The 54,882-nt window shown below is 43.1% G+C and overlaps 1 protein-coding gene across 2 annotated transcripts; it reads left to right on the plus strand.

Annotated features, from left to right (window-relative positions):
- Positions 1-1,935: 1,935 nt before the first annotated feature.
- On the plus strand, positions 1,936-33,105 carry rnf125 (ring finger protein 125, E3 ubiquitin protein ligase). 2 transcript variants are annotated; one of them, XM_073046026.1, is made up of 6 exons: positions 1,936-2,191; positions 15,998-16,151; positions 18,446-18,558; positions 23,349-23,463; positions 24,782-24,889; positions 31,285-33,105. In XM_073046026.1, the coding sequence occupies exons 1-6, from the start codon at positions 2,076-2,078 to the stop codon at positions 31,366-31,368; spliced, it is 690 nt and encodes a 229-aa protein (XP_072902127.1). In that variant the 5' UTR covers positions 1,936-2,075; the 3' UTR covers positions 31,369-33,105. The 2 variants fall into 2 exon arrangements, with proteins under 2 accessions (XP_072902127.1, XP_072902118.1); XM_073046017.1 differs by having other exon boundaries at positions 1,940-2,191; positions 23,331-23,463.
- Positions 33,106-54,882: the final 21,777 nt, after the last annotated feature.

Raw genomic sequence — 54,882 nt, forward strand, 5'->3', positions numbered from 1 at the left:
GAGCACATCTACATGAAACGTTGTTGTAGAAAAGCAGCGTTCATCATCGAAGATCCTCACCACCCAGGCCATGCTCTTTTCTCGCTGCTGCCATCAGGTAGAAGGTACAAATGTCTTAGGACTCGCACCACCAGGTTCAAGAACAGTTATTACTCCTCAACCATCAGGCTCTTGAACAAAAGGGAATATCTTCACTCATTCTGTTTCTGATGTTCCCACAACTGATGGCCTCACTTTAAAGATTATTTATTTTGTTATTTCATGCTCATTATTTATTGCTATTTATTTATATTTGCATGCACAGTTTGTTGTTCATTAATCCTGCTTACAGTTACTGTTCTTTAGATTTGCTAAGTAGAAAAAGAATCTCAGGGTTGTATGTGGAGACGTATGTAATCTGATAATAAATTGAACTTTGACTTTGACTGCTGGCACAGGTACAGTCAGGCTGAGGGACAGGGTGCATTCCATCTTCGCTCAGTGGCTGAATGGGGAACCGAGGTGGATCTTTCTCAACAGAGGGATGCTTGGAACCTGGGACATGCTGCCTGATAAGCTGGAGGAAGATAAAGGCTCTCACAGCATTTTTAAAAATGGTTTTAATTACTTCCAATTTTAAACTAACATGCAGTGCTGAGAGAGGAAAAATTCTGGTAAATATGTGGACAATGTAACGGTCTATAGTTCCTATCCCGAGAAGATAAGAGATTGCAGTCCCAATGCAGGGTTTCGGCCTGAAACATGAACGATTCCTTTTCTTCTACAGATGCTGCTCAACCCGCTGATTTCCTCCAGCAGATTGTTTGTAGTTCCCATCGCAAATTGTTTTCCAGCCATTGAGCGAAGCTGACAACATCAGCGGCTCTGGAGATTAAAACAAATCCGTGGCCCCACAGGATTTACTGTTTCCGCCTTCGCAGCATAGAGAACGACAAGCAAGACTTGGGTCATATCTCATTGCTTATTGGTTCATTGCTGAGCAATAACAGGATGCGGTTACAAAGAATGGGCAGTGCAGGCTTCTGTAGATTAAGTCACCCCAGGAGTTTTGACAACCACTAGACCTGTAAGCAGATCAAAGGAATATTGTTAGTAATTCTTAAATGTATCGAATTTAGATTTGATGCAGGTGGAATGATTAAAAGAGATGTTATGAAAACAGCTCACAGACAGTTCCCACACTCCTGCATCAACTTGCCATTCATAGAATCATAGAAATTTACAGCACATTACAAGCCCTTCGGCCCACAATGTTATGCCGACCATATAACCCATGCTAGAATTTCCCTACCGCATAGCCCTCTATTTTTGTAAGCTCCATGTACCTATCTAAGAGTCTCTTAAAAGACCCTATTGGAGAGACCACTTGAATTATCAAGGTATAGAAGGCTACAGACTCATTGCTGCATCAGGAGCCTGAAGACCCACACCTCAAGGTCCAACAACAGTTTCTTCCCCAATGCCATTAAGTTCTTAAACCCACATGAAAAACTCGAATTCTACCTTGGGCTCAATTTACATTAATGCTTATTTTTACTTACTTTGTCATGTGATTTATGTAATTTATGTTCATATAGGTCTATGCTGCTGCTGCATAAAGCTAATTTTCATGGCATTTATACCCTGTGTATCTATGGCTGTGTCAATAAACGTGAAGAATAATCTGCTGGAGAAACTCAGCAGGTCAGGCAGTATTAGCAGAAGGAAATTGGCGGTCCCACTGAATGCTGACCGGCCCGCTCAGATCCTCCAGCTTTTTCATTAAATAAGCACCTAAAATGTCGGAAATAGCAGGTTGGTTATCATCAGGGTGCAGAAATTGTGGCTTTTGTATCAAGGCGGAGCCTTCCATCTGATTATATCAGAATAAGATTATAACAGGGCGGTCCAGCCAGAACAGACGCTTTGGACGCTTCTGTTGACTGTGAGCTGAGAACTGGGTGTTGGCAAGGGTAAGACCGACGTCAGTTTCCTTTACCAGAATAAAATATAAATGGGAATTCCCCTCTGGTGCCGTGAAATAGATTGCCGCTCTTCCACTTTCGTTTACTTCTCCACCGAGCCAGTGCGTCTGGATGGCGAGCAGGCAAAACCACGGCGAGAGCCCAGCTCTGCAGGAATCAAAGGAATTCGAATGCCCCGTGTGCCTACAAATCCTGGAGAGACCGGTGCGGACCCAGTGCGGACACATGTGAGTGACATCGCCGAAGCTCTCCCTGGTTTTCTCCAAGATCTTCTCTTGGAGATCCAAGTCAGTGTAAGAGTAAAAGTTCAGCAGCCGCGGGTTTGAGAATAGGGAAGGGGAATGAAATCATCTACCCCCCCCCCCCCCCCGCAAGAGGTCCCATCAACCTGCCAAGTACTTTTGTCGCTGGGGTAGGGCGTAATATTTGGTGGAAGATGCTTCAAAACAAAACTGGCAGGATCATCTGTTTCGGTGAAGTTGGTTGGGGAAATAAATATTACCCCCGAATCCACAAAGAGCTGCCCGTTCTCCTCTGTTCCCCGGAATTCAGGGGATCTGTACCTCCTCTACTGACAGCTAGAGCCTGGAATTTTTGCCTCTGGAGCACGTCCCGAGTTTACCCTTCAGATTCGGCAGTGGCGTAAAGCAGGAAGAGCTGAGAGGAGTTGAACCTTTGACACTAATGAGTTTTATATCCTGTTTCAGTGAAATAAAATTCACTGTAGTGTGTCCCAGGGTTAGATTTTGACCCTCAATTATTTGGTTTTAGCATTGGTTTATTAAGATTAAAAATTTCAAAGTACATTTATTATCAAAGTATGTTAACAGAATACAAGTCTGTGGTTCGTCCTCCCGCAGGCAGCCCGGAAACAAAGAAACAAGTAAACACCGTAGAACCCGGTCAAAGGAAACAACACCCAAGATGAAAAAAGAATGAGCAAGTTGCACAAATGGCAAAAAGCAAGTTTGCTTTGCATACTGTTATTACAGATTAGATCATTACACAGTGCATTGAGCTAGAATAAGGTAAAACAATAACAATACAGAATAATGTGTAAAAGCTACTGGAAAAGATGCAATGCAGGTACAGATAAAGTTTAGATCCTGAAGAAGTCGATTGTGAGATCAATAGTCATCTTAAAATCCATTCAAGATTTTGATAACAGTGGGATAGAAGTTATCAGGTTTTTGTATCTTCTGCCGATGCCAGAGGGGAGAAGAGAGAATGGGTTATTTGATGATGCTGGCTGCTTTACTGAGGCTATTTGCTGGCTTTATTGGCTATCTTCTATTTATATATATGACCTGGAGCATGGGACAGGGTGTGAGGTATCCAGTTCTGCTGATGACACAAAAGAGATGGAAGGGTGTGTTACAAATGAGGAAGGAATATAAATAGCCATAGCGTGATAAAGAAACAGGCCCAATTTGTCCCTGCTGACCAAAATGCCCATCCAAGATAGTCCCATTTTGCATTTGACCTATATCCCCCTATACTTGTCCTATCAATGTACTTGTCCAAGTGCCTTTTAAATATTGTTAGTGTACCTGCCTCAACCACTTCCTCTTAGGAGCTCATTCCATATACTTAGGCCCCTTTTAAATCTTTCCCCTCTAACCCAAGACCTATGCCCTCTAGTTTTTGATTCCCTTTCCCTGGGGAAATAAAAAATGAGCAGGTTCTCATTTGAGTTAAATTGCGTGTGGGGGGACATTTATATTTAGTCTGTTGAATTAAAGTGGAACATATAATAAGTCTGAGCGATATAAATGATGGAAGTAATATCTATATTACAGATGGCTGCATAATCCACCCGGGTTCGTTAGTGTTCTGAGGGGCCAATGAGCGATGAATGATTTGTAACTCTGGATCCTCGGAACTGTAGAGGACAAGTTCCTTTATCGTTGCTGGATCTAAATCCTGCTGCTCCCTGGCCAACAACCATGGGAGCACCTTCACCAGATGCACTCCAGTGGTTCACAGTGGTGGTTTCCACTTTCTTCCCTGTTATGTTTAGTAACTCCATAAACTAATCAAAAGAAAAACACAGGAGCCAAGTTACAGGTCTACATCTTTTAGTGAGGAACTCACATATGATGTGGTGGCATAATTACGCATGCTATTCATGTACTTACGTAACCCATAATGAATTATGTAAACAAACAGAATGCTCAATAGTAAATACACAACACCCTTCTCTGCTTAGCTCTAAGCTCCAACTCAATATAGAATGCATTTCCACTGAAGTGGATAGTGGACTACTTGACAGATAGACCTCAGTATGTGCGGTTGGGAGACTGTAGGTCTGACACAGTGGTCAGCAGCACAGGAGCGCCACAGGGAACCGTACTCTCTCCGGTCCTGTTCACCCTGTACACATCTGACTTCCAATATAACTCGGAGTCCTGCCATGTGCAGAAGTTCGCTGATGACACGGCCATAGTGGGGTGTGTCAGGAATGGACAGGAGGAGGAGTATAGGAAACTGATACAGGACTTTGTGATATGGTGCAACTCAAACTACCTGCGTCTCAATGTCACCAAGACCAAGGAGATGGTGGTGGACTAGGAGATCTAGGCCTCATATGGAGCCAGTGATCATTAATGGAGAATGTGTGGAGCAGGTTAAGACCTACAAGTATCTGGGAGTACAGTTGGACGAGAAGCTAGACTGGACTGCCAACACAGATGCCTTGTGCAGGAAGGCACAGAGTCGACTGTACTTCCTTAGAAGGTTGGCGTCATTCAATGTCTGCAGTGAGATGCTGAAGATGTTCTATAGGTCAGTTGTTGAGAGCGCCCTCTTCTTTGTGGTGGCGTGTTGGGGAGGAAGCATTAAGAAGAAGGACGCCTCACGTCTTAATAAGCTGATAAGGAAGGCGGGCTCTGTCGTGGGCAAAGTACTGGAGAGTTTAACATCGGTAGCTGAGCGAAGGGCGCTGAGTAGGCTACGGTCAATTATGGAAAACCCTGAACATCCTCTACATAGCACCATCCAGAGACAGAGAAGCAGTTTCAGCGACAGGTTACTGTCGATGCAATGCTCCTCAGACAGGATGAAGAGGTCAATACTCCCCAATGCCATTAGGCTTTACAATTCAACTGCCAGGACTTAAGAACTTTTTTTTTAAAGCTATTATTAATGCTTTTGAGTTAGTGATTTAGATGCATATCATATTATTACTGAGTTAAGTATTGTATGTAATGAGTTTTTGCTACAACAAGTGTATGGGACATTGGAAAAATGTTGAATTTCCCAATGGGGATGAATAAAGTATCTATCTATCTATCTATCTATCTATGAAGTATATATAGTATCGCTCTCTAGTCATCTTATATATACATCTACAACAGTAGATAGACAGCCACAGCATAGTAAATTTTAAATTGTCCTGTTCAGACCTAAAGATTTAATCACGCTAGAAGATTTTTTGCTCTTATATTAGAAATTTTCTGACGAGGCGGAGGGGATCAATCTGCTTGGCAGGTGAGGTGTGTGGCAGTGAAACAATCAATGGCATTGTGGCCTCCTCCGTGGTGGTTGTAGGAGTTGACTCTGGGACTGCAGGAAATGGTTCTGACAGCTCTGAACACATTTCTTCTCTAACAATGGACTCCACTCTCCTCAACTGATCAATGTGTCATTCCCAGTTGACATCAAATGCAATCTCCGCTGGAGAGAGGTCTAGTCTTGTCCTTAATCTCTCTGAGTACCCACTTTTGACCATCTCTGTAGTCGCTCACCAGGATTCCATGTCCAGTAGTGAAACACCAAACCTCCTTGTTTGAAGAGCTTTCAATTGTCTCAGCTGTTTGTCCTGCATACTCCTTCTGAGATTGGGTTTGAGGAGATCCAAGCGTGAGCGCAAAGGACATACCAGGGGTAGCATAGCTGGTGAGTAAATCATGAATACAAGAAGGTCTGCAGATGCTGGAAATCCAAAGCAACACACACAAAATGCTGGAGGAACTCAGCTGGTCTGACATTGTCTATGGAAATGAATAAACAGTCAACAATTGGTGCTGAGACCCTTCTTCAGGACTGAGAAGGAAGTGGAATGACGCCAGAATGAAAAGGTGGACGGAGGGGAAGGAAGCTAGCTGGAAGGTGATAGGTGAAGCCAGGTGAGAGGGAAAGGTCAAATACTGAAGAAGAAGGAACATGATAGGAGAGGAAAGTGGACCAGAGTTGAAAGGGAAGGAGGAGGGGACCCATGGGGAAGTGATAGGCATGTGAGAAGAGGTAAAGGGTCAGAGAGGGGAAAAGAGGAAGGGGAGGGGTGAATTAGTTTACCAGAAGGAGAAATTGATATTCATGACATCAGGTTGGAGGCTACCCAGATGGAACATTAGGTGCAGCTCCCCCACTCTGAGGGTGGCGTCTTCTTGGCACAAGAGGAGGCCATAGACTGACACTTCAGAACAGGAATGGGAATGGGAATTAAAATGTTTGGCCACTAGGAAGTTGTTGGTTGTGGAGTGTGCTGCAAAGTAATATGCAAAGAGGAAATTTGCGAGCTTCTGATTCAGTGTCAGTCTAGTGTGTTCTGCTGACATTGCACACTATGTTCTTTAGACTCTGGACAAACTTTTCTGCCGAGCTAATGATAGCTGGATGGTACAGTGCAAATGTAATAAGTCCTATTCCATTCACTTTCTAGAATGACTGAAACTATTCGACAACAAGCTGTGCTCCATTGTCACTGACTAAGTGTTCTGGAACTCCAGTCCTTGAGAAGAAGCTTCTCAACACATCATCAGTATGTGAGGCTGTAGTGGAGGTTATTGGGAACACTTCAGGCCACTTTGTAGCTGCATCCACTGCTACCAAAGAATTTGTATCCATGAATGGTCTGGCAAAATACACATGAATCCTCTGCCCGGGCAATGCAGGCCATTTGCTGGGATGGAGAGGTGGTGCTCTTGGCATCTTCTGGATGTGTTAGCATCCCAAACAATACATGGCAAGCTGCTTGATCTGCTGATCTATCCCAGGCCACCAGACAAAGCTATGAGCCAATGCTTTCATTTTGACCATGCCTAGTTGACTGACATATAGCTCTTCCAACATTTTTGGCCTCAGTTTGTATGGTACAACAACTCTCAATCCCTATAGAAGGCAACACCTGTCAAGGACAAGTTCATCCCAGTACTGGTAAAAATGGGGAAACTGGAATTTCTGCTGCATATTCCAGTCATTTTGGGTGGCCATGTAGACCTGAGAGAGTGTGGCATCTTTTCTTGTTTCCCTTTGGATTATCTCTGCCTTAATAAGGAGACTTACAATTAGCATTAAGGAGAATATGTCCAGAGGAGTGACCTCTTCTGTAAATTTTTTAGGTATTTCCTTTTCCAAGGGTAAATGGGAAAATTCATTGGCATTTCCATGATTATTTGTACTCTTGAATTCAGTCTTGCAATTGTGTCCTCTAAGAAACAGAGTCCATCTCTGCATTCATGCTGTTTCTGTTAGTGGAACAGCCCTCTGTGGGTTGAAAATGGACACTGTTGGTTAACGATCAGTAATGAAGGTTAACTCTCTACCATACAGGTACTGGTTGAAATGTTTTAAAACCAAAACCAGGCTCAAGACCTCCCTTTCAATCTGTGCATAATTTTTCTCTGAGGTAAAGGAACGTGATGTAAAGGCTATAGGGCATTCACTTCCATCACTCATAACATGTGACAAGACTGCACCTATACCATAATGCAAGGTGTCACAGTCAAGCTTCACTGAATGCTGTGGATCATACTGTGTGAGTACGGTGTCTGACATCACTTATCCTTTCCCTTTTGGGAAACCACCTCTCCCTGATTTGTCCATTGCCATTTCTTCCCAATCTATAGTAATGAATTTAAGAGGTGGAGCACAGTTGGAACCTGCTCTAATAATTGACAAATCCTAAAAGGACTGCAACTGTGGCATGTCTTTTGGCCTTGGGGCATCCACCACTGCTTGGATATTCTTTGCATGCTTGTGCATCAATGTTGTTTGATTCAAAGAATTCACACTTGTGTGATGCTATGAACCCATATTCTTCTAATCTCATTAACATTGTCTTGAGATTTTGAAGATGTTCCTTATCATCCTAGGATGGGGATGATCCTGCCTCAGCCAGAGCATAGGTGAAGATGCTACTCCAACAATAAGCCTGTTATAGCACCAAACCCCTCTGTGAATGTTTGTGCTGAGAAACACTTTGGACTCTTCTTCCATCTCTATCTGCAAGTAGGCCTCAACTAAGACCATTTTGCTGAAGTGTTTTCCTCCAGAAAAGTTTGCAAAGATATCCTCTATCCTGGACAGTGGGTGTTAATCTACTTTCAGTACTGGGTTGATGGCAGATCCTGACTAACTCATTTTTCTTGGCTACTGGGACCACTGGTGTTGCCCATGGGCTCCACTCAACTTTGGAAAGAGTTCCTTCAGCCACCATGTGATCTAACTCACTGGCTACTTAATCACGGATTATATACGAAAATGGGTGGGCTTTGTAAAGCTTGGGTGTGATATTTCCATTTAACAATATTTTACCCCTGATATGTTTGAGTTTTTTTTATGCCATCCTTGAACACTGCTGTGGCATCATCCATTACCTTTCCTAATTCATTTTCAGTTGATTCTATTGCAGGGGATGTGGCATGCAAATAGTGAATAGATCTCCAATCAAATTGTACTTGTCTCAGCCAATCATAGCACTACAATGGTGGCTCTTTTGTTTTTACTGTATACAAGCCCAATGTGGCTTGTTAGTTGTTGCATTTCACTGTTACGAATGGCATTCCCACAGGAGTTACCTTTTCTCCAGAGTAAGATTGTAGCTGGATATCTGCGGGTTCAGTTCAATATCTTTGAAATGCCATTCAAACTCATTTTGTGGAATGACTGAAACAAATGATCCAGCGTCCAATTTCATTTTAATTAATTTGCCATTCATGCTGGTGTAAGCCAGATTGCTTGTCTTTTGTTAGTTTTCACATTGTTACTACCCAGTCCCATGTCATTCTCATCATTATCAGATTTTTCATCAACAGCATGCAGATATGCTGCCTGGCCTGCTGCATTCCACCAGCATTTTGTGTGTGTTGCATACAGATTAGTGCTCATTTTGAAACTGCAATTTGACATTTTATCTTTTTCTCTTCCCTGGCAGTCCATTTTTTAAAAATTTTTAACAGTTTTTTATGTTATTTTTGTCTGCCTGACATGCTCTTTCTATATGTCCTACTTTGTTTCATTTTCTGCAAGTTTCTCCTTTAAACCTACATTTGTCTGGTGTACAGTATGAGAGCCCCTGCCACAATGGTAACACAATTTGTTCATCCAGGCCGGTTTCTGTTTACAGATTGCAATTTTGTTCACGCTCACTTTCATTCCTGACTGCAACTCAATTGCATCTCTGGCTGCTGGTTGCATTGATATAGCGACTTCAACTGCACCTTTATATGTGGGTGGCTTCAGTTAGGAGCCATTTTTGAATGCTTTCTTGGAAGATTCCACAAGCTAAACAATCTCTCAATGCATCATTAAGCCCATCACTAAACTGACAATGCTCGGACAATTTCTTCAATTCAGCTATGTAAGCTTAAGTGGACACTTCTTCCATTTGATTCCACTTATGCATCCTAAATCATTCTGCAATCAGCAATGGTCTTGGTTCTAAATGTTCCTGCATTACTTTCACAATATCAGGAAAGTTCATTTCAGTTTGGGTGGACTGCTGTTGAAACTTTTAAGCAAACTGTATGCTTTTCTACCCATTGCACTCAGCTGCACTGGCATTCGTTTTTCATTGGCTATTTAATTTGCCTCAAAATACTGCTCAATTCATTTGGTATACATCATCCAGTTATCTGTTGTGCAATTGAACACATCTATCTTTCCCATGTAGCCATCCATTTCTGCTTTTTTTCTGTATTTATGATTTTTCACCCAGCGCTCACTGTTTATGAACCTGTGGCAGTATTTGCTGCTTGTTAATTTTGTCCTTTTTCTGCCTTTTTTTTTTAAAACTCAAACATCTCCTTCCCCTTCTGGAGAAAAATGTGCTGCACTTCTACAGGCAGATAGTCATCTTGGGTTCATTTTAAAACTTCCTCCTCGCCACTATTGCTTTGTAATTCCAGAAACTAATCCAAAACTCATAGGAACCAGGATATTAATTTTCCCCTTTCTTTTAATATAACATATAACTATATAACAGTTACAGCAGGGAAATAGGCCATCTCAGCCCTTCTAGTCCGTGCCAAATGTTTACTCTCACCTAGTCCCACTGACCTGCACTCAGCCTATAACCCTCCATTCCTTTCCTATCCATATACCTATCCAATTTTTAAAAAAATGACAATATCGAACCTGCCTCTACCACTTCTACTGGAAGCTCATTCCACACAGCTACCACTCTCGAGTAAAGAAGTACCCCCTTGTGTTACCCCTAAACTTTTGCCCTCTAACTCTCAACTCATGTCCTCTTGTTTGAATCTCCCCTACTCTCAATGGAAAAAGCCTAATCACGTCAACTTTATCTATCCCCCTCTTAATTTTAAATACCTCTATCAAGTCCCCCTTCAACCTTCTATGCTCCAAAGAATAAAGACCTAACTTGTTCAACCTTTCTCTGTAACTTAGGTGCTGAAACCCAGGTAACATTCTGGTCAATAAGTCGGTGACCAGAACTGTACACAATACTCCAAATTTGGCCTCACCAATGCCTTGTACAATTTTAACATTACATCCCAACTCCTATACTCAATGCTCTGATTTATAAAGGCCAGCATACCATAAGCTTTCTTCACCACCCTATCCACATGAGATTACATCTTCAGGGAACTATGCACCATTATTCCTAGATCACTCTGTTCTACCGCATTACTCAATGCCCTACCATTTACCATGTATGTCCTATTTTGATTAGTCCTACCAAAATGTAGCACCTCACACTTACCAGCATTAAACTCCATCCGCCATCTTTCAGCTCACTCTTCTAACTGGCCTAAATTTCTCTGCAAGCTTTGAAAACCTACTTCATTATCCACAACGCCACCTATCTTAGTATCATCTGCATACTTACTAATCCAATTGACCACCCCATCATCCAGATCATTAATGTATATGACAAACAACATTGGACCCAGTACAGATCCCTGAGGCACACCACTAGTCACTGGCCTCCAACCTGACAGTTATCCACCACTACTCTCTGGCATCTCCCATCCAGCCACTGTTGAATCCATTTTACTACTTCAATATTAATACCTAGCGATTGAACCTTGCATGCGGAACCTTGTCAAAGGCCTTACTGAAGTCCATATAGACATCATCCGCTGCTTTACCCTCATCAACTTTCCTAGTAACCTCTTCAAAAAATTCAATAAGATTTGTCAAACATGACCTTCCACACACAAATCCATGTTGACTGTTCCTAATCAGGCCCTGTCTATCCAGATAATTATATATACCATCTCTAAGAATACTTTTCATTAATTTACCAACCACTGACATCAAACTTACAGGCCGATAATTGCTATGTTTACTCTTAGAGCCCTTTTTAAACAATGGAACCACATGAGCAATACACCAATCCTCTGGCACCATCCCCGTTTCTAATGACATTTGAAATATTTCTGTCAGAGCCCCTGCTATTTCTACACTAACTTCCCTCAAGGTCCTAGGGAATACCCTGTCAGGATCTGGAGTCTTATCCACTTTTATATTCTTTAAAAGCGCCAGTAGTCCCTCTTCTTTAATCATCATAGTTTCCATAACTACCCTACTTGTTTCCCTTACTTTACACAATTTAATATCCTTCTCCTTAGTGAATACCGAAGAAAAGAAACTGTTCAAAATCTCCCCCATCTCTTTTGGCTCCACACATAGCTGTCCACTCTGATTCTCTAAGGGACCAATTTTATCCCTCACTATCCTTTTGCTATTAATATAATTGTAGAAACCCTTTGAATTTATTTTCACCTTACTTGCCAAAGCAACCTCATATCTTCTTTTAGCTTTTCTAATTTCTTTCTTAAGATTCTTTTTACATTCTTTATATTCCTTGAGCACCTCATTTACTCCACACTGCCTATATTTATTGTAGATCTCTCTCTTTTTCCAAACCAAGTTTCCAATATCGCTTGAAAACTATGGCTCTCTCAAACTTTTAACCTTTCCTTTCAACCTAACAGGAACATAAAGATTCTGTACCCTCAAAATTTCACCTTTAAATGACCTCCATTTCTCTATTACATCCTTCCCATAAAACAAATTGTCCCAATCCACTCCTTCTAAATCCTTTCGCTTCTCCCCAAAGTTAGCCTTTCTTCAATCAAAAATCTCAACCCTGGGTCCAGACCTATCCTTCTCCATAATTATATTGAAACTAATGGCATTGTGATCACTGGACCCAAAGTGCTCCCCAACACATACCTCCATCACCTGACCTGTCTCATTCCCTAATAGGAAATCCAACACTGCCCCTTCTCTTCCCTTTACATAATGAATTATGTAAATAAACAAAGGATACTTAATCTAACTATATATTTATAATATTACACAACTATTACTGAAATATTAAATGCACTGCATGCTTGAGGGCAATTCTGGATGGGCAATAAGGCAGTGATACAGTACCTTTGACCAGTGAATATCTACAAAATTCACATTACTGTTGGAATTATAAAGTAGAAATCAGTGCACCTTGGACTGTGTATGCCTGTCACAAGTGCAATAAATGAGTGCAAAGTATCCCAGATTACCAGGTTCATTGACATGAACAGCTTCCCAAAGCCCTACTCTGGTGGCTTCTAACCAAGTATCATTGAGAACTGGATTCAACTACAATCTTTAATGATATAACATGTCCATAGTTTGCCAAAACAGTGGCCAAAGTTTCCAAGAGGTATGTTAAAGGTAGATTGGAATAAAAGATGTTATCTTAAAGTAAAGGAAATGATATGGTGGTGTTATTCCAAATTATTTTAGAAATAAAATAATTTATTATTTTATGATGGGACCTATACAAGAGAGACGGGTTACACTTGAACTACAGGGGGACCAATATCTTTGCAGGGATGTTTGTTAGTGCTATTGGTGAGGGTTTAAACTAGATTTGCAGGGGGATGGGAACCAGAGTGACAGAGCAGATAGTGGAGCAGGGGTGAAAATAAATGATGCTAAAAGTTCATGCAAAGTCACAAATAGAAGGTTTGTGTGTGGTGGTAATAATCTTCTGAGGTGTGTCTATTTCAATGGGAGGAGTATTGTGGGGAAGGCAGACGAGCTGAGGGCGTGAATTGACACATGGAATTATGACATTATAGCCATTAGTGAAATTTGGCTACAAGAGGAGCAGGACTGGCAGCTTAATGTTCCAGGGTTCCGATGTTTCAGATGTGATAGAGGCAGAGGGATGAAGGGTGGGGGTGGGGGGGGGGTGGCATTGGAAGTCAGGGAAAATGTTACAGCAGTGCTCAGGCAGGACAGATTAGAGGGCTTGTCTATCGAGGGCATATGGGTGGAGCCGAGAAACAGAAAAGGTATGACCACATTAATTATAGACCACCCAATAGTCAGCAAGAATTGGAGGAGCAAATCTGCAGAGAGATAGCAGTCAACTGCAGGAGACATAAAGTTGTGATAGTAGGGATTTTAATTTTCCACATATTGATTGGGACTCCCATACTGTTAAAGGTCTAGATGGGTTAGAGTTTGTAAAATGTGTTCAGGCAAGTTTTCTAAATCAATATATAGAGGTACCAGCTAGAGAGAATGCAATATTAGATCTCCTATTAGGAAACGAGTTAGGACAGATGACGGAAGTGTGTGTAGGAGAACACTTTGGTTCCAGTGATCATAACACCATTAGTTTCAACTTGATCATGGATAAAGATAGATCTGGTCCTCGGGTTGAGGTTCTAAACTGGAAAAAGGCCAAATTTTAAGAAATGAGAAAGGATCTTAAAAGCATGGATTGGGACAGGTTGTTCTCTGGCAAGGATGTGATTGGTAAGTGGGAGGCCTTCAAAGGAGAAATTTTGAGAGTGCAGAGTTTGTTTGTTCCTGTCAGGATTAAAGGCAAAGTGAATAAGAATAAGGAACCTTGGTTCTCGAGGGATATTGGAACTCTGATAAAGAAGAAGAGAGAGATGTATAACATGTATAGGCAACAGAAAGCAAATAAGGTGCTTGAGGAGTATAAAAACTGCAAAAAAAAATACTTAAGAAAGAAATGAGGAGGGCAAAAAGAAGACATGAGGTTGCTTTGGTAGTCAAGGTGAAGGATAATCCTAAGAGCTTCTACAGGTATATTAAGAGCAAAAAGATAGTAAAGGATAAAATTAGTCCTCTTGAAGATCAGAGTGGGTGGCTATGTATGGAACCAAAAGAAATGGAGGAGATCTTAAATGGTTTCTTTGCATCATTTTTACTAAGGAAACTGGCATGGAGTCTATGGAAATAAGGCAAACAGGTAGTGAGGTCATGGAACCTATACAGATTGAAGAGGAGGAGGTGCTTGCTGTCTTGAGGCAAGTCAGAGTAGATAAATCCCCGGGACCTGACAGGGTATTCCCTCGTACCTTGAAGGAGACTAGTGTTGAAATTGCAGGGGCCCTGGCAGATATATTTAAAATGTCGGTATCTACGGGTGAGGTGCTGGAGGATCGGAGGATGGTTCATGTTGTTCTGTTGTTTAAAAAAGGCTCTAAAAAGTAATCCGCTGTATAGGCTGGTAAGTTTGACATCAGTAGTAGGTAAATTATTGGAAGGAGTATTAAGGAATAGGATCTCCAAGTATTTGGATAGACAGGGACTTATTAGGGAGAGTCAACGTGGCTTTGTGCATGGTAGGTCATGTTTAACCAATCTATTAGAGTTTTTCAAGGAGGTTACCAGGAAAGTGGATGAAGGGAAGGCAGAGGATGTTGTCTACATGGACTTCAGTAAGGCCTTTGACGAGGTCCTGCATGGGAGGTTAGTTAGGAAGATTCAGTCACTAGGTATACATGGTGAGGTAGTAAATTAGATTAAACATTGGCTCAATGGGAGAAGTCAGAGAGTGGTAGTGGAGGATTGCTACTCTGAGTGGAGGCCTGTGACTAGTGGTGTGCCACAGGGATCAGTGCTGGGTCCATTCTTATTTGTCATCTATATCAATGATCTGGATAATAATGTGGCAAATTGGATCAGCAAATTTGCTGATGATACAAAGATTGGAGGTGTAGTGAACAGTGAGGAAGGTTTTCAAAGCCTGCAGAGGGATTTGGATCAGCTGGAAAAATGGGCTGAAAAATGGCAGTTGGAGTTTAATGCAGACAAGTGTGAGGTATTGCACTTTGGAAGGACAAACCAAGGTAGAACATACAAGGTAAATGGTAGGGCACTGAGGAGTGCAGTAGAACAGAGGGATCTGGGATTACAGATACATAATTCCCTAAAAGTGGCATCACAGGTAGATAGGGTCATAAAGAGAGCTTTTGGTACATTGGCCTTTATAAATCAAAGTATTGAGTATAGTGTTGGAATGTTATGGTGAGGTTGTATAAGACATTGGTGAGGCTGAATTTGGAGTATTTTGTGCAGCTTTTGTCACCTAATTACAGGAAGGATATTAATAAGGTCAAAAGATTACAGAGAAGGTTTACAAGGTTGTTGCCGGGACTTGAGAAACTGAGTTAAAGGTTGAATATAGATTAGGACTTTATTCCCTGAAGCGTAGAAGAATGAGGGGAGATTTTATCGAGGTATATAAAGTTATGTTGAATGTGGTTCTTCAGGCTCCTTTACCTCCTCCCCAATGATAATAATGAGAAAGGGGCATGTCCTGGATAAAGTGATGGATGTTGTCTTCTCAAGGCACTGCTTCTTGAGGAAGTCCTTGATGGTAGGAAGGTTTATGTCTGTGGTGGACACATTTCTTGTCACCGCTCTTAATAAAACACACTGTTCCTCAAACTGCCAAAGCAACATGGATTTAACCCAGATTTCCGGCCACAACTTGACTGCTGTCTCTCTATTGCTCTTAATTTTCCTTTCAGATTTTGTGAATGCTGCCACCACATTAACTTCACAACAAATGGTGGGAAATGTCCATTGTGCCGTGGAGTGACTTCTCACAAGGAGCCGTTCGCCACAGACATCGAGACGAAGTTGAGGTCTACGAAAGCCAAGTGCCAAGATTGTGGCTGTGAGGTTAGTCAATCACCTAGCTGCATTGACATTTAAACAAGATACATTTAAACTAATTTCAAATGTATTTTTGCGACAGGTATGCACACCCAGGGTATAAATGTCTTAAAAATTATCTTTTTACTGCAGCATCACACTACATTATAAGACAAGGACAAACATAAATTAACGTAAACTTAAATTAACATAAGTTATACATCATTTACAAGTATGCAAACCAAAGTGAAAACAATGATGTTTTATTTTCCTATTGAGTGATTACAGCATCATATTATTACAATATTTCAGTGTTTCGTGATTCACGCAATTTATAGTCAATAGCTTCAAGTCATAGTCATCTCTGTCCAGAACACACTGAAGCCCCTGTGGTGCCCACTGCTCCCAGAAAGCCCCCAGTGTACCCATGAACACTGTGTGCACTTTCTCCAGGAACACACAGGCACAGGTACAACAGTGGAAGAGGGGGCATGTGATTGGCTCGAGGAGACTCCTTGACTACTGACTACCCGGACCCATTAATGGCCGCCCTGGCCAGGCCCAAGAGCAACCAGACTGGGAGATCCTCCAGCAGAAATGACAATGACACTAGTGTAGGTTGACACGAGTCCTCACACTGTGATATTCAAAGTGAGAGTCTTAACACATCATCGGCAAGAGACTCTCACAGCAAAAAGACTTTGAAAGGTATTGGTGAGATTTTGTTCCTATATGGCTGAGGTTCCACTGATGCAGTCACCATTTATCGCCCATTCCTAACTGCCCTGAAGGTAGTGGTGAGCCACATTCTTGAACTACTGTCGTCCTGCTGCTGAAGGTACTGCCACAGTTCCTTTGGAGCAGGAGTTTGGCCCAACAACAATGATGAGGGAACATTGGTATATCCTAACAACACACACAAAATGCTGGAGGAATTAGTGTTCAGATTACATTAGTTTGTTACATACCCCAGGGTGAAATGAAATTCCATTTTACTCATGCAAGTTTAATTTTATAAAAGTAAAATGCATTGACTGAATACATCAAGAATAAGATGCAAAGCAGCACACACAAAATGCTACAGGAGCTCAACAAACCAGGCAGCATCTATTGAAAAAGAGTAGTCAATGTTTCTTCTGGGCTGATGAAGGGTCTCAGCCTGAAATGTTGACTGTTTACTCTTTTCCTAGATGCAGCCTGGCCTGCTGAGTTCCTCCAGCATTTTGTGTGGGTTGCTTGGATTTCCATCATCTGCAGATTTTCTTGTCTATCGGTGTCTCGTAAGTCAGGACAACCTGTGACTTGGAGGAAATGGTGTGTGTTCTCCACATACCTGAGGCCATTGTTCTTCATGGTGGCAAAGGTACTGTCAGTGTAGCCCGGCTGTCCAGCAGCAGTGAATTTTACTGTATGTTTGGTTCACTCAACAGCCAGAATGTGCCAGTGAATGAGTATTCAGAGTAGTTTATAGGGCAACAGTCCAGCAGGGATTTGAGGCACTTGTGCATCTTCATTGCTGAATAATGATAGAAAAATAAATACAACAGGCAGGATCTTCCAACCCAGATTTTGATTCTAAGTTAGCAAAGGTACGAGGATATCACTATTCACAAGCACACAATAAAAGAAGGAAGTAGTTTAAATTAGCATCTTCCTTGGCATACTGTTCTAGGTCCTTATAAAATGTAGGTTCCACCTAACTTTATACATCTCAATGACTTGAAATGGAACAGGAATAGGCAACTTTGCCCTCAAGCCTAACTGACCCTTCAATAGGATGATGGCTGATCTACGCTGGCCTCAACTCCTCTTCTGTGCCGGAAGATTCAGTTTTGGTCTATAGTTAGATACACAAGAAATTCAGCAGATGCTGGAAATCCTGATCAACGTAAAATGACGGAGGAACGTAGCAGGTCAGACAGCATCTATGGAGAGGAACAGTCAACATTTTGGGCAGAGACTCTTCAATAGGACATCAGATGTCAACAATTCATTTCCCTTCATAAATGCTGCCTGATCTGCTGAGTTTATTTTGTGCGTCTTGGTCTATATTTAACTTGTTTTGCCCAGTAAGTGGTTAGGGTCCAGAATGTATTGGCTGAGATTACCACAGAGACAGATTCATTCCCTTCTTCAGGGGAGGGAGCAGGGGAGTGAGATTGCTCTTGAATCGCTCTTCCATAGAACTAGGACTGGGCTAATAGGCCAAAAGGCTCTTCTCATTCTGTAAGTCTGTGGCTAGGGACTTCTTCCAAATAATTAAAATAATGTTGAGAAATGGCAGAAGTTGCAGTCTACTGAAGTTGTGGCATCTTGTGCAGATGTACTTGATCTTCATGAGGAAGCACATGAAAGTCTGCTCAAAGGTCCTGGAAGATCTTAACCAATTGGCTAACACCTGCGCTCAGCCCACAGCAAGACATGCCACACCCAGGTAAGATTGGAGGCCGTTAGAGGGACTAGTATGTGTGGTCTCAACTGGAACCATCTGCATTGATTGATATTGGAATTGGAATTGATCTATTATTGTCGCATGTACCAAGATATAATGAAAAGCTTGGCTTGCATTCTGACCCTACAGATCAAATCATTACACAGTGTGTTGAGCTAGAATAAGGTAAAATGACTTGCAGAATTAAGTGTAACAGCTACAGAGCAGGTGCAGTACAAGTGAACAGTAAGGTTATAACAGGGTAGATTATGAGGTCAAGAGTATACTTTATCAAACCAGGGAACCCTTTAATAGTTTTATAACAGTGCACTAGAAACCATCATTGAATGTGGTGGTATGTACGTTCAGGCTTCTGTCTCTTCCGCCCAACAGAAGAGGAGGAGAAGGGAGGATATCTGGGGTGGGTGAGGTGATGTGCTGTACACTGTAGGAAAGGCACTTTCTCTGTATGTGTAACTCCATATTCTATCTTCTCTTTCTTTCCTTTCTGATGTACTTGTGTATGGAATAATCCACTTGGGTGTAACATTGTATTTCAGTACAGATGACATCAGTAAGCCAATAATAATACATGCACCTTTTCCCTACCCTGCTCCAGCTGCTCCTTTTCTCCTTTCTCCTTACCTGCCTATCACCCTTCTTCACCTGGATTCACATTTCATCTATCAACTCCAGCTTCACCCCTCCCTAAACTAGCTATCTTATCCCTATACTCTCAGTCCTAATGAAGGGCCTTGAGTTGAAACATCGGCCACCCCTCTGCGCACACTATGCTGTATGACCCACTAATTCCAGCATCGGACACCCCTCTGCGCACACTATGCTGTATGACCCACTAATTCCAGCATCGGCCACCCCTCTGCGCACACTATGCTGTATGACCCACTAATTCCAGCATCGGACACCCCTCTGCGCACACTATGCTGTATGACCCACTAATTCCAGCATCGGCCACCCCTCTGCGCACACTATGCTGTATGACCCACTAATTCCAGCATCGGACACCCCTCTGCGCACACTATGCTGTATGACCCACTAATTCCAGCATCGGACACCCCTCTGCGCACACTATGCTGTATGACCCACTAATTCCAGCATCGGCCACCCCTCTGCGCACACTATGCTGTATGACCCACTAATTCCAGCATCGGACACCCCTCTGCGCACACTATGCTGTATGACCCACTAATTCCAGCATCGGCCACCCCTCTGCGCACACTATGCTGTATGACCCACTAATTCCAGCATCGGCCACCCCTCTGCGCACACTATGCTGTATGACCCACTAATTCCAGCATCTCAAGTATCTTCAAGTAACCTTTCACCCCCTTGATTAACAAGGATCTATCTACCTCTAACTTAGAAATATTTGAAGACTGAATCCATGGCCCCTTGTTCCAAACACTCTGGGTTAAAAAAAGTAACATCAAATTTAATCATAAATGAGCAATTTTGGTCTTAAACATTGTCCAACTTCCAGTGGTGGAAGAGGACAAACTTCATCCAGTACATGTCAGGACTAATGCAATGGTCTACTTTTCCCATTCCAAGGAGAGAAAAGACATGACAATCCCAATACAGGGCCTGAAACGAGATGCCACTCGTGCTGCTGAGGTCCTGCAGTAGGTTGTTTTGAAGTTCCCATCCCAATAAATTGACAACATTGGCAACTCTGGAGACTGAATAACAAATCTGAGGCCTCAGAGGACTTCTTGTTTCCATCTTGTTCATTTGTGCCGGTGGTTCAGCTTTGAATCCCAATGTTAGCTCCAAACTTGGTTATTTCAATTCATTCCCTGCACAGAGGACAACCAAAACTCAGGTTATATCTCATACCGTTTGGCATTGGTCATTAGCTAATTATTGTCACCTGTACCAAGATACAGAGAAAAGCTTTTGCATTGTTTTCCACACAGACAAATCATGCCAAACATAATTACACTTTTGGGTAATTGTTTACTATTGTCACATGTGCTGACATAGGGTGAGGAAGTTGCCATTTATATAGATCATTTTGAAACATCAAAATGTTTTAAAGGGAACAGGAATAAAAGGATTCAGAATGTAGTGTTTCAGTTATGTTTATATATTCAATTATCCCTGCAGATGGCAGCACTAGTTGGCAAAATAGTGAAGAAGGCAGAAAGTATATTTATCAACTCCATGCACCCCACCCAGTCCCACCCACCTACCCACCCTTTCACCTGGCTTCACCAATCACCGTCCAGCTTGTACTCCTTCCCGTCTCCACAACTTTCTTATCCTGATGAAGGGTCTTGGCCTGAAACATCGATCCTTTATTCCTCTCCATAGGTATTGCCTGACTTGCTGAGTTCCTTCAGCATTTTTGTATGTGTGTTACTCTGGATTTGCAGCATTTACAGAATCTCTTGTGTGTAAAGAATATTTGCTTCTTTTCCAGGGCATAGAATATAAAAGCAGTACATAAAAGTTTTATATAAAACTTTATTTGAGTTTATGGTTACTACACTATAGGAAGCATGTGATTGCACAAGAGATGGTGCAGAGGAGATTCATTGCCCAGGATGAAAGAGCTCTACTGTCAAGAAGAGACTGGAGAGGTTGGGATTGGTTTTATTGGAGCACAGGAAGTAGAGTGGGAACCTGACTGAGAGGTTTAAAATTTTGAGGAACGTAGATAGGGTGGATGATGAGAAAATCTTCCCCTCAGCAGAGCAGAAGGTGTGCTTTAAGTCAGGTGAAGAGGTCTTCAAGGGAGTTTGAAGCATAACTTTTCAACCAAGAGGCTGGTTGGAAACTGGAACTCCCTACACAAGGGAGTGGTTGAAGCAGATATTCTCACATCTACATGAACATTTGAAACACTACGCAGAGAAAGCTATGGCCTGAATGCTAAGAAATGGCATTAGTATGAAGTGGTTCTTAATGGCTTTCAAGGATATGGTGGGTCAAAGGGCCTGTTTGCATCCTGAGTGACTTTATCATTCTATGTGCCCATGAAATGTAGGAATAAGACCATAAGATGATAAGATATAGAAGCAGAATTAGGTTATTTAGCCCATTGAGACTACTCCGCCATGTCATTATGGCTTATCCAATTTCCTTCTCAGCCCAAATCTCTCACCTTCTCCCCATATCCCTTCATACCCTGACTAATCAAGAACCTATCAACATTTACCTTAAATATACCCAATGACTTGGTCTCCACAGCCGCCAGTGGCAACAAATTCCACAGATTCACCACTCTGGCTAAAGAAATTCCTCCTCATCTCTGTTTTAAAAGGATAGCCCTCTATTCTGAGGCTGTGTCCTCTGGTCTTTGATTTACCCACCACAGGAAACATCCTCTCCACATCCACTCTATTGAGGCCTTTCAACATTCAGTAGGTTTCACTGAGGTCACCCCTCATACTTCTGAATTCCAGTGAGCTGAGGCCCAGAGCCATCAAATGCTCCTCATATAACAAGCCTTTCAATCCTGGAATCATTTTGTGAACCCCCTTTGAACCCTCTCCAATGTCAGCACATCCTTTCTCAGATAAGTGGCCCAAAACTGCGCACAATACTCTATGAGGCCTCACCAATGCCTTATAAAGCCTCAACATTACATACTTGCCTTTAAATTCTAGTCCCCCTGAAATGAATTGTAACATTACATTTGCCTTCCTCACCACCAACTCAACCTACAAATGAACCTTGAGAGAGTCCTGCACGATGATTCTCAATAAACTTATCCATCTCTAGTTGTCCCTGTGTTTATAAATTGTTCATTATTTTCACCTGCACCAAGATAGGGTGAAAGATATAAAAGATACTTTTATATGCATGACTTCTGGACAGATCATTTCAAACATAAGTGCATTGAAGAAGAAAGCCCTTAACTCCGAGCCAGCTATAAGTGCATTGAGGTAGTAGAAAATGAAGAGCAATAACAGAATGCAGAATATGGTGTTATAGTTACAGAGAAAGAGCAGAGCAGGTACACGATAGGGTGCAAGGCTCACGATGGGATAGATCGGGAGATCAAAATTTCATCCTGGAGGGGTCTTTTCAAGAGTCTTACAACAGTGGGATCGAAGCTATTCTTGAGCCTGGTGGTACCTGTTCTTCTATCCAATGGGAGAGAGGATGAGGGAGAATGACCGCGGTGGGAGGGGTCTTTGATTTTGTTGGCTGTTTTCCCGAGGCAATTGGAAGTATAGACAGAGCCTATGGAGGAGAGGCTGATTTTTGTGATGGACTGGGCTGTGTTCACAACTCTCTGCAGTTTCTTGTGATCTTGGGCAGAGCAGTTACAGCATCAAGCCATGATGCATCCAGATGGAATGCTTTCTCTGGTGCATCAGTAATGTTGTTGAGTCACCTTCCTGAACAATTGAAATCTTTCTGGGTCCAAGCTTTGAGTCAATAATATTGAAGGAGTAACGGCATATTTCCAATTCAGGAAGGTGGGCAAGTTGGAGGGAAGCCAGCAGGGGGCGGTGTTCTTAGATCATGGGTTTCAGAGTTGCTATCCAAGAAGTGTAGGTGAGAAATACAGTACATTTGTACATACTACATCCACTGTGTTCCAGTGGCGGAGGGAATGGGTGTTTAATAATAAAACAAACTGAAATAAAAGCTTTCCATTTCATACTTCCAGCAGATTTTTTCATTTACAAATGAATGTTTAGGCTGGTGAATGGAGAATCAATAAAGTGGATTTCTTTTCTCTGAATTTTTTTTAAAGCTGGGATGTAAAATTAATATAATGCCACCTTTTTACTTTCAAGTTCTCTTCAACCAATCAGATCAACAGAGATGCTGCCAACATACAGTTGTCCGTATTGCCATGCGAGGGATTATGATGAGATCAGTTTAATTCAACACTGCCAAACAGTTCATTACCTGGATCATCAGCGAGTGGTAGGTCCTTCAATATTTTATTGTTCTAACAAAGCATTCAGAATTGGAGTCACAGTTAAGACAACATGGCCCAACCAGTCCATGCTGACCCCAATGCCCACCCAGCTAGTCCCAATTTCCTGTCTCCAGCTCAAGCCCTCTAAGTCCGGCCCCTCCATGTATCTGTTCAATTGCTTCTTACTGTATGGAATCAAAAACATGCAACATGCTATGCAGAGTTGAAATATTAACTATTAATGAAAATTTTAAAAAGCCAACAAATACTGGAAATCTAAAATGAAATAGAAAATGCTGTACTCAGCAGGTCGGGATGCATCTGTGGGGTATTTCTCTTTCTTTAATAACAGACTGGCATAAGTGATCCACATGGGTTCAGGGAGAGAAAGCCAATGTCTAAAGACAACATCATGTTTATTGTCCTATGCAGAAGTACATGCATGCCATAAGTGCAATGAAAAACTTACTTGCAGCAGCACCACAGGGACATAGCATCAGATAAGTAGCATTCTCAAAAAAAATCCAGCTAATTATATATTAAACACATTTTTTTACAAGGAAGAACACAATTGGAACAAAAGAAAAGTGGATTTTATGCAAACTTATCAAAGTGGTCACATGTTGCTATGCTGAAGGAGTGATTAGGATTGTGCAGGCTGATTTGAGAAACAAATAGTCGAAGGGAAGTAACGGTTCTTGAACCTGCTGGAACACACACCCAATACTGGAAGAACTTAGCAAGTCAATCACCTCTTAACTTCTTACTTCAACCCCCACCCCTACCCACCCACTCCCCACCCCCTCACCTGGTCTCACCAATCACCTGCCAGCTTGTACTCTTCCCCCACCCTCCTCCTTCTTATTTTGATTTCTGCTCATTTCCTTCCCTGTCTTGATGAAGGGTCCCACCCAAAACTTCAACTGTTTATTCCCCACCCCCATAGATGTTTCCTGACCTGCTGAGTTCCTCCATCATTTTATGTGTGATGCTCAAGATTTCCAGCATCTGCAGGATTTCTTGTGTTGTTGAAACTGGTGATTTGGGACTTCATGTATCTGTGCTTCCTGTCCAATGGTAGCTCTGAGGAAGTATAGTGCTTTTATCAGGGCTACAGACCAGAACATCACACAGAGGATTTTCAAGGTCATAACTCTTTGTTAGAGAGTTGCTATGATTCAATAAGTTCAATGGTTGCTGTCAAATGAAGCCTGCTTTCAAAGTTTGTCCTTGCTCACAGATTCTCTGGCCATTGCCTTGTTGTGAAGATGCTTATCCACAAGCCATTCTTCCCAGCTAAACCTTGGCACCCTTCCTCTGCAGGTCTGTCCCATTTGTACGTCGATGCCCTGGGGAGATCCAAATTACCAGAGCAGGAACTTCATTCATCACCTTTCGCTACGACACCAGTTCAATTATGATTCCTTTGTGGTAAGTATGCTTCCATATTGTATCCAGTAGGTTTAGACACTTCAAGAAATGTACTCAAGATACATGCCTCACTAGGAAAGCCTGTCCCTATTTGCCCCTTTAAAAGTGGGGGGGAAATTCTTGCCTTGGGCAGGGTACAGGGTTAATGACAGGATGTACACACCAGGGTTCTGAAAGAGGTGGCTGAAGAGATTGTGGAGGCATTAATAATGATCTTTTAAGAATCAATAGATACTGGAGTGGTTCGGGAAGACTGGAAAATTGCAATGTCACTCCAAGAAGGAAAAGAGGCAGAATAAAGGAAGTTATAGACAGTTAGTCTGACCACAGTGGTTGGGAAGTTGTTGGAGTCGATTGTTAAGGGTGTGGTTTCGGGGTGCTAGGAGGCACATGATAAAATAGGCCGCAGTCAGCATGGTTTCCTCAAGGGAAAATCTTGCCTGACGAATCCATTGGAGTTTAGAAGAAATAGGGGTGACCTCATTGAAACCTATCAAAAGGTGAAATGCCCTGATAGAACGTGTGTGGAGAGAATGTTTCCTATGGTGGGAGTGTCTAAGACCAGAGGACATAGCCTCAAAATAGAGGGGCATCTTTTTAAAACAGAGATGAGGAAAAATGTCTTTAGCCAGAGAGTGGTGAATCTGTGGAACTTGTTGCCACAGGCAGATGTGGTGGCAATGTATTTATGTATATTTAAGGCAAAGGTTGATAAATTCTAAATTGGTCAGGGCATGAAGGGTTACAGAGGTGGGAAAGGGGAAGACAGGAGATTTGGGCTAAGAGGAAAAATGGATCAGCCATGATGAAATGGCGGAGCAGACTCAACAGCCAATTGACCTATTTTTGCTCCTATATCTTATGGTCTCATGGTGTATTCTTTACAGAGTGGAGAAACAGAGGAATCGTGGGGTCCATGTCCATAGAGTGCTCTAATTTGCAGCACAAGTTGATAGGGTTTTTAAGATGTGAATGAAATGTGGCTTTCATTATTTAGGGGATTCAGTTCAAGAGCTGTAAGGATAGTGTTGCAGCTCTATAAAACCCTGGTTAGACCCTCACTCAGACTACTGAATTCACTTCTGATCGCCTCGTTATAGGAAGGATTTGGAAACTATAGAGAGGGTGCAGAGGAGATTTAGTCAGTTGCTGCCTGGATTGGAGAGCATGTCTTGTGAGATAGGTAAAGTGAACTGTGGCTTTTCTCTTTGGAGCGAAGGAGGATGAGATATGACTTAATAGAAATGCATAAGATATAAAGTGGATAGCCAGTGCCCTTTTCCTAGAGCTAATATGAAAGCATAATTTTAAGGTGATTGAAGAAAAGTATGGGAGGATGTCAGAGGTAAGATTTTTTTTACACAGAGAGCAATGAGTGCTTTGACTGCCCTGCTGGGGTGGTGGTAGATACAGACATATATGGGACATTTAAGAGATTCTTAGATAGGCATGTGGATGAAAGAAAAGTGGAGAACAATGTGGGAGGGAAGGATTACATTGACCTCAAAGTGAGTTAAAAGTTTGGCACAATATTGTGGGCCGAAGGACCTGTACTGCGTTGTACTGGTCTATGTTCCGTGCTGTAATTTGCTAAATTATAATCTAAGTGTTGGGGTGTTGGCTCTCCCAGAGCTTCCTTTCTGATGCCTACTTTGGGTTTTTCCCGGACCACTTAGCTCCAGGCTAGAGACACAATCTTTGGGTCAGGAGGCATCTTTGGAGGCAAATGGGCAGTTTGGGCTGGATAGAAACCAAGCTGTGGAGTCCAGGCGAGCAGTCTTGACTCAAAATATTAATTGTCCATTTCCCTGCATAGATGCTGCCTGACCTGCTGAGTTACTCAGTATTGTGTGTGTATCTAGGTCCAGAGCTAATTGCTGCCTTGTTTCAAATGCTGACCAAACAGCTGGACCAAGGTCCTGTGTCCCTACAGATCTATTCCAATCCTATTTCTCATTACTCAGCCATAGCTCTCTACACAGAGTGTTTCAAGTGCTTATCAACATACTCCTCAAACACTGTGAGAGTCTCTGCTTTCACCTCCTCAGGTCATGCCTTTTAGGCTTCAACCATCTGAGAGAGAAAAAATAATCCTGTAATCCCTTTGCCTTAAACCTATGCAATCTAGTCATCGGCACTCCTATTAAGAGGAAAAGTATCTCAGCATCTACCCTATTTCCCCCTTTTAATTTTGTATTCCTCTGTCAGCTCTTTGATTCAAGGAAAACAAACCCAAACACTGTCTCTTCTCGTCTCTCCCACTGGGCAGGCGATACAGAAGCCTGAAAGCACATACCACAGGCTCAAGGATAGCTTCTGTCCTGCTGTTGTAAGGTGAATGGATGGCTCCCTAGTACAAAAAGATGGACACTTACCCTCACAATCTACCTCACTAAGGCCCTTGCACCTTCTTGCTGCCAGCTCTGAACTTTCTCTGTAACTGTACCACCTTATTCTGCAACACACACAAAATGCTGGAGGGACTCAGCAGATCAAGCAGCATCTATTGAAAAGAGTACAGTTGACGCTTTGGCCCGAGGCTCTTCATCAAGACTGGGAAAAAAGGATGAGGAGTCAGAAAAAGAATGTTTGGTTGGGGGGGGGAGGGGAGGAAAAGCCACGAGGTAACAGGCACCTTATTCTGCATTCTGTTATTGTTTTACCTTGTGCTACCTCAATGCACTGTTGAAATGAAGTTATCTGTATGTTTGACCTTCTCACTTTACCTCAGTTCAACTCAGGGCCTCCAGGATTCTGATCTCAGAAATGTTAACCATGCCATGCACCAGTGCAGCCAGAAATAGGAAGATCATACAGTTTAACATGCAACTAAGGAGTTGGTGTAGGAGCAAGGGCTTTAGATTTTTTTGATCATTGGGCTCTCTTCAGAGGTCTAAAGGATTATTTATTAATAAAGTATACAACTCTGAAATTCTTCTTCTCCAGATAGCCAAGAAAGAAAAGAACACCAGCACGATCATTAACTCCCAAATCCCCCCTCCCCGCAAAAAAATGAATAAGAACATAACAGGCACATCGACAACCCCCCATCCCCTCCCCTGCACACAAAAAAAATCAGAAGGTAGTTTCCCCTCTCCAGTAGCAGGGCGATCCCACCAGTGATCAAAAGGTAGTTTCCCCTCTCCAGCGGCAGAGCGATCCCACCAGTGATCAGAAGGCAGTTTCCCCTCTCCAGCAGCAGAGCGATCCCACCAGTGATCAAAAGCTAGTTTTCCCTCTCCAGTAACAGAGTGATCCCACTAGCGATCAGAAGGCAGTTTCCCCTCTGCAGTGGCAGAGTGATCCCACCAGCGATCAGAAGGCAGTTTCCCCTCTCTGTAGCAGAGCGATCCCACCAGTGATCAAAAGGCAGATTCCCCTCTCCAGCAGCAGAGCGATCCCACCAGTGATCAAAAGGCAGATTCCCCTCTCCAGCAGCAGAGCGATCCCACCAGTGATCAAAAGCTAGTTTCCCCTCTCCAGCAGCAGAGCGATCCCACAGTGATCAAAAGGTAGTTTCCCCTCTCCAATAGCAGAGCGATCCCACCAGTGATCAAAAGGTAGTTTCCCCTCTCCAATAGCAGAGCGATCCCACCAGTGATCAAAAGGCAGTTTCCCCTCTCAGTAGCAGCGCGATCCCACCAGTGATCAAAAGGCAGTTTCCCCTCTCAGTAGCAGCGCGATCCCACCAGTGATCAAAAGGCAGTTTCCCCTCTCAGTAGCAGCGCGATCCCACCAGTGATCAAAAGGCAGGCAGTCAATGCCCACCCTCTGCATTTGCCTCAATGTTTCAATCTCTCTTGTTGCTTTAATCGGCGAACAATGGAAGCTGGGATTTGGACAGAAGAGATGGGTGCACCAAAACTGGATGAGGACTAATATCACTCATGGGCAAGTTTGCCTGGGCAGGGGGAGGGGTCAAGCTAGAATTACAGGTGGATGGGAACCAAAGTGCCCGACAGTTAGTGGAGAGGTTGTGGAGACTGATGTTGTTAAGACCTCAGACAAATTCATGTATCAAAAGGTTGAATATGTTGAGACTAATGTTCTGAGTTGCATGTATTTCAATGTAAGAAGTATTGTAGGAAAGGCAGATAAGCTCAGGGCATGGAATTATGATATTGTAGCCATTAGTGATACTTGGTTGCAGAAGGGGCAGGACTGGCAGCTCAATATTCTGGGGTTCCATTGCATTAGATATGATAGATCAGGAAAGATTAAAAGACAAGGGGTGGCGTATTAGTCAGGAAAATGTCATGGCTGTGCTCCTTCAGGTTAGACTGGAGAAATTGTCTAATGAAGCTGTATTGGTAGATCTGTAGAATAAGAAGGGGATGACCACATTAGTGCAACAATGTTATAGACTACTCAACAGTCCATGGGATTTAGAGGAATACATTTGTAGAGAGATTATGGACTGTTGCAAGAAACATAAGGTTGTTACAGTAGGTGATTTTAGCCTCCACGTATTGACTGGGACTCCCATACTGTAAATGGACTAGATGGGATAGAATTTGTTAAATGTGTTCAGGAAAGTTTCTTTAACTATGTCATCGAAGTTCGAACTAGAGAGAGTGGAAACCTTGGTTTTCAGAGATATTGAGACCCCGTTAAGAAATAAAAGGAGGTAAATAGCAGGTGACAGAAGTTTATATACTTTGCATTTAGTGATCATAATGGTATTAGTTTCAAAGTAATTATGGAAAAGGATAGGTTTGGTCCTCAGATTGAGATTTTAAACTGGAGAAAGGTAAATTTTGATGGTATTTGAAAGGATCTGGCAAGGCTGTTTTCTGGCAGAGGTGTGCTTTGTAAGTGGGAGGCCTTCAAAAGTGAAATTTTCAGTCACTTGGCATTCAAGATGAGGTAGTAAATTCGATTAGACATTAGCCAGAGAGTGATCGTGGAGGGTTGCCTCTCTGACTGGAGACCTGTGACTAGTGGAGTGCTGTTGTTGTTTGTCATCTATACCAACAATCTGGATGATAACTGGATCAGCAAATTTGCAGATCACACAAAGATTTGCAGTGTAGTGGACAGCAAAGAAGACTTTCAAAGCTTGCTGCGGGAGCTGAACCAGTTTGAAAAATAGGCTGAAAAATGGCAGATGGAATTTAATGCAGACAAGCATGAGGTGTTGCACTTTGGGAGGACCAACCAAGGTGGGTCTTACACAATGAGCGGAGGTGTGGCACAACAATGGGAATACAGGTCCACAATTCATTGCAAGTGGTGTCACAGGTAGATAGGGTTGTAAAGAAAGCTTTTGGCACATTGGCCTTCATAGAACAAAGTACTGAGTACAGAAGTTGGGATGATATGTTGAAGTTATACAAGATGTGGGTAGGGCCTAATTTGGAGTATTGTGTGCAGTTTTGGTTACCTACCTACAGAAAAGATGTAAGTAAGTTTGAAAGACTACAGTGTAAATCTACAAGGATGTTGCCAGGACTGGAGGACTTGAATTATAAGGAAAGATTGAATAGGTTCAAACTTTTATTTCCTAGAATGTAGAAGATTAAGGGGGAATTTGATAGAAGTATACAAAATTATGAGTGGAATGGATGGGATAAATGCAAGCAGGCTCTATGAGGTTAAGTTAGGCTACAACTAGAGGTCATGGGTTAAGTGTAAAAGATGAAATGTTCAAGGGTAACATGAGGGGAAACTTCTTCTGTCGGGGGTGGTGAGAGTGTGGTACGAGCTGCCAGCACAAGTGGTGGATATGATTTTGATTTCAACATTTATGAGAAGTTTGGGCAGGTACATGGATGGGAGTTGTATGAAGGGTTGTGGTCTGGGTGCAGGTCAATGGGACTAGGCAGATTAAAAGGTTCGGCATGGACTAGATGGGTTGAAATGCCTCTGTGACATTCACAAACCGATTTAGCAATTTATTCACTTTTTCTTCATAGATGAAATGTCCCATCACAGGCAATATTCTGAGGAATCACCTCTGCACTCTTTCCTATGTTTCCTACAGTATGGTGACCAGAACTGCACACAGTGTTCCACTGTGGCCTAACTAACATGCTACTATGTACTAATCCCCATAACCACAATGACCATTTTGTTGCCTCTGAAAAATTCAACCATATTGTTAGACAGGATCAACCCAACTAATGTGCTGTTCATCTTATCGACCTATGCTGCCACCTTCAGGGCTCTATGGACATGACAACCAATTTCCTTCTACTCCTCACCCTTGAGTTATCCCAATTAAGATCCATCTCTAAGATGTAACACCTTGGCACCCTGGTGGAATTTAGCAAAGCATTAAGGAATTCAGGAAAATTAACACTGATGCGAATAAGGAAATAGCACAGGAGGGTTAGTAAAGTAGTTTTAGTGGTGACATTTTATTTGAAAAACTGAACTCTTTCCTTTCATTTCAGGACTACAATCAAGATGAGGAAACCATGTTGCAAAGTGCCATATTTAATTCATTTCATGGCTTCTTTAGAATTCAAAATCAGTAATCGCTTCCAGTGTGAGATTGGTCACCTGGGAAAAGTATCTTCCATCCCAAAATCACTGCTTTATATCAACCAATCTCTACAGGCATATAACAGTACTACCATACAATTCAAAACACGGACTGCTGATCAATCTCCTCTCCATTTGAAAAGACTTTGCAATAACCGCTTTGAGTGTAACTAGGCAAAAATATTGTCTGATTTTGAATAACTAATTTTACTTGATGATTGTCTTTATGGATTTAGCTTTCAATTTCAAAAGTTTTATGTGAAGGGTGATTGATAAGTTCATAGCCTAAGGGAGGAAGAGTCAATTTTAGAAAACCTAGCACATTTATTTTTCAACATAGTCCCCTCCTACATTTACACACTTAGTCCAGAGGTCGTGGAGCATAAAGATCTTGGACCACCAGAAAGTGATTGATAAGTTTGTGGCCTAAGGTAGAAGGAGATGAGTTATACAGCTCTTGTTACATGCACATGCAACTCTTTGAGTGATTATGCAGAAAGTTTGAAGTTAATAACTCATCAGGGGTGATTGATAAGTTTGTGGCCTAAGGTAGAAGGAGATGAGTTATTAACTTCAAACTTTCTGCATATTCACTCAAAGAGTTGACCACAACTGATTCCTCTTCCCATCTCCTTCATCATCTTTATGTTATTTCATCATTGATAACGATGTGATATTTTCAAATATCCAGCATCAACTGGTCTCCATCAGTCACTCCTATTCAGAAATGCCTCTACTTCCTCAGAAAGAAAATGAAAATGTGAATTGTTGATTATATCATAACTCTTGTTGAACCCATTGCACTTTATTGTCTACCTGCAATGCAGTTTCTCTGTAACTGTTACACTATTTTCAGCATTCTGCTTCCTTTTAACTACCTTGAAGTACTTACGTACAGAATGATCTGTCCCGGCAATGTCAGGCAAACAAAATGTCAGGCAAACAAAAGCTTTTCGATGTACATGCAACCTAGAAAATGATAGCACAGTACAGGCCCTTCAGCCAACAATGTTGTGCCTATTCATGCATCTTTTGGAGTTAGTACATATAGCAAATAACTTTAGCAATTGACTTCAGCTACCAATCTTTACCTGTGAATTTGAACCATGGACTAAATCTAAAATGCAGCTCTGAACAATTTGTTTTGAAGGACAGTGACCCAAATTAATTGGTAGACCAGACAATGCTGATTTTAAAAAGCAAACATGAGAAAATCTCTAGATGCTGGAAATCCAAGCAACACACACAAAATGCTGGTGAAACACAGCAAGTCAGGCAGCATTAATAAGGAGAAGCACTAACAAAGGGTCCTGACGAAAGGTCTCAGCCCAAACCGTTGACAGTGCTTCTTCTTATAGATGCTGCCTGGCCTGCTGTGTTCCACCAGCATTTTGTGTGTGAATGCTGATTTAAATGTGTTATGTGGACATCTGTAGTATGAGTGCAAAGAGGGAGGTGGGAAAGTGATATGTAGTTCAAAGGAAGCGTTGTTGATTTTTCCTGAATGTTTCTTTGATCTTTAGCATATAAATTGGCATGTAATGTTGGGTCAGGCAGACCTCTTGCTATGGAAGGGTCTCTCTCTCTCTCTCTCTCTCTCTCTCTCTCTCTCTCTCTCTCTCTCTCTCTCTCTCTCTCTCTCTCTCTCTCTCTCTCTCTCTCATGATTCCAAAAGACTGTCAGCTTATTTGTGATTGTGAGTATAAAATAAAAAATACTTTTCATATTTACCAACTGCATCTCTCCAGTGACTTTGTTTACGTGACAATATTTGGGGGCTCATCCGGGATATGTTTGGAACTCAATGTGGGGCCAGCAATATCAGTCATCTAATTGGATGACTATATTGAAAATTAGCATTCACACTTGGACCTGTTTGGGCTATTGGTTATGGGATCACTTGGTATCACAAACACAGCGGAGAGCTGAACTGGTAGGTTAAAAGGGGTGTGTGTGTGTGTGTGTGTGTGTGTGTGTGTGTGTGTGTGTGTGTGTGTGTGTGTGTGTGTGTGTGTGTGTGTGTGTGTGTGTGTGTGTGTGTGTGTGTGTGTGTGTGTGTATGTAAGAGACTAAACTTTGTGTATTAATTGGGAGAAAAGGGGTCACCAGTTGCAAAGGGTTGTTATCAAAGGTTCAGGGCACCAGTGGGGGCATGTATACTCATTCAGGAACTATATTTTAGCATATGCATTTGTGAGTGTGTGTGCCTTGGTGTAATGGAGTCAAAAGAATACAGCAGGCATCATGAGTTTATACGCACATAAGTGGCAGATTGCGGAGTACATACTCTGTCGTTTTTAAGTGTGTACTGTTTAACTTGTATCTATCATTTATTATCTGCGTAGTGTGGGGATTAGTGTGAAGATATTTCAGGGAGAGTTTTTACCAAGATTTATCTGTCAGGATAGAACCTATTGAGGTCAAGAACCCTGATGATTCAAGCCAGCCATTGACTCTGATTACAAACATTTATAAACCCTTCACCCCAGGGAGAAGCAGAGCATTTTGTCAGAATTGCCTTCACTTAACGTTGCATGTGGGATTTCAGAATTCTTGCACAAGCTCAGAGAAATTGTTGAGATTCACCAGATGCATCCTAAGGAATACACATATTGGTAAAGGCGAAGTGCCAAAGAATCTGTGGGATAGAATGGCCCAGGGGGTGCAGGATGGGAATGGGGAACTACCAGGAATGCCAGCAATGAAGAGATATCACTTTTTTCACAGGAAAGAGGCAGCGACTGTGGGGGAAGTGAGAGTAATGGGGGAGTGGTTGATGCACCATCAATAACTCACTCTGAGATGTAAGAAGCGAGATATCGGCTTTTATTGACTGGAAGAATGAACAACACTACATCCTGGAGAATGAGGCTGGGCTCAGGCCTCAATCGCCTTTATACAGGGGTCTGTGGGAGGAGCCACAGAAGCAGTCCAGACAGGTATATGTAGTTCACCACAGTGGTGATAGCAGTGATTCAAAGAGCTGATCAGCCAGGCATGGATTATGAAGAACACAAATATCAAGCATCAGAGGAGTATTGTAGGTTGGATAATCCAGAGAGGGATGACCCAGTCTTCCTGAAAATGCTGAAGGAAAGCCTGAGCACAGCTCACCATAAAGTTTTAGATTTGGGGGTTGTCATGGGATCGACCTACTCTGTAAGTTTCATGGCCAGTAAGATAGACTAGAGGAAGGACAAGAGAAGTTATAAAGTAGCCGCAGTGAATGTAGCTGCTGCGAAGTCACAAAAGGTTTGCTTTGTGTGCCGGCAGCTGGGGCATGTAGCGAGGAACTGCTGGAATAGATGTGGGAGAGTAAAGAGATGGATTGTTACTGCTGCAGCTTCTCGGGCCATTGTTGGAGCAGTGCCTGAAAAGAGAATCGTTCACCAAAGCAGGCAGAATCCACAGCAGCACCCTTTCCTTCTGATTTGGCTGCTGACCAGATTATGGATCCAGTGAGGTCAGACAAGCAGTTGACAAGCATCTGTTTCCAGCGGTGGTCATCCACGGACATACACAAGAGGCTTATTAGGGGTCCAGCAATGTGAAATGTTAGTGGACACAGGATCATCAGTGCTGATTACAACTGGAAAGACAATTTACACTACCAGTGAAGGAGATGAAACAGTGAGGGCGGAGAGAAGTCTGCCCCAGGTACTTGAGATTGAGGGAGTGCAACTTCCTGTAGGTTTCTGGGTGTGCCCAGACAATAAAGGTACTGTCCTGGGGATAAACACACTGAGTGTGAATTTTGATTGAGAAAGATTGAAAAAGATCGCCCATGGCATCTGAAGGCAGTCACACCTGTCCTGAATGGGGAGTGAATACAAATGAGCTGGGCTCTTCCAGCAGTCAGGCCAGTGATTGACTGGACAGTTCAGAAGAGGCTGCCACCAGGGAGAGGTCCTTGCTGTCATTCAAATAGAGACCATCCCAGCCCCTTCCTCTACATTAATGAGAGGGCCTGTGAGTCTAATACATTTACCCTCCTGGTGGCCCTGGAAAGAGAAAGAGTTTTATCTACCTGTGAATGAAAGGGTGAAGACAAAGAATATGAGTAAACTGCAATCGGCCAGTAGGCAAAGGACAATAAGTATATGAACAGAGCTGCATTTAAAAAAAACTGATGTTTAAATTTCTGGGCAATTTCTCTGCTTAGCGTCTTGTCGATAGCCATTACGGATGATAAGGTAGCTATTCTATATGTAGGTGCACATAAAGTAATTGTGGGGAGGAAGTTCTGAGGCAGGGCATTTCTGCTGTCCTATTTGAATAGAATCTCCTTAAAGCTGGCCTTTCCTGGTACAAGTTTATTTTTGTTCATCAGGGCCAGAGGAGGAATTGTTAGTGCAATTTTTTGGGGTTAGCATATATGGCAACTGACTTCAGCCACCAGTCTTCAGATATGAATTTGAACTGTGAACTAAATCTAAAATCTAGCTCTGAGCAATGAGCTCCTAAGAACCGTGACCCAAGTTAATTGGAAGACTCACAGTTAATTGGAAGACCAGACAACCCTGATATAAATTCGTTATTTGAGTGTCTGTAGTACGGGTGTGAAGACAGTGGTGTGCAAGTGGTGTGTAGTTCAAAGGAAGTATTGTAAATATGGAATTTTACTGAACTTTCCTTTGATCTTTAGCATATAACTTGTCATGTGGTGTTGTGTCAAGCAGACCTCTTGGTTCAAAAGTGGGAAAATGGGTCTCTTTCTCCAAAAGACAGTCAGCTTATTTGTCAGTGTGTGTTTCAAATAAAAAATACTTTTCATATTGCGTCTTTCCGGTGACTTTGTTCACGTGACAACAGTGCTGACCTTTTAACTTACTCTAAGGTCAATCTAACCCTCCTTCCCTACAAAACCCTCCATTTTTCTATCATTCATGTGCCTATCTAAGAACCTCTGAAATATTCCCAACGTATCTGCTACCACCACCACACCCAGCATGGTGTTCAACACACCCATGATTCTTGATGTAAATAACGTACCTCTAACATAATGTACTTCCCTCCAATTATCTGAAAATTATGTCTCCTAGTATTAGCTATTTCCACCTGAGAAGAAGTCTCTCACTATCCACTCAAACTATGCCTCTTGTGGTCTCGTTCACATCTATCAATTCACCTCATCTCCTTTTACTCCAAATAGAAAAGCCCTAGCTTGCTCAACCTATCTTCATAAGTCATGCCCTCCAGCCCAGACAGCGTAATGGCAAATCTCTGCACCCTCTCTAAAGCTTCCACATCCTTCCATTAATGAGGTGACCAAGACTAAACACAATTGTGGTCTAACCAGGGATTTATAGAGACTATAAGAGATAGGAACTCATCGAGTCCAGTCTGTTATTTCATCATGGCTGATCCATTTTCCCTCTCAACCCCATTCTCCTGCCTCCTCCACCATTACCCTTCACACCCTGTCTAATCAAGAACCTATCAACTTCTGCCTTAAATGCACCCAATGACCTGGCCTCCATACCCATATTCAGCAACAAATTCCACAGATTCACCACCCTCTGGCTAAAGCAATTCCTCCTCATCTCTGTTCTAAATGGACATCGCTCTATTTTGAAGCTGTACCCGCTGCTCCTAGACTTCCCCACTATTGGGAGCATCCTCTCCCCATTCACTCTATCCAGGCCTTTCAACATTCCATACATTTCAATGAGATCCCTTCTCATTCCTCTAAATTCCATCGAGTACAGGCCCAGTACATTCCTCATACGATAACCCTTTAAGCAAAATCCAATAACCAAAAGACTCCTCATATGAGAACTCTGAAATCTGCCCTCAAATTTGACTTTCCAAACGGAATCACATCACACTTTTCCGAGTTGAACTCCATCTGCCACTCCTCAGCTCAGCACTGCTTCCTGTGAAAGTCCTGTTGTAACCTACAATAACTGTTCACACTATCCATAACTCCAGCAACCTTCATGTTACCTGCAAATTTACTGACCCACCCTCCCACTTCCTCATCCACGTCATTCATAAAAATCACAAAGAGCAGGGGGCCCCAAACAGATTCTGGTCACCAACCTCCAGGCAGAGCTCCCTATGTTTACTACTACCTTCTGCCTTCCTTGGGCAGGACAATTCTATATCGAGACTGACATATTTCCCTGGATCCCCCATCTCCTGACTTTCTGAATGAGCTTACAATGAAGAATACTGAAGCAAACGATAAGGTCCCTTGCACTGTAAAACTGAAACAAACATTACAGTCCCTCTCACTGTGAATTCTGAAGCATCACAGTCCCTCTCACTGTGAAAACTGAAGCATCACAGTCCCTCTCACTGTGAAAACTGAAGCATCACAGTCCCTATCACTGTAAATACTGAAGCATCACAGTCCCTCTCACTGTGAAAACTGAAGCATCACAGTCCCTATCACTGTGAATACTGAAGCATCACAGTCCCTCTCACTGTGAAAACTGAAGCATCACAGTCCCTATCCAAATACTGAAGCAAATGATGAGGTCCCTCTTACTGTAAATAAATTCTCTAACCTGTGACCCATATTTCCTCTTTGATCCCTGATTGGTCCGACCCTCACACTAACCATTTTCCTGTTCTTCACATATGGAGTTTTCCTGAATCCTACTTGCCAAAACCTCACCAGATCATTTCCTAGGTCTCCTAAGTCCATTCTTCAGCTCCTTCCTGACTATCCAGTAACTCTCTAGAGTCCTGTCTCATCCTTGCATGCTAAACATTAGGCATGCTTCTTTCCTCCTCTCGACTAGATGTTCCACGTCTCTTGTCAACCATGGTTCCTTCACCCCACCACCCTTCCCTGTCTTAATGGGACAAACCTATCCATAACCCCTCGCAAGTGCTCCCTACGCAACCGACACATTCCTATTGTGCATTTCTCTAAGTAGATCTATTCCCAATTTATGCTCCCCAGTTCCTGCCTAATAGGATTATATTTCCCCCTCTCCCAAAGAAATACTTTCCCATACTATCTGCCCCTATCCCTCTCCAAGTTTATAGTAAGGATCAGGGAGTCATGGCCACTGTCTCCAAATGCTCTCTTACTGAGAGATCTGACACCTGATCTGGTTTATTGCCCAGCACTAAATCTAATATGGCCTCCTCTCATGCTGGCTGTCTACATATTGAGTCAGGAATCCTTCTTGGATACACCTAACAAATTCCACACCATCCAAGCCTTTTGTACTAAGGAAGTTCCAATCAATATTAGGAAAGTTGAAGACCCCATGATGTCAGCCCTGTTATTTTTGCACTTTTCCAAAACCTGCCTCCTGACCTGTTGCTCGATGTCTCTGTTGATATTGATGTTGTTTTTGTAACAATGATAATGGCCACACTCTCCACTGTTTGCCTGGCATTAACAATGGAAAGGAATTCTCAATATTGAAAAGTTAAATCCACCTTTGGTTTCATTATCATCATTGTTCTGTTACTGTGTTAGTGATTAAGGTTCTGGAGGTTGATTCCAGAACCAAATGGTTGAAGGGACATAGCGTTTCCTGAACCTGGTGGTGTATGTGGGTGGCAGAGTGGGAAAGGGGCTTGTTTTACTGTTGCTTTGCTTTATTGCTGTTGTTGTTTAGTGCATATTGGTTGTGTGTTGCTCTGCTTTACATTGCAGGCATGCAATGTGTGGTGAAGCTAGTCAGCTGCCCCTTGGGTTGTGTTGTTGACACAAATGGTGCATTTCACTGTTAGTTTTGACAGAAATGCAATAAGTAACTCTAATCTGATCTAATCTAATCTTCAGCCTTTACCTCTTCCACCTATCACCTCCCAGCTCCTCAATTCATTCCCTTTCAAACTGCATCAACCACCCACCACTTCCACCATCGCCTGGTCTCACCTGTCACCTGCCAGCTTGTACTCCTCCCCTCCCCTACCTTCACATTTTGGCTTCTGCCTGTCCCTTTCTGGAGCTGATGAGCTGGACTGGTTACTTCCTCCAGAGACCTTCTGAATTCCTGCATGTTGTGATAAACATCATTCTTTTATAAACTACTGAGCTTCAAAGGCAGTTGTGTCACCTGGACAACCTTGGTCTCCACCCTTTCATTCTCTCTGCAAGATAAAACATACTTGTCTTCTCACTCTCCCTTTCTGAAGAAAGGCTAATGGCCAGAAGTGTCAACTCTGTTTCTCTCTCCACAGATGCTGCTCAACCTGCTGAGTGCTCCTAACGGTTACTGTTCTAATTTAGGATTACTTTACCGATATATTGAACAGTACTGGTGTGAGATGTATTCAATAATGCCAGCATATTGCAATCAATTTCAGAAATTGTCTCGTATATAAAATTGAAAACAGAAAATTATATTGGGCCCTGTATCCAGAGATACTGGCCACGTGACAGACGCACTGCCACCTGGCTGGTCAGAGGACACACCACATGCCAATCAACATTTGGTCCCTCCCAACTAATCAATGCACACCTAAATTATTGGTCACCTTAATTCGATTAGTGTTGGCACGTGGCCTAGTGGGCAAGGCATCAGACTAGTAACCTGAAGGTCACTGGTTCGAGCCTCAGCTGAGGCAGTGTGTTTGTGTCCTTGAGCAAGGCACTTAACAACACATTGCTCTGCGACGTCACCGGTGCCAAGCTGCATAGGTCCTAGTGCCCTTCCCTTGGACAACATTGGTGGCGTGGAGAGGGGAAGGCCTGCAGCTTGGGCAACTGCCGGTCTCCCATACAACCGTGCCCAGGCCTGCACCCTGGAAACTCCAGGCACAGATCCATGGTCTCTTGAGACCGACGGATGCCACCACAATTGGATTATCTCGCCCAGCCCCATGCTATAAAAGGTGAGACATGTGCCTGGCTTGGTCTCTCTTACAGACCACCTCATTGAACGTAAGTGCATTGATTTATGTTTGGGAAGGTCTATCGTTTGTCCTGGTAAGGGAGCCGCAGCTATCCAAGGTCAAGGGGGATAGCTGTCGTAGTGCTTTTCCCTTGTTCTTTGTATGTGTAACTGTACCCTGTCCCCACACCGCTTCCTGTGTATTGTAGTTGCTTGTGTTGACCCGACTTCCCCTTGTAAATAAATTCCTTATTATTAAAACTGTGTGTGTCCAGGCCTCTACTGTTGAGACTCAAAGAACCAGTTATTTTCCATCACAACAGGCCTGAAATAAATGCAAAAATTACATAAGGTATTCTGTACTCAAAGGGTTAATCTGCATTGTTTCAATTCTATGACCAAAGCCAGTGAATATTTTAGTGTAAATAGACAGGAAGGCATTGCCCCATTAACCCATCGGTTGGATGACCCTGCAATTTATCTCACCAACAGCCCAGACCTCATCATGTCAAAGACATTTCCTTTGTCCCATCCAAACCTCCCCTACTTTCTCTGCAACTTCATACAACCTTGTTCTCTGTCTTTCACAGTTTCTACTGAAGGGTCTTCTATTTGCAACGTTAACTTTTTCACTCTTTTCTCAGATGCTGCCTGACTTGCTAAATCATTCAGAATTTCAGCATCAGTAGTTTTATGAAGCTTTTTCCTCTGTGGTAACTTAAAATTTATCAGTAATAACTGAGGACAATTTCAACCCCTTTCTTTTGTAAGCAGTATTTTAAATGTCAGTTCAGCATTTTTGCTTATCTATTTATGTTTATGGAGAAGCATTACCAAAGCAAATGCATATGAACTTTAATCAGAAATGGCTTTTCAAATTTCAGCAGGTATTTACAATGAGTTAATAGAGGGTAACCTTTGTCGTTTCTTTAGCAATGATTAGGTGGATCAGTAGGCGAGATAGATAGGGGTGTTTGGGATTGGCACAGAAGGGTCCAATTGCCCTTGGGCAAACAAGTTAGAGAAGACTTAAAGGAAAACACGCTTTGTGAAAGCACCTCACATGTTTAACAGGAAAAGGAGTGGCCCATTTTGACTGCAAATATTCACTGCAGAATGATACAAAAAGAAAAAAAAAGTGGCTTTTATACTGGGAATATGCAGCCAGTGATGAGTAGAGGGTTCATTATGCTGGGCTGGATCCTTAATAAAGCTCTTTCAATTATCCCATTCCTCTCCTCTTTCCTCACACCCCTCCTTTTTTCATAAATAGATATTTATCCAGATCACCCTTATAATTTACAATTAAGTTTGTATCCTCTTTCAGGTATTCCAGCTCAGGCTGTGTAAAACCATTCTCCAGTGTAGAGACCACATTGTCACATCATTCTTTCATTGAGAATCCCAAAGTCAGTTAGTTGTATCACCCAGACAACCTTGGGATCCACCTTATCACAGACACCCCTCATTCACTCTGTTGCTCAAAACAGAATTGTGTACCCACTTTTTCAGTTCTGGAAAAGTTTTCAAGAAAATTGTAACAACCAGTTGATAGAACACCCAAAAAAAACGAACACAAAGTATGCTAAAAGTAATTTATGTAATTGTGTCATCATGTCAGACCAGCCTCCTAAAGTGAAACCCAACTCAATGTTGGTGGTTGGGAATTATGTATGCTTCCACCAATTATGTTATCTTACACAGTTCCCCCCCCGCCCCACCCAGAGTTCACTAAAACTGGCATTGTGAGTCTGTCTGGAGCTTGGACGAGCCACCCAGCTCGAGTCCTGTGTTCCGTGGGCAGAGGAACGTCAAAGGCCTCCGGCCCATCCAGAGGTGTGTTGACACACTCACGGTCATGTTGTGATGGCAGGGGCATGGTAGCAGAATCCTCCAAACCTTGGTGGACTGGTACCGAAATACATCCAGGTTTACCCCTTTATCTATCATGAAAGTCTTTTCTCTCCGTTCCAAAATGCAGAACAGGGACCCTAAGGGGATGTTGGTGTACGTCATAGTGGACGAAAACAAACGCGGCTGAATGTAGGTCAACAGGAACCCAAGAGAGCTGAACGCCATGATGGGAGGTCAGAAGAGGCGCAAAGGAATTAAATTCACTGAGGAGGGTGAAACGCTGTTGAGAGGCTGACTGGACAGTTGTGGCATCAGGAATTACCTGGCACTCATAACAGCTGCCTGCATGCCAACTCAGCCGTGGACGACAGCAGGTCCTCTTCTGGAGCTGTTCTGAGCCCCAGCAGGACCCACGGGAGGCCCTCAGAGCAGCCGTTATGGAGCGGCGAAACTGCTCGCATAGGCCATTGGACTGTGGGTGACCCCAACTTCCCCGAACTTAATGTCAGCCATCTGCTGTTCGGTAAACCCGGGCCTCTGGGTCAGTAACTTGGTCATCTGCCATAGTCAACCCTTATGTGTATGGCCTCAACTGCTAGCCATGACAGGCAATCGGTCACGGCATCATTTTTCCCCTTGATATGTTGTATATCAGATGTGAACTCTGATATGTAGGCCAGGGGATTTGCTCATTTCTTTCTCAATTCCTGCTAAAACATTGTTTACACTTACATTTACATAATTTATTATTATATTGTAATTTGCCCTTTACTGTCCCTATTGTCTTGTTTATAATTATTGTACTGTCTTGCACTGTTTTGTGCACTTTATGTAGTCCCGTGTAGGTCTGAAGTCTAATGTAGTTTTGAGTTGTCTCACATAATCTAGTGTAGTTTTGTGTTGTTTCATGTAGCACCATGGTCCTGGAGGAACGTTGTTTCATTTTTACTGTGTACTGTACCAGCAGTTATGGTTGAAATGACAATAAAAGTGATTTGACTTGACTTGATATTGCTGTCATGCAGACGAAGGGGCTGATATTTTGGCCATTGCGTGAATGAGGGGCTTGCAGTCAATGAACACTGTGAAATGGCAAACTTCTAGAAGAAAAGACAAATGGCAGACAACCAGAGAGAGACCAAGAGGCTGACGGTCAAACGTGCTGTACTTCCTCACGGGGGTGGGGGGTGCAGAGCTGCCGGCTGAAGAAGGTGAGCAGCCACCACACACCTCCGACCAACTGTTCGTGCACGCGGCGGAGTCACCAACGTAGGTTTTCACAAATATAGCTACGTGAGGAGTTTTATGTTTAAGAAAAAAGCATAACAACTCATTTATTGAACTAAAAAACTGAATAGAGTGCAGTAAAAGTACTTTACATAATTGCATCATCACATCAGATCAGCTTCTTAAAGTGAACCCCAGATGAATGTTGGTGGTGAAGAATTATGTTCATTTCCACCAATTACAATACCCTACATCACTTCCTCCACCCATTCATTGCATATCCCCACCACATTGACATTGACATTGACGGTTGGGAGACTGTAGGTCTGACACGGTGGTCAGCAGCACAGGAGCGCCGCAGGGGACCGTGCTCTCTCCGGTCCTGTTCACCCTGTACACATCAGACTTCCAATATAACTCGGAGTCCTGCCATGTGCAGAAGTTCGCTGATGACACGGCCATAGTGGGGTGTGTCAGGAATGGACAGGAGGAGGAGTATAGGAAACTGATACAGGACTTTGTGATAGGGTGCAACTCAAACTACCTGCGTCTCAATATCACCAAGACCAAGGAGATGGTGGTGGACTTTAGGAGATCTAGGCCTCATATGGAGCCAGTGATCATTAATGGAGAATGTGTGGAGCAGGTTAAGACCTACAAGTATCTGGGAGTACAGTTAGACGAGAAGCTAGACTGGACTGCCAACACAGATGCCTTGTGCAGGAAGGCACAGAGTCGACTGTACTTCCTTAGAAAGTTGGCGTCTTTCAATGTCTGTAGTGAGATGCTGAAGATGTTCTATAGGTCAGTTGTGGAGAGCGCCCTCTTCTTTGTGGTGGCGTGTTGGGGAGGAAGCATTAAGAAGAGGGACGCCTCACGTCTTAATAAGCTGGTAAGGAAGGCGGGCTCTGTCGTGGGCAAAGTACTGGAGAGTTTAACATCGGTAGCTGAGCGAAGGGCGCTGAGTAGGCTACGGTCAATTATGGAAAACTCTGAACATCCTCTACATAGCACCATCCAGAGACAGAGAAGCAGTTTCAGCGACAGGTTACTATCGATGCAATGCTCCTCAGACAGGATGAAGAGGTCAATACTCCCCAATGCCATTAGGCTTTACAATTCAACCGCCAGGACTTAAGAACTTTTTAAAAGCTATTATTAATGCTTTTTGAGATAGTGATTTAGATGCATATCATATTTTTTACTGAGTTAAGTATTGTATGTAATTAGTTTTGCTACAACAAGTGTATGGGACATTGGAAAAAAAGTTGAATTTCCCCATGGGGATGAATAAAGTATCTATCTATCTATCTATCTATCTATCTATCTATCTATCTATCATTCCATGTGAAAATGTTGCTCTTCAGGTCCTCTTTAAATATTTCCCTTCTTACTTTAAACCCATTGATGCACCATCAATAACTCTCGGAGACTGGAAGCGAACGATAGGCTTTTATTAGTTGCAAAAAGGGAGCACGACATCTCGGAGACTTAGGGAGGAGCAGTGCCCCAATCACTTTTATACAGGGGTGTGTGGGAGGAGCCACAGGAGCAGTCAGCAGAGGGGCGTGTCCAGACACGTATACATAGTTACCACACCCATGTAGTTGAACTGTCTTTATCATCTCCTCTGGGCACTTGTTTCATCTGCCCACCCACCCTGTGGAGAAAGCTGCCCCTCAGGTCCTGTTTTGTTTTCTGTCTCACCTTAAACCAAGCCCTCTAGTTTTAGACTCCCCTACTTTGGGAAAAAGACTGTGACCATCCACCTTGTCAATTCCCCTCATGATTTTATAAACCTGTATGAGGTCGCCTCTCAGCCTCCTGCATTCTAGGGGAAACAGTCCCAGCCCATCCAGTCTCTCCTTATTACTTGAGCCCTTGTGTCCCAGCGACATCCTTGTGAACCTTTTCAGGCTTTTCCTAATTCTCCGGCTTCTGCTTGAGCTCTTATCTCAATTCAAATGATCAAAGCAAGGATATCAATTCTAAACAACCCTCCACACTTCTCACAGTTAAGCCCATGGTTCTGCTGATTGGGCCCTAGTGTTGGGCCCTAGTGTAAGGAATTGGAAGCATATAACTGGAATCTTCCATTTATTGGGCCTTGCTTCCTGACTGCTACTTTTATTTTTACCTGTCACTTTCCACTGGTGTTTACATCGATTTTAGCAAACTGTTTTACAAGGCTATGCTGCTACAGAAGGTTGCACTACATGGAAACTAGGGTGAGATAGTCTATTTGATACAAAATTGGTAGGAGATAGAGTGTGGAATTGGAAGGTCAATTTTCATGATGAAGGATCCTGATGATGTCACAACTGTGGACTCGGCTGCACAGCAGATTCAGCAATTTGCTCGTGAATATGCATGTGTCAGATAATTATTATTTCACTATGGCTGTATTTAACCCCCTTTCTCGTTCTAGCGCTTGTTGAGACTTGAGCAAAGCACAGCAACGCTACGCTGGCTGCTTGCATTCGGTATTGCCTGAGAATACTGGACTAACAAGTCAACCAACGCTGAGGACTAGCGAGATTCATTATATATTTAGATATTCCTTTCAGCCTCGGTGTTGGCATCTAGTTTTCCATTTGAGAGCTTTAGTTAACGGCCCTGTTTGGCCAAACATTTATTGTTCTCTTTTTTCCCTTAAAATACTGTTCGCATTAAAGTCTGTGAATTATTGACCTGGTTCAGCATCTCTCTCTCTCCCTCTCTCCCTCTCTCTCTCTCTCTCTCTCTCCTCCCCCCCCACACACACGAGCCATATTCATGTGAACTGAAAAATGAAGCATCTGGGCCCAAAACGTCAACTGTTTATTCGTTTCCATTGATGCTGCCTGGCCTGCTGATTTGTGTGTGTTGCTTTGGGTTCCAACATCAGCAGATTTTCCCATGTTTGTCAATTTTCATATTGGAGGCCAGTGACAAGTGGGATCATACTGGCTCCTTCATTGCTTGTCACATATACTGAATTCAAAGAGAAAGTAGGTGGCACGGTGAGTAAGTTTGCAGCTGACACCAAAAGTGGTGCTATAGTGTACAGTGAAGAAATATGTCGAAAGTGAGAGCAGGATCTCGATCAAACAGGGAAGTGGGCAAGGCCCACCCCATGCCCCTGCCCCCCCGCTATCTTAACTGTGTTTAACTTCCATAAGTTATTATGTGTTCTGTTTTATGTTCTGTGTTCTGTTATTCTGTGTCTCGTTTGATGGGATGTTTTACATGTACAGAGCTGAATGACAATAAACTTTCTAAAAATTATTTTTTATTAGTTTTTACAATGAAAAAAGCAATAAACAAAGGTATCAAATGTACAGTTCATAACAGTTAAAAGAAACACCCATGGTAGAATCATATACAGTTAGTTACCACCCCACCCTCCCATTGCCCGACCCCAAGCCAACCTTACAATATGTAGAAAAGTTAAACAGAACTTTTATCTCCACAGAGCTGTATTTATAAAAAGAAGGTATATTACCTACTACCTGGACTATAATATGTTTACACATCAAAAACCGTAAAACTTAACTGAAAGATGCTGGAAGTAAGGGATTTATATGCAGAAGAAAAAAAAGGGATGGCCCTTTAACCTAAGTGGGAATTATGAAAATATTCAAGAAGAGGTCCCCACACCCTTAGGAACTTTATGTCTGAACTAAGGAGTGAATAATGAATCTTTTCAAGGTCTAAACAGAACATAATATCTCTAAGCCATTGATCTTGAGTGGGCGGGGCAGCATCTCTCCACATAAGAAGGACAGCACGTCTGGCCAAAAGAGAGGCAAAAGACAGTGCACGACGTTTAGTCGGACTCAGATGCGTGTCAACCTCTCCTGAGGAGCCGAAAAGAGCAATCAGAGGATTAGGTTCCAAATAGTAATTAAGTAAATGGGATAAAGTTAGAAAGACATGTAACCCCTGGGTCGCCCCAGGCATCGCTCAAACTCGTTCTAGTCTAGGGGGAGCAGCCTTCGGCCCCGCCAAACTGGGTAATCAGCTGGTGTGGATGCTGTGTGATGTCCCCGCCTCGCCCAAAAAACAGACAGTACACCTTATGCGATTAAATGAGTACAATTTATAAAGATTACTATAACTAAGTGATTACTAACGATACAGTATATATGAATAAGAGAAAAAAAAGAAAAGGCGCCAAACTTATCAAAGTCCAAACCACTTCGTGCACAACCATTGGAGCTCAATTACTGAAGTCTTATGGCATTTGATCCCCTCCGACTTCCTCGACCCCCCTCCTGGGACCCCCACGGTGGTTGACCAGACGCTCCACACTCCTCTGTCTCCGTCTCCTCTCATCACCGAAAACCTTGGGCTGGGGACCCCCCGCTCGGGGTCTGTTCTGTCGCCCAGCTTCCAGCATCCCGTCCTCTCTCTCTCACTCCATCGCGCCGACTCTCCAAAATCCCCGCCAACAATCAGTTTACAGTCCCAAACAATCTTCCAGCACTTATCATAACAAAGACGCTAGCATTCCTACTATTAACACAGGCGCCAGCATTCCTACTTTTAACAAAACGAAGATGCCATTTTGATTACATACACAGTAACAAAGAAAAAGAAGAAACCCCCCGTTACACTCTCCCCCCACCAAATAAAAGTCATGTCCTCATGACTATTAGATAACTCGTCACCTTTCCTGCCAACACACCATAACCCAAGCACAAGCAGTGACATCTCCTCCCCACACAGTAAACCTCACGCCCTGTTCCTTAGGCGCTATATAGGCCAACTATCTGGGCATTCCCTAACCCTTCTGAGACCTCCGTACCCCCCTCACCTAAACCTTTAGGCTAGGACACAGCTGGGGATACCTTGGGTCCACTACCAACTCCTCTGTCAACCTCTCACTCATGCCCCACACTGCACCCAGCTAACCCTCCCCACTACACCTGACTCAGTGGAAGAAGGGCCAAAGATCTCTTCCTCAATCGAGGGAAAGTCAGCAAAAGGCAGCATGTACCACACATCCAGCACATCAGCCTTTGAATCCGTATTCTTCCTCATTTCTTTGATCGGTAGCTGCTGTTTGATCTTCTCCAAACGGAAACACGTGACCTGCACTGCTCCTGCAGTCTCTTCAGCCTCCTGCAATTGAGATTATCATCTTCTCTGGCCCCTGGCTCAGCAGTTCTGACTCCTGCATCCCGGCCATCTCAATCTGGAATGCAGTTACTCCAACAGCTTCTTCCACCCCGACCTGAAAAGCAGCAGTTAAAGATTGGTCACCCTCCAGTTCAGTATTCACTGCACTTCTCTCCAGCTTTTTTTTCTCTTCATGACTTCTTCCAGATCAACCTTCAGGTTTTGCACTTCATTTGAACTGTCGATGGTCATCTTCAGGATCCCTTCAAGCTACCGCTTCCCCCTTCCAAGATTTGTCCGCAATTTCTTCACCTCCGCAAGCTCCCTTCTCCAGGCTCTCAGTTTGCTGTGGCCTTCAGTCAAACAACTTTCTTCGTTCTCTCCAACTTGTAAGTCTTTCAAATAGTTCCAGATCACTCTCTCCGGTCTCTCAGTCTTCATTTCAAACTTGATTCCGTAGAGACAGACACTCACGAGCTGCGACCTTCGCCAGCCCTGGCACGTGTCCAGAAAACACTTTAACTCTGTAGTTCTCAGCCGCTCCTGCAACGACCTCACTTCATATTCTCCTGAGGCAAATCCAAATACCAAGAGATCATCCACATACGTCAAAATTCCAAAAGCCTCCACACCCCCATGGTCTTCCATATGCCCTGCAGGAAGGTTGCAAGGGCTCCGGAGATACCCTGTGGTATCTTTTCGGACCGGAAGACTCCTAGGGAACTTATAACCGCCGTCTTCTCCTTGTCGGCCTCACTCATCGGGATCTGGCAACCTCCACTCCTCAGATCCAGCACCTTAAACCTCTTCGCACCACTCAGATAGGCCATCGCCTCTACGGCCCAATATAATCCACACACACGCTGCCTACGTCTGCCACGCTGTAGGGGCCAGTCGCCGCAACCTCTGCCTCACCGAGGTGTCTTCAGCGGTCAACTCCCCTCCCTCGTGGTATTTCACAGCGTCCACTAAGAGGGTCTCACCCTCAGATACTCCTCCAGGCCATACCACCACCGGCTCTTGTTTGAATTCGGTATCGGCCCAATGCTGCTACACACGTCCGCACAAGCAGCTCGAAACTCTGGGTGCATCGATAATGCCTCCAAACAGCTCGCACCTGCCTCCTCCGGGCAGGCCCCCAAGCGCACCAACAGGATATTGGTTCTCTCCATAACCGAAACGCTGCCCGTCTCAACAGTGTCCGGACACATCAGCATTAACGATTCACGAACCTCAGTCACCTCCACATTTGCCTCTAAGAACTCCATTTTCACTGACCAACAACCGTCGTCTTTATAATCACCAGCACTGGTACCCCAAATCTCCAGTGCCGTCAATGTCATCAAGGGTAAAGGCTTCCAAAAACGGTTATAAAACAAACTGTACAGCAACTTAACCGGTGCCCCGGTGCTGAGGATGGCTTTAACTTGACCTCTATCCATCCGTAACAACACCTGAGTGCGTGGTCCCTCTAAGCCTTCAGGAATAGGGTCTGTTCCTTGCGGGAGTTCCTTGGTACATTGCTGGGAACGTGCTCCCCCAGAGACCCCAAGCCGTTCCCCCACTGGGCCTCCTCTAAGTTTCCCGACACCTCTCGGATCAACGGAACAACTGATCCCCTTGACAGATCTCCCTGGCTCCGCAAGCAATTTATCTGCCCTCCTAACCAAAAGGGATACCCTAAAAACTTCCCACCAATCTCCTGCCACGGATATGATAAGCCCCCCAGCTGCGGTATTTGACTTCCAATCAACCCACACGCATTTTCCCACACTTTTCCAGAACTGGCAGCTGTCACTTCGAGGTAATTGCGCCCGACAGTTCTAACAACGCTACCAGCCCGCCTACTCAAACTTTCAACCAATCCCTGTCGCTTTCCCTCAGCCAAGCACTGCCACTCACCCAACAACTGAGAGGTCTGCTCTGCCCACGTCTCCGCCCCTTTAGGGCTGGACATTATTCCAACAACCGGGCGGAGCCTACCACTGCTGAAACATTCCAACCAGACCTTCCTCGCACTCTTAACAGAATGGACAGCCCATGGCCCCACCACCATTTCGTCAGCGCTAGTCGGAACTCGAACAACGACCCCCGGGCTACCAACAGCAGCCACCCCACCCAACACACATGCAGAGACAACCGGCAATCGCACACCCACAAAGGCACACCAGCTCTTCGCCGCAGACATAATTTAAAGAGGGCGATCACACAGCTTCCACAGAAATCAATCCCGGACGAGCCCCCACAATGTAACCCCTGGGTCGCCTCAGGCATCACTCAAACTCGTTCTAGTCTAGGGGGAGCAGCCTTCGGCCCCGCCAAACTGGGTAATCAGCTGGTGTGGATGCTGTGTGATGTTCCCCGCCTCGCCCAAAAAACAGACAGTACACCTTATGTGATTAAATGAGTACAATTTATAAAGATTACTATAACTAAGCGATTACTAATGATACAGTATATATGAATAAGAGAAAAAAAAGAAAAGGCGCCAAACTTATCAAAGTCCAAACCACTTTGTGCACAACCATTGGAGCTCAATTACTGAAGTCTTATGGCATTCGATCCCCTCCGACTTCCTCGACCCCCCTCCTGGGACCCCCACGGTGGTCGACCAGACGCTCCACACTCCTCTGTCTCCATCTCCTCTCATCACCGAAAACCTTGGGCTGGGGACCCTCCACTCGGGGTCTGTTCTGTCGCCCAGCTTCCAGCATCCCATCGTCTCTCTCTAACTCCATCGCGCCGACTCTCCAAAATCCCGCCAACAATCAGTTTACAGTCCCAAACAAGCTTCCAGCACTTATCATAACAAAGACGCTAGCATTCCTACTATTAACACAGGCGCCAGCATTCCTACTTTTAACAAAACAAAGACGCCATTTTGATTACATACACAGTAACAAAGAAAAAGAAGAACCCCCCCGTTACAGACATCTCTCCAGTATTTCTCCAAGTCAGGGCAAGTCCAATTCATATGAATAAAGGAAGCCTCGCCCCCTTTACACTTGTCGCAACAGGGACTAATGTCTGGATAGATATGCAATAATTTAGTTTTAGACATATGAGCCCTGTGTACAACCTTAAACTGTAACAGGCAATAGCGACCACATAAAGAAGTTGAATTAACTGACTTGAGAATTGAATCCCATACATCATTGGACAAAGGAAAATTTAAATCTTGCTCCCAGACAGTTTTAATTTTGTCAAGGGGGGCTCGCCTCAAAGTCGCTAACTTATCTCGAATAGTAGATATTAAACCTTTACACAATGGATTCAAGTGAAGAAACAAGTCAACAACATTTTTATCAGGTACCTCAGGGAAGTTTGATATTAAAGGGTTGATAAAATGTCTAATTTGGAGATATCTAAAGAAGTGAGTGTTGGGTAGGTTGAACTTTACAGACAGTTGTTTGTAAAGTTTTTTTACATCTTTACAAAAGTGCAAAACGATTGTTTTAAAAGCAAGATCTTAAAAGCACATAATGCCGTTTCTGTGCCAGACTTGAAATGTTAAATTGTGCATGGAAGCTGAAAGAGATTATTTTGTAAGATAGGACTAGAGAGAGAGAGAAACTGTGAAGACCATTGTACTTTCTAAACAGAGCCCATATTCTCAAAGTGTGCCTGATAACAGGGCTAATAATTGGTCTGGGCGGATGGCAAGGAAGTGCAGATCCAATAAGTGCGGAGATAGAGAAATTCTTATTAGAGTTCAACTCCATTGCCACCCATATTGGGCAGTCAGACTGATTATAAAAGTAAGAGCAAAAAATAAGACAGCGTATGTTGGCTGCCCAGTAAAAAAGCAGAAATTGGGCAAGGCCATACCACCTATCCTTTTAGGTTTTTGAAGGTGAGCTTTATTTAATCAGAGATGTTTGCTGTAAAGCTTCAGAAATAAAAATTGGTAAAGATTGAAATAAGTAAAAAAATTTAGGAAGGATATACATTTTAATGACATTAATTTGACCCATCAGGAACATGGACAGGGGTGACCACTGTACTAGACTCTGTTTTATATGATTTAAGAAATTAGTAAAATTTTCTCCAAAAAGACGCTTATAGTTCCTTGTTACTGTAATGCCAAGGTAAGTAAATTGATTGTTCACTACTTTAAAAGGGAGGTTGTGAAACTCTAACATTTGTGCTTCTCTGTTTACTGGAAAGAGTTCACTTTTATGTAAATTAAGTTTGTATGCGGAAAACTGGCTAAATTTGTTAAGGAGTGAAAACGTTGGATGTAGGGAGGTAGTCAGATTTGATATAAAAAGTGAAAGATCATCAGCATAAAAAGAGACTTTGTGCTCAACATCCACCCCCTCCAAATGCCCATCAGATCAGCGCAGCCACGAAATGCAATTGCCAATGGCTCTATGGGCAGATCAAAAAGTAAGGGACTTAAAGGGCACATTTGCCGGGTGCCACGTTTAAGATTGAAAGGTTGGGATTGCTGATAGTTAGTCAAAACAGGGGCAGTGGGATGGGAGTATAACAATTTAATCCACCTAATAAAACATTGTCCAAGATCAAATTTTTCTAAAACCGCAAAGAGATAGTTCCATTCCACATGATTAAACGCTTTCTCTGCGTCTAAAGAAATGACACATTCAGGAATCCCAGCTGAAGGAGAGTATAACATATTAAATAGATGCTGTATATTGAAAAAAGAGAGACAATTTTTAATAAAACCAGTCTGGTCTTCAGAAACAATTAAAGTTAGAATGTTCCCCAATCTACGGGTCAAAACTTTACCCAAAATTTTAACATTAACATTTAGCAAAGAGATCAGCCTGTATGAAGAACATTCTGTTGGATGTTAGCCTCTTTTCACTAAAAGAAAGATAAATGATGCTGGCAACTTATCTTGTTTAAACGAGTCAGATAAAACCAAGGTTAGTTGAGGTGAAAGCAATGAGGAAAATGATTTATAGAATTCTACAGAGAACCCATCAGGTCCAGGAGATTTACCAGTCTGCTGTATAGAAATGACTGAGGATACTTCCTCTAGTGAAATTGGCTCATTCAGTTTTGCTTTGAGATCGAATGACAATAAACTTGACCTGACTTGACTTGACTTAAACCAGACTGGTCTTGCACAGTGAATCGCAGGACCCCGGGGAGTGTTACTCAACAGCAAGACCAAGGGATACAAGTACATAGTTCACTGAAAGAGATGACATAAGTAGACAGAGTGGTGTAAGAGATTGCAGATGCTGGAGATCTGGAGTAACACACACAAATGATGGACAGTCTCAGCAAGTCAGGCAGCTTTTAAGGAGGGCAATAAACAGTCGATGTTTCAGGCCAAGCCCCTTCATCAAGAGTGGTCAAGAAGGCCTGCCTTCATCAGCTGAGACACCGAGTCGGGACTTCATACTAATTCGGCATTCAATACTGTGATCCCTTCCAAGCTGATTGCCAAAATTCACCAGCTTGGTATCTGCTCATCCTTCTGCAATTAGACCTTGGACTTTCTGACTAACAGACCCCAATCTGTTAAATTAGACAACCTCTCCTCCTCCATTCTCATCCTGAATACTGGCGTGCCTCAAGGCTGTGTGCAGAGCCCTCTTCTGTACTCCCTTTTCACCTATGATTGCATTCCTGTACACAGTTCTAACTGCATAATCAAGTTTGCAGTCGACACCACGGTGGTTGGCCTGATCAGAGGAGTGATGAGATGGTCTACAGGGATGAGGTCCAGCACCTGGCTGTGTGGTGTGCTGATAACAACCTAGCCCTTAACACCCAGAAGACCAAGGAGATCATTGTGGGCTTCAAGTATGCTAGGAGCCACACTCATGTCCCCATCTACATCAACAGAGCTTCAAATTCCTTGGTGTCCACCTTTCCAATGATCTCACCTGGTCCCTGAACTCCTCCATCCTGATCAAAAAGATGCAACAGTGCCTTTATTTCCTGTGGAGCATCAAAAAAGATCACCTCTCTCCCAGGATATTGGCGGACTTTTACCTCTGTACCACTGAGAGCATACCCACCATCTGCATCTCAGTGTGGTATGGCAATTGACCAGTATCGGACCACAAAGCATTCCAGCGGGTGGTGAAAACTGCCCAATGGATTATTGGCACCCAAATGCCCACCATCTACCATAAACGCTGCCTGGCAGGGTGAAAAGCATTATCAAGGATTCATCTCACCCTAACCATGGACTTTTTACTCTCCTCCTGTCTGGTAGGCACTACAGGAGCCTCTGCTCCCGCACCAGCAGGCTCAGGAAGAGCTTCTTCCCTGAGGCTGTGACGCTGCTGAACCCCACATCACAGCGCTAAGCAGTATTGCACCCATATTGTACTGTCTCAATACTTTTATGTTTGTATGCTGTAGCACTTACTTTTTATTCACAGTTATTTTGTAAATAACACTATTGTTTTGCACTTCTGGTTAGATGCTAATTGCATTTCATTGGCTTTGTATCTGTACTCGCCACAATGACAATAAAGTTGAATCTATTCTAATCTAATCTAGAGTCATACACGTTGTTCGTTGGTTGTGTGG

Source organism: Hemitrygon akajei, chromosome 1 (assembly GCF_048418815.1).
Source record: "Hemitrygon akajei chromosome 1, sHemAka1.3, whole genome shotgun sequence".
Taxonomy (NCBI): Eukaryota; Metazoa; Chordata; class Chondrichthyes; order Myliobatiformes; family Dasyatidae; genus Hemitrygon; species Hemitrygon akajei.

Excerpts from the sequence above, each read along its gene's own strand:
- rnf125 (XM_073046017.1), top strand. The coding sequence starts at position 2,076 with ATGGCGAGCAGGCAAAACCACGGCGAGAGCCCAGCTCTGCAGGAATCA. Across the intron at positions 2,192-15,997 it reads CGGACCCAGTGCGGACACAT|ATTTTGTGAATGCTGCCACC; the intron begins GTGAGTGACATC and ends TTTTCCTTTCAG. Across the intron at positions 16,152-18,445 it reads GCCAAGATTGTGGCTGTGAG|ATGTACTTGATCTTCATGAG; the intron begins GTTAGTCAATCA and ends CATCTTGTGCAG.